Raw genomic sequence first — 72,089 nt, forward strand, 5'->3', positions numbered from 1 at the left:
TTGGGGTTAACTGAGGCTCTCCAGATGCCTGAAATTAGATTCTTTAGTACCATTGTGAGTCCTTTAACCTTTTTTAGCCTTAATTTTCTCATTTGCTTTATACTGTGGTTATGAGTAGTCTACATGAAGCATCTATCATAGTGCCAGGCTCACAGCTGTTTATGAAAATGAGTGAGAGCTTAGCCAAATTGTATTCAGAATGTCTTTTGGATGCCCTGATGGAGTTACCCATGTAGAAGAGAGGTCTGGAGCTTATGAAAAGTTAGGGATTAGAAATAAAGATTTTTTTTAGAATCCATGGCGTGTAGGTGGTATTTGAAAATATGGTTAAGATCTCACAGGAAAATAATTCAGAGAACAGGGAGATGAAATCTACTATACATCCTTGAAGAACACCAAAGCATGTTCATGCAAAGCACTACAGGAGGCACTCCTGTATAGAGTGTGTGGAGGTGAGAAGTGCAGTCACAAAAGGCAAATTGGAATATCCAGAAAAACAGAATGAAAATCATCCATAATTTTATCATCCAGAGATAATCACTTTTAATATTTTGATCTACTTCTCTTTTTTTATGCATATTATTACTTTTTTAAACAAAAATTGAATTATATTCTACTTGCATTTTGTAAAATACAGAACTCTGTGTGAAATTTTCAACATTCACTCAACAGACATTTATTGGGCACTTATGTTCTGTGTGTTGGGCTGAAAGGAAAATGTCTTTGCCCTCTTAGGGTTTACATTCTAGTGCGGAAGGAAGACAATAAGTAAACAAATAAAATAGATACGAGAGTCCAAAGGATAAGTGCTATTGAATAAAATAAAGCAGAAAACAGGGATGAAAAAGGTGCTTGCTCCTTTGTATAGGGTGATCGGAAGAGAAGATAATATTTGAGTCAACTCTTAAAGAAAAATAAACACAAATAGATTAAAATGTGCTATTATTTTTCTGGATTTTGTATTATTGGTGGTATATTTCAGCTTTTTAGCTATTTAACTTGTGATTTCTTTTTTTCCTTCTAAATAAACATTTGCCTTTGTCTCTTAAAAAAAAAAGTGGAATTATCTGGTCTTGAAGACAACAAAAGAGACAGACAAATGAACAGACAATTCTTTAGATCTATTATAGGAGAAAAGACAAAATGTCACAGGAGCCGAGCAGAGAGGAGGAATATCTCATTTAGGGCAATCTGGGAAAGTAGATTAGATTAAATCTAAATCAAGCCTTGATTAACCACGTAAAACAGGTGAGACGGGATGTGAAAGAGTAAACATGAGCCCAACAGTGTTAGTGTGAGTGTGTGCTGGTGGGAGTGTGTTGAGGTAAGTGGGAGAGATAACATCTAAGAGCTCCAGCATATAGATTGTTGAGTAGAGAGGAGGGCACAGCTGGGAGTAGAGAGAGAGGTAAGATAAGGTATTTTCAGAATATTTAGTGCTAATAGTAATTTACAATATTAATAGGGAGGAATCTGAAAGATAAGTAGTGTTCTAGAACCTATTTATGCTAAAAGAACACTGCTGGCCGTCCTAGTGAATATAGTTTTAGATGATGTTTCTTGCTTATAATTATCTCATAAGCCATCTCACATTTTTTTGATTAGAATTCTCTTCCTAACAAGCAAATCTTTCTGTAAGTGGCTTCTCTCTGGCCACAGAGTTTGCTTCATTTTAATACATGGATCAATTTCTTAAATTAGTGCTCATCTTTCATCAAGAGTTTCAACTGCTGCTCAAACCTATATTTCATCAAATCTTTCTCATCTATTGAAATAGATCTTCTATCTAGAGAGATAATGATCTATTAATGGAAAACACATAGGATTCTTGGAATCAATTCTGAGCCCCATCTCAGCTCTAGGACTTACTAGGTGGGTAACTTTGGACTAGCCATTTGAAATTCATGAGCCTCAAAGTCCTTGTGTGTAAAACAGGGATAAGATCAATCTCAATTTCACAGATCTGTAGGTGGTCTAAAAAAGATGGTGAATGTGAAAAATGTTTTGTGAATTGTGAAATATCACATATAGCACCTTTGATTTTTTAACCTCATCTCTCACTAGAGCTTGAAAAAAGAATTTACAATCCATTTGTGTTGATCTCTTTGTTACATACATTCTTTTGAGCTTTACTCATTTATAATTTTTGTAAGACTAAATTATGAGACCTTCTAGTCCAGATCATGGCATCTCATAGTAACACTGTGTCCATAACCTTCCTGTTTTCAAAGATACCAGGAATAAATTCTACTACTTCCATTTTAGGATAGGATTCTCTTCCTTATTTATGGAAAGTTTCCATGGTTAATCCATCTGTTACAATTAGAGTGAAATAGAAATAGAGACTGCCCATTTATTATAGCAGTATAAGGTCTCTACTATAGATTGTAAAGACATATAATAATTTAAGATTGTTTTCCCTATCATTCCTCATAGATGAGATGCATAACCAAAAGAATTCCTTTTCTAAAACCATCTTCATTACAATGACAATAATTATTCATTGCCTAGAAAGCAGTGTATTTTTGTGTTGTACATACACGATCACATTTTGATCCCCAGAACAACTTTATATGTTGGCTATTATTATATCGACACAGCAGATGAGGCACTTAAGGCTCAGAGACAGTAAATGATTTCCTCAAAACCACACAGCAGACAGGTGGCCGAGTAGGATTTGAGTATGACTTTGCCTGACTGCAAGACCAGATTGACAAACAAAGATTAGCAGTGCAGATAATAATATTTGAAAAATTACATACACAAAGTTGTATAGATGCAAGCACAGAAGCATTGAAGTAACAGCTGGGTCAAAATTCAGTCTTTATCATGGACTGACAAGTAGTTTAAACTTAAGCACATTTATTTAACCTCGCTAAGCCTACTCTCCTCATCTGTAAAATGAAATTAATGTCTGCTAACTTGTAGGTCCTTTCTTGTCTGAAAATTCTATATTTCTCTGTTTCCTTGGGCTGTGTTGCATTTTTTTTTTTTTTTTTTTTTTTTTTGCGGTACGCAGACCTCTCACTGCTGTGGCCTCTCCCGTTGCGGAGCGCAGGCTCAGCGGCCATGGCTCACGCGCCCAGCCGCTCCGCGGCATGCGGGATCCTCCCAGACCGGGGCACGAACCCGTGTCCCCTGCATCGGCAGGCGGGCTCTCAACCACTGCGCCACCAGGGAAGCCCCTGTGTTGCATTTTTAATGCCAGAAAACATCAACAGCAGCACCCCCCAGCTATTAGATAGTCGAATCTCATTGTTAGCTTTCATTTTCGAGAGTAAATAATGCACGAAACAGAAAATTTCTGGTACAATAAAGAGCAGGCTTGCCATTTTTTAAGGTGTGTCACAGTCCTTGAAACTTACTGTAGAATCATATAATATTATGTCTGGAGGGGGCCTTAAAATTAAACAGAAATACTAGTTTGAGTAATACTACCTACTATAACAAATAAATCCCCAAATTTCAGCATCTTAACAAAATTGAACTTTCCCTTTCAAATTATAGTCCAATACCACTATTTTGGTTTGAGGACAACTTTTCTCCCCATGCTGCTTCATGGATCCAGGTTCCTTCCATTTTAAAACCCCCTGGGGGCCAAGTCATTTTCAGTATGTTGCTTGTGGAAGGAGAGATGGGAGCAGAGAATCTACTTTCATGTCTTAAAAGCAATACTCAGATAGTACCAATAGCTTCCCCATACATTTCATAGGCTGAAACTCTGACGTGGCTGTTTCACTGAAAAAGAGGAGAACGTTGAGGAAAGCACTGATCTTGGTAAACAGTAAGCCGCCTTGGTTCCCAAGCAGTCTCTGACCAGCCTGTGATGCACCCTTCTTCCTACCCAGAGACACATTCACTGTGAGTTACAGCATCCTCAGCTCAGAGTCTATGATCCCCAGATCCAGTGACCTCTCCATCAAGTACAGAGGTGGCCCCTCATGATCTGGTGATCTATGAGCTAAGAAGAGCAGGCAACTGCCCTCCAAACATTCAATACACCAGAGTAGCAGATCCAGTATAACCTCAGTAAAACTGTCACTGTGTCCAAGCTCATACTGCTCACTGCATGACAGGCCAATAAATCAAGAGGTGACTAGTTGGGGCAAAGAATAGCAACTTTATGCAGAAAGCCAGCAGACCGAAAAGACGGTGGACTAGTGTCCCAAAGAACCATCTGCCTGAGTTAGAAGTCAGGCTTCTTTTATACTAAAAGGGGAAGGGAAGGGGCCGGTAGAAACTTTCTGGTGCCAGAATCCTTTGTTCTTGCAGCTGTCCAGTAGGTCTGGTCACAGTGTTCTTGTAAGCCTCCAACAAGACAAATGTTATTCTATGTTTTGTAACTTTTTAATCTCTATATGAATGGAAAAGATTTGTACCTCTGAAGGTCAGAGCTTGAGAATGGACTATCATGTATATTTCAGACTATAGGCAACATTCTTTTCCAAAGGTGCAGAGCCAGCATGACTAAGCACAGGCAACAGAGCAGAAAGCTTAGAGTTAAAGGAATAGGTTCAAAATGGAGTCAGGTGTGTTCTCCTCCGTTACAAAACTCCCATTTATAAAGGGAAGAGCAGGAAACCAGGAGGCACTCAGTGGCCTACGGTCACAATGGAATCCTGCTGGGCAGGTGACGATGTCTTGCTCTGCCACAGGATGTTCTTGGGGACAAGACCTTGGAGAGGCTACCTGGGAGGATTTCCCTTTTCTGTTGTTCTCCATGACCCTGGCTCTGGCTTGTGGGAAGTGGTTCATTGTCCATTATCCTCCATGATCACGAATGTGTTGGAGGCTAAAGAGCTTCTGCAGTATACTTTCTGCTTTTGCAAATTTGGGAACCCAAAAGTTGTTTTATAATCACAGGGATTTGGGGTCTTGTTTTTAACATCCAGAATATTTGTTTCTTTGGCAATACAATTTTCTTTAAAAGTTCCTGTTACAGATTGGGGAATATAGTCAATAACTATGTAATATCTTTGTATGGTGACATATCATACCTCGATTTATCATAGTGATCATTTTGAAATGTGTAGAAATATGGAATCACTACATTGTAGGTCTATTATATTGCAAAAACAAACAAACCAACTCACAGAAAAAGAGATCAGATTTGTGGTTACCAGAGGCAGCCAGTGGAGGGAGGGGAATTGGATGAAAGTAGTCAAAAGGAACAAACTTTCAGTTATAAGATAAATAAGCACTAGGTATGTAATGTACAACATGATAAATATAATTAACATTTTATTATTTTTTTTTGGCTGCGTTGGGTCTTCGTTGCTGCGCGCAGGCTTTCTTTAGTTGCGTCAAGCAGGGGCTAGTCTTTGTTGCAGTGCGTGGGCTTCTCTGGTTGTAGAGCACGGGCTCTAGGCACGCAGGTTTCAGTAGTTGTGGCTCGCAGGCTCTAGAGCACAGGCTCCATAGTTGTGGCGCACGGGTTTAGTTGCTGTGCGGCATGTGGGATCTTCCCGGACCAGGACTCAAACCCATGTCCCCTGCATTGGCAGATGGATTCTTAACCACTGCACCACCACTGTTGTATGTTATATAGGAAAGTTATTAAGAGAATAAATTCTAAGAGTTCTCATCAAAGGGAAAATTTTTTTCTTTTTTCTAAAATTTTGTATCTATGTGAGATGATGGATATTCACTAAACTTACTGTGATCATCATTTCATAAGTCATAAGTAACTAAGTCAAATCATCATTCTGTATACCTTAGTATACAGTGCTCTATGTCAATTATGTCTCAATAAAACTGGAAGGAAAAAAAGGTTCCAGTTACTGATTGAATTATGTCACCCCAAATTTATATGTTGAAGTTCTAGCCACCAGTACCACAGAATGTGACATTATTGGAGACAGGATCTTTGTAAGTTAACTTAAGGTCATTAGGGTGGACCTTAATCCAGTATGGCTGGTGTCCTTATAACAAGGGGAAATTGGAGACAGACTTGTATATAGGAGAATGCCATGTGAAGATGAAGAAGCCCATCCACAGGCCAAAAGCCAGGGCCTGGAGCAGATCTTTCCTCACAGCCCTCAAAAGGAACCAACCCTGCCAATACCCTTGTTTTGGACCTCTAGCTTCCAGAATTGTGAGACAATACATTTCTGTTATTTAAGCATCCCAATTTGTAGCCCTTTGTTATGGCAGCCCTAGCAAACTAATACACTTCCTTTAAAAGTTTCTGATCTGTTTTCTACCAATCAGTTCCATGTATAAGACTTCATTTTTTCCCAGACATGATAATACAGTTTGCCGTATTTCTTTGTTTCCTAATACCCATTCTTACATCTCTCAACTTCATATTTTATACCATGGAATCATCTGAAACAATAAGCCTGAGTAGAAAAGCTTTATTAACCCTTAGTCTGATCTTTATCACAGGGCTGAGTTCCTTGTGCTTATCTGGGTAAACTTAATGGTCCATTTTTTTGGTTGCTAGCCTTTCCTAGAATTATCTCTTACCATTTGGGGTCCAGATGCCATTCTCTTTTCAACTGTTGTTTTCCATTCCTCTGTCGATGGACACTTAGGTTGCTTCCACATCTTGGCTATGCTGCTATGAACATTGGGGTGCATGTATTTTTGAAATAATCTTTTTGTTTTCTTCAGTTATATAGTAAGCAATGGAATTTCTGGGTCATATGGTAGTTCTATTTTTAGTTTTTGGAGAAACCTCCGTACTGTTTTCTACAGAATGCCATCTATTTTAGGTATCTACTAAAGCAGCATTTTTTTTCCTGTAGAAATTTTTATGTTAGTCATGGTAGTAGTAGCAGCTGGGACAAATTAACCTCCAAAGTTCAGTGGTATAACCCAACAGAAGTTGGTTTCTTTCTCACATAAAGAGTGAGTACAAGTGTTCCTGGTATGTAAAATTTTTGTCTTTGTTCTTGTTCTTTTTTCACATGGCGACTCAGAGATCTAGGCTCCTTTCATTCGAAGGCTTCACTAATCCCTGAGACCTCATTGCCCCCAGCCCCAGCTTGCAAAAGGAAGAACATGGAGCATGTTAAAAAGCCTTAACCCAAATGGCACGTCACTTCTGCTCCCATTGCATTGTCTGAAAGTCAACCAAATGGGATTCCTAAATGTAAGAGAAGCCTGGAAGTTTAGTCTACCTGTGAGCCCTGGAATAAGAGGATGCACAGATTTTGGTGAGCAGGTGTAGTCCTTGCCCTTAGAGGTGTTATGCCTATATTATAGATGATAAAATGGAGGCTCAGAAAGATATTGTAATTTGTCCCAGATCATGTGGCTTACAAATTATAGAACTGAGACTTGAATCCAGGTACATCTGACTCCTAAAAGACAAAAAAGAGGAGGCTAGTAGAATGGTTAATATTCTGGAAACTATCTTGCATTTGCCAGATTTAGCCAATAAAAATACAAAGGAATTAAATTTGCATTTTATTTAAACAGCAAAAATATTTTAGCATAAATATGTAATATTTTACCTACAAATCCTGCACAAAAGGAATGTTGTAAGAATTACAAACTGTAAAGAATTACAAAGAAGACGTTGAGATGAATATGCAAAATGTTTCAAAATATTTTAGGTAATAACCCAAGAAAATATAATGCTTGAAAATTATAAGAACTCCGTCTTTGACTCAATTCAAGAAGGAATTGCCAGTGAATTAAGGCTGCTCTTCAGCTGAGCTCCTTGTCACTGAAAAGTGTGGGATGAATTGTCTCTGAGGAACTGTCTGAAGACTATCAAGATCTTCTTTTGTTTCTGGAAAATGTTTGGATGTAATAACCTCATATGTAAGATGATATTCTGAAAAATTGCTATGGATATTGGGTGCGGCATGGGTGAGGTGTAAATAGACGACTATTCTAAAATACACTAACATTATAAATAAGTCATGTGTATTATTGAGAATAAAGATTAAATGTTTACATTCTCTAAAACATGAGTTTGATTGTGAAATAACTGAGCAGACTTAATGGGTGTTTTTGCCTATAGCCTGTCCCTAAACTATCTCTTAGCACTTCTGATCCAGATGCCATTAGCTTTTCCAACTCCTGCCTATACTATGTAATTCTCAGAACAATCTGTCAGGTACTATTTGCCACATGTTATAGATTAGAAAAATGAGGTTCAGAGATGTTCCAAGGACACATTTCTCATCAGATAGGAACCTTGTAAGGCCTTAAATTGAAGTTTCTTGAGCCCTAATCTCCCATCTCTCCATTAAGATAATTAAATGTCTATCCTACCCTCCTGCCTGCCCTTTTCCGTACTGCACCAACCCTAGACACACATAAACAAAAGTAGTAACTGGATAGTACAACGATTTGTGAACAAGGTCATTAGATAAAGAAGAAGATGGTCCTAAACACCAGCTGCAGAAGAACTGGATGCAGGGTAGGTGTGCAGCAAACTTTGCAAGAGGACCAAACCTCACTCTTCCTTTGAAGGATACCCGAAATAAGACTCATTTAAATGTGATAATCATTTGTGAGTGAAAGAAGTTTGGTAAGAATTTTGTTTTTGTTCTTTTGTTTTTGTTTTTTGGATACAAGGGAGTTAGAATGGCAAGTAATATACTGTCAAATCCCCAGCAGATGCAGTCTTTGGCAGTGGCGTAAAATAGGCCATCTTTCCATTAGAGCTGATTAAGCAAGGATTCCCAGTCATCAAAAAGTATTCCATTACGCTCTAAAGTTCTCTAATAATTTACTCAGTATGCTTTTCAATACTTGGAAAATCCACATGAGTTTTCCATTTGAGCACCACTAGGATGACTCATCCTTTTATTTTAGCAACGGTTCAGAAACAAATGGAGAGAAGGTGTATGTCAAGGGGATAGGAGAGGTGGGAGCGTGGAAAGGACCAGAGAAAGTGCCAGAGTCATCTTTTGTTGCTGAAGAATGAAACGTGTGATCAGAAAACCTAAATGTTAATCTTGGAAAAAGAGGAAGCTGCACTGTTGGTTTGAAAGAGGTCTATTAATAGAAAAGTTGTTTCAACAAAGTTTGAGTGAGCTTCATCAGTCTAATCGGAAGATTTCAGTTAAGAGGTTACAGAACCTGGACTCCTTAATTATTCTTAAGAAAAATTATTAACAAAAACTACAATGCTCACCTCTACCTACTTCACCTGTTCAGATCTACATTGCTTTATCAAATGAGTGCATGCTCATTTATTTTTGACAGATGGAGAATTGTTATTTTAGAAACATTTTAAGAAGTCCGTCGCACTTCTTAGGCATGACCAGATAACCTATCTCTCATTGGGAATGTTGCTTAAAATAAATACCACTCTTAACCCTTAGCACCTATTATATTTTAAATTTTGTCTCCTATTTTTGATTATTTACTCATGTGTGGGCTGGATATCTACCTTATCAAAATTAAAGTACATGACTCTGAATTATTCCCAATGCCTCCCACATATTATCAGCAGGTAGCTAAATTTGTGTGTTAAATGAAAGAATTCTGGGCAAAAGTAGGAAATAATTATCTAGCTATCTAGGAAACTGTGGCCACTTGGATTAATTCTTTTGCCAAGCACTCAGACAAGAATGCTCTTTAATGGTTTCAATTGTTAGCAACCTGCTTTTGCATTAGTAGAGTAGCCCTTTTGAAATGTTCCAAAGCACTTTGCAGTCTTTTTTGGAGACTTTAAAAATAACATATTTTGGAATCAGGTGGACATGAGTTCAAATCCCAGCTTGACCTCCAACGACTAGATGGTTTTGAGAAACCTGATCCCTTTCTTCCTGTGTTACAACTCTTGATGAGTGAATGCTGTTGTGAAGAGTAGTTCAGCATTTGCAAAGAACCCAGCAAAGTGTTTAACATGTAAGAAACTCTTGGTAAATGTTTGTGACAAAAATTTTATATGATACTTCAGAGTTTATACAGCTATTCATGCATTATTTCTCCTACTCAACACTGGTTTGCATAGCCATTGGAGTATTATCAAGGCAGTTAGCATCAGAAAACTACAGTTAATAGATCAGAATGAAATAATAAAGATAAAAGAAATCAAAAAATAACTTAAATAGTCAAATACTAATACAAGCTTTTTATTTTTGGCGTTATGTCACAAGCACAAAAAAAAAGATTCACTGTAAAAAAAAAAAACCTCTCAATTCAAATACTAAGAGTAAAGCATAAAAGTTTTAAAGCATCTTTTTAGTATAGTTTGTGAAAAAAAGAAGAAAAATTACAAAAGGCCAAAATTAAAAGAGAGATAGAAGTTAGAGTGTTAAGTTTTTTGCTGAATTCAAGGCTACTGAAGTAGCATCTGCTGACCTAATTAAACTAGACACAGGAGATGCAACAACTCCAAGGGAAATTCATTGGATTGCTAAGATGGGGAACATGAGCTGAGACCTGCTATCACAAGTCAGTATTCTTGTACTTGACAGAAATGATGAACTTGATAATATCCACCCAGAGGTAAAGACAGGCAATGAGGGACTTTTCTATCTTTGTTGTATTAAAAAAAGATAAAGTCTCTTCTAAGAATTCATAAACATAGAAAATGGTATGGTGTGTGGAGGAGGGATAGTGACCAGAGGTGAAATATTTTAAAGTCTATTGGGGAGGGTAGCAGAGGGAGTGCTTAACTATATATTTTGTAAGATAAGTATTACAATATACACATTACTACTTTAATATAACCACTGGAATATAAACAGTGGTTATAACTTCAAAACTAGTAGAGAAGTTAAAAGAGAATCTTTAAAAATTCTTCATTAAGAAAAAAATCATAAAAGGAGCAGAAAAAATAGAAAATAAAATATAAGATAGCAGATATAAATTCAATTATGTAAGTAATCACAAGATATAAATTAACTGAATTTGCACTTGCAGAACAGAGGTTGCAAAACTAGATGGTTAAAAAATATCAAGTCAGATGGTATCAAATAATTGATATGATGGTAATAAAAACTTCAGTGCCGTGTGGAAAATGAAATAAAAGACATCTCTCAGAAAATAAAACAGAAAGATAAAGATCAAGAAAATAATAGAGGTTGAATGAGACAATTAGAGGATCAGTTTAGAAAATCAAACATCCAAATTCAAGAAATCCACACAGAGAATAAAGAAAACAGAGGAGATGAAAATGTTAAAGTATGGTCTCTAACTGCAACATCATTAAGTTACAAATCAATACTGAAAAGGTATCTAAAACTTCCCAAATATTCAGAAATAAAACTTCAGCATAATCCATAGCTCAAAGAAGAAATCACAAGTAAAATTTTAAAATAATTTAAACTGAATGATGAAAATACAACATACCAAAAACTGTGGGATGCTGTTAAAATGGTGCCTAAAGGGAAATGTGCAGTATTATATGCTTGTATCAGGAAAGAAGTAACAAGTTAATGAAGTTTCCACACCCCCCCAAAAAAAAGAAAAAAAAGGAGAAAATTAAGTCCAAAGAAAACAGAAGAATGTAAAAAAAATAAATTCAAGAGCAGAAATAAATGAAATAGAAAACATCACTGGAGAAAATCAATGTAACAAAGCCAATTGTCTGAAGAAACCAATAAAGTTGATGCAGTGCTTGTCGGCCGGTGAGACAAAACAGAGAAAACCCACGTTACCAATAACAAGAATGAGAAAGGGCACAGCGTAGGCTCTGATCTGAGATAGCAAATAGATCAATGGAACAGAATAAGAAGCTCAGAAGAACACCCACATATGTAATGGATGTTTCATATACAACAGAATTGGAGTAGAAAATCAGTGAGAAAAAGTTGAAATTGTCCCTTGATGATATTGCGACAATGGAATAGACAGGGTGAGACTACTACCCACATGCCCTCAGGCATAACCTTACGGTACAAGCACTCTGCCCCCCAACCGCCTAAGGACTTTTTCAAGCAGTGGAAGCTTACTTTACCCTTGCCAGTGGAAATCCAGAGAAGAGCAGAAATAATACTCCCTCAACTAGTTACTAATATGAGTTGGTATATAATTGTTCCAGTTCCCTCACCACTCAAGTGAATAAGTGGATACATCTGAGATTCCATGTCTACACTCACTCCCACAGTTCCCCAGTAGGATAAATCTCTGATTTCTCACAATGGGATCTATTTTGATCACATATTTGTTACCGGCTGCCTTGCCCTCCTGGTTTCTTCCCGAATTCCACTCCAGATTTATTTCTTAAATAAGCTACTTGTTCTTCAATCATTTTCTTACAGTCTTTGGAGTGGGCAACCAAGATTGTTACTAACTAAAGAAGGGATGAAAGAAAAGAAAAATGAAAGGAAAGAAGGAAGGAAAGAAGAAGGCAGAGAAAGGCAGAATAATTTTTTTTAAAACAAACTATCTTCTAGCTACAAGAGACAACTTTAGATTTATAGACAGAAACAGTTTGAAATTAAAAGGATAAAAAAAGGTAACCAAACAGTAACTAAAATATAGGTGAATAGCTATACTTTCATTATCAAAAATAGACTTTAACTTAAAATTGTTACTAGAGATAAAGAAGGATATTTTATAATAAAAGGATCAATCCATCAGGAAGCCATAACAATTATATATGCACCTAACGACAGAACCTCTAAACACATGACACAAAAGGGGTAGAATTGAAGGGAGAAATACACAAGTCAACAAGTCAACAAAAATACTTGGAGATTTCAATACCACCACACTTTCAATAATTGATAGAAAAACTAGGCTGAAGATCAACAAGGAAATAGAAGACCTGAACAGCATCGTAAACCAAGCACACCCAAAAGACATCTATAGAACTGTCTACCCAATAACAGCATAATACACATTCTTCTCACGTAAAGGTGAAATATTTCTTGTGATAGACCATATATTAGGCCACAAAACCTTTCTCAGTAAATTCAAAAGGATTGAAATCATACAAATTATGTTCTCTGACCACAATGGAATGAAACTAGAAATCAATAACAGAAGGAAATCTGGGAATTTCACAAATATGTGAAAATGAATAACACACTTCTAAATAACCAATGGATCAAGGAAGAAATCGCAAGGGAAATTAGAAAATACTTTGAGATGAACAAAAAACAAAACACAACACACCGAGATTTACACAGAGAAAATAGTGTTTAGAGGGAAATTTAGTTATAATGCATTATAGTTATAAATGCTATGTTTGGCCATGATATACAGTAAGGGAGCTGTTAAACTCTGCTGGTGAAAGTACAAATTAAGGAGAAAACTGCAATAACTAATGCATTTGAAAATCTGCTATCTTAAGATCCAGCACTCCCCTTCCAGGCACGTATTACACATATGCACAAAAATATTGTACATCACTGTTCAGATCAGCACTGATTTTAATAGCAAAAAGTTAGAAATTACTTATATTGCATCCAAAGACAAACAGTTAAATAAACTGAAGAATTTTTATTAAATGGGATACTATCAAGTAGTGAAAGGAAAAGAACAAAAGCTAATATTATCTACATTTATCTATGTAAATATCCATATATATATCACAAAAAAATATGTATACAGTAGTCCCCCCTCATCCACAGTTTTGTTTTCTACAGTTTCAGGTACCCATGGTCAACCATGGTCTGAAAATATTAAATGGAAAATTCCAGAAATAAAAAATTCATAAATTTAAAATTGTGTGCCATTCTGAGTAACGTGATGAAATCTTACGCCATCCAACTCCCTCTTGCCCAGGATGTTAATCATCGCTTTATTCAGCATGTCCATGCTGTATACGCCATTCACCCATTAGTATGGGAAAAGCATAGTGTATTTAGGGTTTGGTACTATCCCTGGTTTCAGGAATCCACTGGGGAAATGTATTCCTCACGAATAGGGAGGACTACTGTCTATCCATACATATATTTCACAAAGAAAATATTGAACATTAAAAAGTCAAGTTGCAAAAAATACATTAGTATGACATAATTCATATAAAATTTTTAAATGTGCAAAATAATACCACATTGTTTTAGAGATACATATACATATTTGTAAAAGTTAATGGAAATTCTTGTGAATATAAACAATCCATGTTAGTGATTGCATTTGGTGTGAGATTGGGAGAGAAGGGAATGTCACAAAGGCAGGACTCACAGAGGACATCAGTTAAACTATCCCATAAGCTGGTACATGAGCACATTCCTTATGTATTTTTATATAACAGAAATAATTAATCTTTTTAACTTTTAATTAAAAATATAAATGCTTTAATACTTGAACTAAGCAGGGCTTTCCTGCAAATGAGTCACTCAGAATTGCAGATAATTATATTTCGAGCCGGGAGAAATTTGGGAATTTTCTAATTTTCTAATAAATTAGAAAATTTTCTAATAAATAAATTTCTAATAAATAAATAATTTAATAAATTTAATAAATTTAAATTTAATTTAATAAATTTAATTAATAAATTTAATAAAATCTAATAAATAAATAATTTTCTAATAAAACATGGAGGAAGGGGAAGGAATGTGGAGAAGGAATTCCAGGGTCACCGTCTAACTAGGGAACAGAGGAGGAAAGGTAGATTTAGGGAGAAAGTGATGAGTTCAGATCAACCTGTATTAAACTAGCGGAGTCTGTGGAACCTCCTAATGGGCTTTTAGAAATGGTGGTGTGGTCTAGAGCTAAGAAACTGGAAATGTTTATTTGGATGTCACCCATGCAAATATGGTAGTTTCAGCCCTGGGCATAGATGGATTTCTTTAAGAAGGAAACATCTATGGGGGGAAATACTATGGTCTGGAAAGTCACTTGCCAAGAGAATAAAGATTTTCAAGGAGAGGATCGCCAGCTTTACCAAATGCTATTGAAAGATCACATAAGAAGAGTATTGAAATTGTCTATTAGATTTAGCAACATGAGTATGTCCGATTCTTTCAGTATATAAAGCCACAAGAACCCTAGGTTAGCTTCGTTATGACTTAATTGCTAGAATAAAGGAAAATAAGGAGCTATGTTAGAAATAGTCACCTGAAAAAAAAAAAAGAAAGAAATAGTCACCTGAACAATGAAATGGTCACCCCAAAACCAAGAGGCCTTATAGAGGAGGCTTTACTCAGAAAATGAATTGACTCAAGAGACCACTTTCTCTCTGGTCCCACGTGTAGTCCTTCAAGAGGATATATGGTTGATGTGGGGTGGTTTGCAGTATCCAATGTGGATGGATGGTTAATGGTAGTCAGTGCCACACCATTTTTGAGGATTTGACCACCTCATGCTCATACTGGTAGCTTCTCACTAACTTCTAGGCCAGTTAGCCAAGGTCAGGAAAACAGGATGGGTATCATAAGCTGCATAAATGTCTGCAGTAAAGTATTTCTTGGATCACCAAAATCTGCAAGAGTCTCTCACAAGAGCCTTTACTCTTTCGTCTACCTTCCATTCTTGCCACTCAACCCCTTTGGGAGTAGCAGTACTTAAAACATTTTTCCTAAATATACTTCTTTTAAGTGTTTTCCTTTAATCATCCATGTATAGAGAAATGCTAATTTTACAGTGTAATTTGGGCTGAGTTGCACCTACTTTAAAATATGAAATGATTTGTATCTATTTTAAAACATGAAGTGAACTTTATTTTCTTAAAACTTTCTGAGCACGAGAGCAATATTAATTTTACTTTTTTAGTTTGTAATCTTGAACCACAGGTGAAGAGTTTTGAATTAATTTCTGTAATTGCCTGAAATTAATGAAGAAAAATAATGGAGACACTCTAAAATTTGACTTGGAAATTACTTTGGTTTAGGAAAGCAAATCTGTGCACTATCACTTTTGAAAATGAATAGAAAGTGTTTTAAAACCTATTCAAAACAATAATTATTGTCTATTGCACTTGAAACAATTAATTAACTTGTTTTCCTGTTTGGCCATACTGAGTGAGAACCATTGCTATTCAATTTATTTTAATATAATTTAAATATCTTGGTTAACTTTTTATTGATTAAGGTATTTCTTTCATTTTTTTTCTGATTCTGTAGTTGTTTAGTCATATGGAGGAATTATAAGATGCTTTTGAGCTCTTTTGTTATTTCCTTGCAATCAAGTCTCTGGTGTTTATTGTATTGCACATGTGTGCATAGAAAACCATGGTGGTTTTCTTTTTCAGATTTCCTGTTGAAAATCATCTTTTTGTCTTCAAACAGATCACAGATCCACATTGTTAAGCATAAATGGAACATTATAGATCTAGTCTAAATGTGAGCTGAGACCAGAGAATGCAGTCACTATAATAATCATATGATGTTTGCAGAGGTAGTTCTTCCCCATTCTAGATATTTCCTTCCACATGGAGAGAGTTTATTACCTTATCACTCCTGATCTCTCTCCATTCTCCCACTTAACTCTGCCCAGGAGAAGGTAGTGAGATATCAGACTGAGGTGCCTGAAAAATGAAACAAAATATTCATATCCTTTCCTTTCCTCTTTCTCTTGGGAACAAGAAGATCCAGAGATGCAAATGTATCTTTGTTGCTAGAATCCAGCTCGAGACACACTCACTGTTTTTCTTGCTGCCTGTTCTAAAGGAAGATGAGTCTCACTAATTTTGGCATTAAAATCAGGAAGCATGCTTTCCATCCCAGTGATAATGGTGGTAATTTGGTCTCCACCTGACAATTCTTTGTCTTATTTGTCGTTTGATTTAGAACTAAAGTGGGGAAAGAGGAGTGTTTTTATCGGGCCATTCAAAGACACCAACAATAACAATGATATTTATTAAGAATTTCTGCATGCCAGAAACCTTTTTAAAGTTTTTGTATATTTCATGTAATCTCCATCACAGCTCAAATAAAAAAAAAAAACAGCCTTTGGATTTGATAAATAGGTCATGGACTAGCAAGGTCTATTTGCAGAGGGTTGAAGAGTGAAGGACAGGAAGCTGTTAATTTACATCACTCAGGTCATTAAATCTTTGCATATGAGATGTGACTTCCAGTCTTTCATTATTCTGTTTTCCCTTTTCTGGAGTTTCTTCAATTTGTGAATAACCATGTCATCCTCCAACATTTAGACTGGGCAGATGATACCATATGTGGTATGTCCACCAGAGAATGGAAAAGACTGTAACTTACCTTATTCTGAACTTTCTGAACTGCCACTGAAGCCACCTAAGCCACTTAAGTTTGTCCTAAAGTTTTGTGGACATCTCATTATATATATATCTCATATATTATATCACCTCATTATATATATTATATATACATATATCACATGAGCAATAGCAGCTAAACAGAATGATATTATATATAATATCATGTAATATATATATATTACATGATATAATATATCATGTAATGCTCATGTGATGTATATATATGTGTTAGATAATATATATAAATCACATGAGCATTACATGCTTATTTTATTAAGCAATCAAGCAACAGAATGCAAAAATATACAAAGTTAAGAATCAACTTCCCATTCACTTTAATTTCACGCTTCCGTTTAGCTGCTATTAAACTCCCAAACTGGGGTTACTAGGGAAAAGTGTTTTTGAATTTTTACTTTTACTAGATAGTTCTAGATTAATTTTAGAGGCGGTATAGCAATTCACACCCTCACCAGCCCAAGGGTGTCCAGGCCTTTACATCCTTTTTATATTTTTGTCAGTTTGAGAATTGAATATCATATTGTTTCTTTAATTTGTGTTTATTTGACTACTAGAGAGTATGAATATCATATTATATGTTTATTGGCCATTTTATTTTCTCTTCTATAAATTATTAGTTTAAATAGTTTGCCCAAATTTCTATTTGTTTGTCTCTTTTATGAGCTTGTAGAAGTTCTGCATGTATTAAAATATTTTTCTATCATCTGTGTTGCAAATATTTCCCTATCTCTCCTCTTTTGACTTTTTTACAATTTGTCATAAAATTCTTACAAATTTTTATTTCTTTTTAAAATTGGTTGAAGTTTGTTTCAGCAGAGTCCACAAAAGCATTAAGCATGAAGTCAAGGAAAGTACACGCTTCAGGTACGTGCAGACGTGGGGCATACAGAACCCTGGCTCTGCCATTGTTCAACTGCACATGCCATTGAACTCTGACTGATATGGTAGAAATTAGGATAGAATTGCTACACTTTAATGGCTTGTTACTACGTTCCAGGCTCTATGCTTTATGTGGATTATCTCACTGAATATTCACACAACCTTAAAAGGCTCCATGAGCCCATTCACAGAGCCCTTGTGAGGATTAAGAGCAGCAAAACTCAAAGTGACTGTCAGGGGGCATCTGCAGGATATTGGGTCTCTGCACATAATTGAACTAAACATTAAACGTTGCAGTGGTACAGACAATAGGGCAGAATGGAATATGTGTTAATTTAGTGCTAGTTTATTAGAACAAAAGTCATAGGAAGTTGGAATCTACCATGGAAATGAGATCTTTACCTAACCCTAGTTAAAACTTGTTAGTTGTAGCTGAAGATAATTTTTTTAATGAAGTTACAGTAAGAAATTCATTATACAGGATACAATCATTCTGGAAAGAAAAGTATTATTTAACACATTCTCCATGTGATATGGCTCCAGATTGTAAAATGACTTTTCTGTATTGAGTTCACTCAAATCCCATCTTGGGTACAATGTGCTTACAGATCTGCTTCTAAAAATATCCCTTTGTATTTTGGAACTTATAGCTAGTCTACTAAGTGGGGGGAAGAAGAGTTGCAAGCTTGTCATTCTCTTATTGCTCCTAGGTGAATTGCTAAAAAGCACATCATTTATTATCTCTATTCTGCCAAATGGAGAACATTTTTCAAAGGCTCAAGGAAATTACTTGAATGTAGGATTGTTCAGGAGCCATACTCAAAGAAACATCCTTTTTCCACATCAGTTAAGAGTGGATGTTCTGTTTCTGAACAGATATTCCTACATTCTTAAAGATTTTATTTTTGCCTGATGATCCTGGATTTAGTGCCAGACTATGGAAAATCCCATTACCATCAAAAGCAGCCATAACACAGCCAACTGGCTTTTTATGAAGCCAAACTCTACTGAGGTTGTGGTGAACTCTCTTTTTTCTTGCAGAATATTCTTTGTGTATTTCAGTAGTCTGAGTAGAAGTACAAATCCAGAGTATGACTTCAAGGTATCACTCAATTAAAAAAAAAAAGTTCTCCCATCTCCCAGATGGCTTTATTTTAGAGAAAGAGTACAACAAATCAAATCCAACACACTTGGACAAGTATGTACCAATTCACGCAGCCAGAGGAGATGTTTGTATTAACTGGCTGTCTTTAATAGACCTATTCTGAGTAGTGAAGTATAGGAAAAGAGTGACTTTTTTTCCGAATCTATAATTGGCAGCATGGAGGAGGCAGCCCTTTGCACCTGGCCCCCAACAAACCAGCCTCATGTGTGTCTCCGTGATTTTGCAGATACTGTTCCCTAGAATTCTCTATCTCTAGCCTCTCTAAAGTCTACTCCCCACCCTCCACCTTCAACACTATATCATATTCAAAGCACAGATTAAGTAGCATTTCATTGGGGAATATTTTTTATTTGGCTGCTCTAAACAGCCTTACTGTATCGCCATGTACTCATATCATTTAGATATACTCCTGTTTTCCCTACACGCACACACACACACACACGCACACACGAGAAATTTTTGCTAAATCTTGAAATGCTTGATTCCTAACTGTTCAGAATATTGTCACTTTAATTGTTACAAAAATTAAACTTTTTTTAAAATGAATTCAACTTGTAAATGTGTACATGTGTAATAACAGTTTGCTTTAGCTACGAAATATATGCCTACTATGAAAACTTACAAATGAAATCTGACTTTAAATTTATAAATGGTACTCAAAACAAGAGATGCTGATTTCAAATATTCTACTTTTTAATCCCAGTTTTGAAGGCAACAACAGGCTTCACATTTTCTAGAAATATTTTTGAAACTCTTGGACCTCTTTGATTTGGGGTCCCTTATATCTTCCTCACAAGTTTCATCTCTTTAAGGGGTATCCATGTCTATTGCTAAAGGGAACCCACTCTTCAAGCCTATGTTTTTAGGATTTCATTTTATGTTAGTTGTCTTTCCTTGCTATAACAAATTAACACATACTAAGAGGCTTAAAATCACACAAATCTATTATCTCCCAGCCCTATAGGTCAGAAGTCCAGGTGGGCTTAGCTGTTGCTCTGTTCCATATTTCACAAGGCTATAATCAAGGTGTCAGATAGCTGGGTGCTTATCTGGAGGCTCTGGGGGAAAATTCACTTGTAGGCTCATTCAAATTGTTAGCGGAATTCAATTCCTGTGGTTGTAGGACTGAGGTGCACACTTCCTACTGGCTGTCAGCTAGGAGTCTCTCTCAGCTCCTTTGTCAATTTCCTTTTTCTTTGCAAAGTAACATATTCCCAATTCCAGGGATTAGCACATGGGCATCTTTGGAGAGTCATTCTGCCTACCACACACAATATTCACAACATGAACCCTTTATCATGTCGTTGAAAAAGCTTCCAGCTGATGTGTCCCTCTGCAAAATAGCCATGACAGGCTGGCTTTGCTGGTACTGGTGGTTTACAACCATACATTTTGCTTGCACTTTGGAACATAAGCAAGGGGAAAGGGTGCTTCTGTTTGAGGAAAGCATGGGGAAAAAAAATCTACCTTCCATTTTTATTTGAAAGGAAACTGGGGTTTCAATAAATATTTGTGAGTTATTGCCCTACTGCCAATCACATCTTAATTTGGGATGGCAAATACTCTTAGCCTGGTGCCTGGATTTATTTTTAGCAGTTGGTATTAATCCCTGTTTCTCAAAAAAAGATACCCTTATTGTTCTGGATCATTGGAATCTAATGGAAGAGGAATGAAGTTCACCAATTGCTGATACAAATAAGTGCACAAATAATTTTTTTAACCAAGGGATTTCACTTAGACATTTACTGAGCAACCATCCTGTTGTAGGCAATGACCTTGGCACAGGGTTCAAGGATGTATAATCTTGTGTGGAAGCTACATGTCTATATTCCTCATGTTTTAAAAGTAAAATATTTTGACCCTCTGGAGTTTTAATTATTGTCAATGGTTGGGCACAGGAAAGCATGAACATCTTCAGTGTTTGCAGTACTGTAGTGTGAGTAGTAAAATCTTTCCATTATACAATCAGGAAGCCAAGGCTCCAGGTAACTTACCTCTGGTCATCTAGCCTGGAATTTAATTGTCAGTATCACTGATTCCAAAAGCAATGCTCCTTTTACTAAATCGTATTTAAAAATAGAGACTGGCTCATTTTGAAGGCATGATAAAATGTTAGGGAGATCTTTTGGACTATAATCCTGGGCATGTTTATTTCTAAGCCTTGGAAGAAGTCAGGAGCAATGAGAGTGGAAAGACACGGTCGATCCTCCACCTACATTTCTCTGGTTCTTTAAAAATTAGGCTTTTTCAAACTAAATGCCAGCATGTAGCTTATTGTCCATTTTTCCTGCTTTGTCTATGTTTTTTTGCTCCTTAGAACTGAAATAGTGTGGAAAGATGCCTGCTGTGTTCTAGTCTAAAGCAGAAAAACACAGCTGTTTTTCAGCTTGCATATGTACATATAATATTTAATTTTGTGGTCTTGATAAGTAGCATCTATTTGTTTTTAAACAAGTCCAAGTTCAGCAGTGCTTACCTGACGTGTATGATGTTGTATGATGTTGAACTGAGTTATTAAGTTCGTCTATATGAGAATAAATTTGCTTTTGTCTTTGCCTTGGTCTCTTATACTGCCTGCCCAGCCTTTAGCATATAGTCATTAGTCCTTATCTAAAGGAGGCAAAATGTATCTGAAGACCACACAGAACAAGGACCCTTCCCCATGCTTTTCTCCTCTTCCTGCCCTGGAAAACTAATGGACCACAACACCTGCTGATCCGGCCTCAGCATGGTCTTCTGGCTTCTTCCACACCCACTTCTGGAATCCAGATGTCAGTGGGGCTTGAATCTGGAGTTACGAAAAACCTGAGGCAGAGTTTCCCAGCTGATGTCTAGTCTGCATATTAGACAATGTTCTCCCCAAGCCCCCATCCCCGGCACCTGCTTCGACATCTCCTTCCCACCCTAGAAACATTCGCTCTACTTTGCCTCTCACACCAAAGCCAAGTTCCTCAGTTTGGTATTCCAGGCTAAGTTCCCTGAATCCTCCACTTTTTCCCACTTTCCCTGATCTCAACTGATAGCCAGAAACCCCTAGAAACAAACAAACTTGACCTTGAACAAATACTAACACTGCCAAGCTCAATTCCTTATCCTATAAAGTGAAGAGACGAAATACGGTGATCTGACATTCTTGGCGAATCATTGTGATCCCTGTTAGGTTAGTTCCACAGCTGAGCTGAGCTAAATGTAGGTCCAACTGATAAATTAAAGGCACACTTCACAAAATAAAGCTATATTTTGCAATATAAGTAATTTATTTACTATATTTAGCAATGTAAGGTATATTAAAATATAGGTTCAATAAAATATAAGTACCGTTGATCACCAACGGTAAATCTGAAAAGATTACTTTGGAGGTTTTTACCATCTTTTTTGAAAATGGAAAATTTTAAATACATACACAAGTAGAGAGAATAGTGTGGTAAACTCCATGTGTCTGTCACCTAGTTTCCACAATTATCAGCCCATGGCCAATCTTATTTCATCTAACTCCACCACTCGCATTCTTCTTTGATTATTCGAAAGCAAATCCCAAGCATAATGTCCTGTCACTATATAAAATTCAATATATAAATATATATCTGAGATAAAGTTTTTCAGAAACATAAGCAAAATACTATCCTCATACTTAAAACATAATTTCTTAATGTTATTAATTACCCAGTCTTGCCCAACCATCCTCTTGGGGTATTTTTAATGACTCATTGAGTGGAAATCTGCTTTCCAATAATACACAAGCCCCACTGAACCTTGCTCTACACCACACCAGAAAACTCAGTCAATTCATCGACTTATAAGCAAATGACCCAGACTTACAGAAAAAGCAGTATGGGTCCAGGGTTAACCCATTAAAGGGTGTCGATGGTTGTGTTTTTGGTTTTGGTGGGGTTCTGGGGGGTGGGAGAGGGGGGAGATTTGGTTTGTTGCTTCCTTTTTAAGAAACAAAATAGTATCAGAAATTATAGAGTCAAGACCAATAAAAACAAATGATCTAAATTGGAAGGAGATCATTTCATGCTAAAATTCTGTGCTTTTAATAGGTATTGGGTTCGTAGAGAAAAGAAGCCAGTCCAAATTAGGGAAAAGAATGGATTAAAGAATGCTTTATAAAATGAGGTTGCAAATTGGCTCTCCCAAGGGCTGAATCAAGCCTATAGAAGTGTTTTATTTGACTCAATAATTCATATAAAAATACTTATTATTGTTCGCTGTGCCAGCTGCAGTCCTTAGCGCTAGAGATACAGCGGTGAAGACAGTCAACACAGCGTGTCTGTCCTCATGGAGCTCACATTCTTGCCTATAATTTGAGTGCATGAGGTGAGCCATGTACCTCTTAGGGATTTTCTCTTATGCTTTCTCTCTTTTTCTAAATTGATTAAGAAGGATTTTAGGGAAGGCATGCCCTCCTCGACTGGGTCACAGGCCACACACTCTCTTCTTGTTTTTGACCCAGGCCACCAGCATATCAGATTCATGGATATATGAATTTTTTAAGCATTTGACTTTGTGACACCCTGTTCTACAGCAAAGCTCTTTTGCCTTCAAATAGGTTTAATTAATACTGCTATTCATTAGTGGTCCTTTATCATTTTGGTGAAGAACTTTTCCATCCAACATGTAACGACTGAGCCTCTAATCTGTGCAGAGCTCTGGGCCAGAAGCCAGAAATACAGACAGCAGTAAGTCCTGGCCAGCGATGTCCTGGAGCTCCAGGTCTAGTGGGGAAGACAACCCACAAACCTCATCCTGCTGTCATCTGACAACTGCTGAATAGCCATGCAGAGTGATGGGGTAGGTAGGGAGTCCGTTCTTTCTGGCACAGGGAGGGAAGGAAAAAGAAACTTAGAAAAACTTCACTCATCTTCCAGGGCAACAGAAGAGGTAGATATTAAATGTACTGGTATCACATTTATAGATATCTTATTAATAATTTAAAAGTTTGCTTCAGAAAGGGCTACCTGTCCATAAACATGTTTCCTTACCTACATCATTCTTCTATTTTTCCATAAACTTCTGCAAATGTAATTTCTAGGTCTACTTTAATTCAGATAATCACAAATTATAAATGAACGGGACCTACATTTAATGTATATTTTTCTTCAGGCTGTTAATGCTCACTCCTATCAAGTGATTAGTTCTTCAGAAGGATGAGAACCATCACAAATACTGTAGGAACATTTGTATGGTCATAATTTTAATTAGAGGCAAAGATACAATTTCTCCTCCTGAAGATGAAATGCCTGCTTTGGCTTTACCCTTCAGCAAACATAAAAGGAGCCTCACAGTGGAACGAATATAAAATTTCAGAGCTGAATGGATACCTGAAGTCATAAGTTCCCATCTCCAGCTTCCAGATGAGAAAGTTCTTAAAGCATCCAGGAGAGCCGGAGGTATCTGAGGAGATTCCAGAGCTCCAGCCTCAACGCCATCCTTTGCTGGCAGTGTTCAACCAAGCCTGAAGGCATCCTTCCTCCTGCTCACTGATCAAACATGCTAGCTAGGAAGTAAGACCATTCATTTCTCCTCCACCCTTCCTGGAGAAAAAATATCAGACAGTATCCTCCCCCAGGAACAACTTACGTATTGGAAGTCAGTTGTTTTGGTTAGCTCCATGATAACAAACATCTGAATGTAAATGATTGTGCTTGAGTCTTAAATATTCCATTTAAATATGCCACTTATTCCATTTAAATATTCTACTTTTTGCCTTCATATGACCCCAACTCCCTAGAGCTTACTGGAAAGTCTCCATCTACTGTAGCTCTCATGTTGCTCGTCTACAGACCTGCTGCAATTCCTAAGCATTCTGTTTTGAAACAGGAAATGACATTTGTCTCTTTATTCTAATAATGGCTTGATGAGTATTTGACCCATCCAGGTATAAACTCATACTAATCAGGAAATGAGACAGTTTGACCAAGACAATTATTTGTTCATCCCTTTTAAATAGATGATGCTAGTTATTTGAAATACCTGCAGACAAGTACATAAACTGGGAATCTCACCTCTCCATCCACCAACACTCAATCAATCCCCAGTTTCTATGATTCCACTTCCTACCATATCAGATGTCTCCTTCTCTCTAGCCTGATCATCACTGACTTAAGATATACTTTTCTTGCCTTTCACCTGGAGAGCTGGCACCAAACGTACCTCCTTTGCTTCATTCCTTCCACTGAAACTAGAGGAACCTTTCTCAAATCCAAATCTGAATATGCCATTCCCCTGTGTAAAGACAACAATTTTCCATATCCAAACTTCTTGGCATGACATATGAGATTCCTCACGGAATCCTGTTTATTTAGATTTCATCCTCGTCTCCCAACACCCCACTGTGATTTAAGCCCCAGCAGCACCAACCTACATATGTGCTCCAAACCCACGCTGGGGTTCTACGCATCCATTCCTTTCAAAGTCCTCTCCAGACCTCCAGCCACGTTCTCGTCTCTCCATCCTTCTACTGGTTTGGCCAGACTTCTCCAACCTGGGACAATGTATAAGGTCACATTCCCATTAAATTCTCACACCACAAAGTAAGAGCTCCTTCTTCAGACTCCAACCTACCTCTGGGCTCCCAGTTCCTTTCCTATTTCAGGTGTGCTCTGGAATAAGTATCTCATGTTTTCCCACTTGACTGCATTTCCAGACCCCATGCTTTCCCCTAACCACAGCAATACCCTGAGGATAACAGAACAACACAGAGAGTAAGTTGCAACCATTCAAAGATCTGACAACTTTCAATGTCTACAGACTCAAATCCACCATCTGTCTGTTCGTATAGGGCTCCCTCTGTGATGCTGGCCAGTCTGCAAGCTGCTCTGCCCACCATAAAAGTTCCTAGGGCCTGACCCTCATTATGGTCTCAGAGAGAAAAGAGGGTCACCTTTCTCTGGTCTGAAGCCAGCCTCCCCACCCTACTTTCTTATTCCCAAATTTGTCTCATCCTAGGACGAATGATAGTGGGAATATCACTTCCCCCGTTGGGGAATCCTATTCTCGTCCACAGGGGTGTGGTTCTAAATTGCAGCCCTAAAAGGAGAACAAAATTCCATCAGCACATAATGGCTGAAGTCCAGTACATGTTGGGTTATTCAGTCTTAAATTCTGTGCGTAGGATGTTAAGAGTGGGACTGTGAGTCTCCTGTTTCACGGTCTCCAGCTAGAGGTAAACAGAGAGCAAACGTGCATGCAGTTCCCTGTGCCCTGGGGGGCTCGCCAACAATGAACCTCAACTGACCTGAATTCCAATGAATACATGGAAGAGGTAGGCTGCCAGTTTGCAAATTCTTCCTGTTTTTAGGAAGAACCATATCTCTGCAAACTTTGTTGCAACTTCAGGAGTAATACTTTCTTTTCATGTGTTCTGGGGGTCATTGTGACACTCCTTCACTTGCAGAAGAGACAGATTCATGGTGCTCAGAATAAAATCCCCTTCCCCCAGAAGGCTGTGAGCACCCGGACTTTGACTATTCTCCAGTACCCCCTTTTGCTGCTCTCTGCTTTGCCGTCTGAACTTCAGCTTCACGGGTCCCCCTTCAGTCCTTGAAAAAGGTAAGCAGCTAAATGATTCCTTACACTAGGGCCTTTGCACATGCTGTTCCCACTGCCTGGGACACCATTCCTCCCCACCCTGCTACTCATCCCTGAATCTTGCAAATTCCAGATGACCTTCTGAGACCTCTCCTCCAGCATCCTCAGACAAAGTCAGGACTGTCTCTCCCGTAAGTCTGTGCTTATCCTTCATGACGCACATAATGCTTGTCTTTCCAAACAGGCTCCTGAGCCCCAGCAGGGGAGGAACCACATCGTTTCTGTTTGCCTCTCCCCTGCGCCTGGCCATAACAAGTGTACATAATTAGTAATTCTGAATAAAATGATTTTCACCAAACAATGGATTATCCTGGTCCAAAGGTAAATTCTGTTTTCCTTGGTGGATAACAAGTATTAGTTTGAAGCTTTGAAATGTCAGGTTTTCTTTTCCTCTAACTGTACCTATTTGACATACATTTGGGGCTTCTTTTCAGCCACGGAACATTCCGTTACACTTAATTCAGAGATTTATTCTCCCACAAAATCTCCAGCTAGACGTGACACAGATCTTCAGTAAGCTTTTCTGTCATTTAGGCGGCCTCTTCCTTGCCTGCAGTACTCCTTCTGCTCCACTGCCAAATCTTACCTGCATTTCAAATCCATCTTCAGTGTCACCTCCTCCATAAAGTACCCCTGGTTCTATTCAACCACAAGTTCCCCGCCCCTGCTTTGGACTGGAATCCCATGGCATTTTCTCTAAGGATGCCATCACACTCTACCACATGTAATCATCAGCTGGGGAATGGTTTGACTTTTTTTTCCTCACTCCATTAGCTTGTAAAGTTGCACTGTGACACTTGAGACGGAAGGCACTGGAGAGCTTGAAAGAGATATGATGTTTTCTATGAGTTCAATTATGTTTGTTATATTTATTTATTTGTTTTATTTTTTAGATTCTACATATAAATGAGAACATACATTATTTGTCTTTCCTTTTCTGACTTATTTCACTAAGCATAATACCCTCCAGATCTGTTCATGTTTTTGCAAAGGGGGAAGGGCAAAATAGGTGAAGGGGATTATGAGGTACAAACTGCTTGGTATAAAATAAAGAAGTTACAAGGATGTAATGTACAGCACAGGGAATATAGTCAATATTTATGATAACTGTGTATGGAGTATGATCTCTAAAAATATCAAATTTCTATGTTGTACAAATGAAACTAATACAATATTGTAAGTCAACTATACTTCAATAATAAAAAGAAAAAAAAAGAGGCATGATGTAATGAAAAAGACAACAGCTCTGCAGTAAGAGTAACTTAACTGTGTCTGAAACCAACTCGCCTTATGACCTTAAAAACGTTATGAGCCTGCACAGAGCTAGACTTCCTTAACCATAAATTCTGACTATTATTACCTACCTCATGGAGCTGTAAATGTTAAGTGCAACCATGGTTGTAACATGCCAGGGGCCCCTGGGCACAGGCTTGTTTCCCTTCCTACTCTTGTTGGCATTGGTAGGCATAAAGAGCTCAGGAGAGGGCTTCCCTGGTGGCGCAGTGGTTAAGAATCCACCTGCCAGTGCAGGGGACATGGGCTCGAGCCCTGGTACAGGAAGATCCCACATGCCGCGGAGCAACTAAGCCCGTGTGCCACAACTACTGAGCCTGTGATCTAGAGCCCACGAGCCACAACTACTGAAGGCTGCGTGCCTAGAGCCCGTGCTCCACAACAAAAGAAGCCACTGCAATGAGAAGCCCACGTACCGCAAGGAAGAGTAGCCCCCGCTCTCAGCGACTAGAGAAAGCCCACGCACGGCAACGAAGACTCAACGCAGCCAAAAATAAATAAATTAAATAAATTTATTTTTTTAAAAAAAGAGCTCAGGAGAATCACTTCCACTTTCCTGTTACTGGATGATAATTATATGACTTGACTTTCGCTGAGGCTTTCTCTAGTTGGAAGATAAAGACATTCTGGCCCCATATTGCAATTTCTATTTCCAAAAACTGAAATTCTTGCTCACTTAAAAGGTTTTCATCAGTACCTGTAGTTAAAAGCATGTCACTTCTACTAGTATAAAATAGTAACTCCTTGAATTGAACACCCAGGCCATATGAGAACACTGTTTCGTTGAAACAGGCTCCGTGGGATAGGGCTTCCTTTGATTTCTCTGGGGACGTTCTTGCCATAATTTGACAGATAGATCTAGTCTATTGGAAAAGCTACTAGTTTTTGTTGGGCAGGTGACAAATGATTAAGTAACCATTTGTGATTATGACATATATTCTGATCTCAGAAACTGCCTATAGTCTTTTTTTTTCCTTCTGATATTTTTTGCTAATCCAAATATGCAGAAACAGTGACTTTTTATTTATTTCCTGGCTACAGGTAATATATAATTCCTTATGCCTCTTTGTGCAGTCTCCAGACCCTTCTTGTCTAATCCATCACACACAAAAAAGCCATTTCTGGGACTCTTTACCTGGCCTTTTCTGTTCTCTCTACCTGGAATTCCATTCCAGAATCAACACAAATTCATCTTTGCCATGAAGAAATACCTGACTTTTGCCCTGGCCTTTTAAAATTACTTTTGAATCAATATAATTATAAATAAATGAGTAAAATAAACTATTACATAGTCCAAGCTTGTACCACTCACCACATGACAGGCCAATAAATCGAGAGAAGATTTGTTGGGGAAATGAATAGCGATTTCATTCAGGAAGCCAGCAGGTGGAGAAGATGGTGGATTAGTGTCCCAAAGAACCACCTTCCCTGAGTTAGAATTCAGGTTTCTTTTATACTAAAAGGGGAAGGGGATGTGGCTGGTTGTTGCACACTTCTTGGTGGCGGAATCCTTTGCTCTTGCAGCTCTCCACTTAGCTCAGGTCATGATGTTCCTGTAAACCTCCAACAAGACAAATGCTATTCTCTGTTCTGCAACTTTTTATCTCTATATGAATAGAAAAGTGTTATACCCTTAACAATGGGCTCTCCTGTATATTTCAGGCTATAGGCAATGTTCTTAACTTGTAGCAAAAGCAATAGAATACAAAGGTTAAAGTAAAAGAAATAGATCTAATGTGGAGTCAGATTTGGTCTTCCTTATTATAAAACTATTCCATCATCAGGTACATGTATATCTATTCTCGTTAAATTGTATGTGTGTATTACTAAATTTAATTCTCATTTTATTCTGAATACTTGTGAACCCAGCTCAGCTACTATGAGGTAGTAGGTGAGCACATTTTTTTATCATTTTTAAAAAAACTATATAGTATCTGCTATCCTCCAAAGAAACAGATCAAGCAACTTCTAAGACCCTTAATAGATATTCAGGAAATATTTTTAATTGGATGAATGCATAGCTGAGCTACCTGATAGGGTAGTCACTAGCCACATGTGGTTTAAATTTAAATTAATTTAAATTAGATAAAATTAAAAATTCAGCTCCTAGCCACACTAGCCTTATTTCAAGTGCTCACTAGTGTCTAGTGATGGCAGTATCAGTAAGTGTATTTCTGGGATACATCCATCATAACAGAAAGTTCTCTTGGACAGTCCTGGATTCAATGAATGAATGAATGAATGAATGAACAATCCACCATGAGGCTTTCAATGAAGCCCCTCTCCACCACTCTGCCTGATTTCTCACATGGAACATTTTGCCCACTTTGGAGATGAGCTTCCCAGGGCAAGCTTCACAGCTTGGATTATTTAAAAAGAGCTCAGGAAAGCAGTGAACACATCCTGCAGGTGTGGTTACTTCCTTTCCACAGACCCATCAACCACATTATGACAGGAGTGCTTTCCAGCTCCAATTTGTCTAATTCTCAGCTGTTCTGTTAACAAAGAATGCCTGGCCAGAACATGTCAGTCATCTCCACAAAGAGTTATTTCCGTCTTCTCTCTTTTTCCAAAACTGCAAAGATTGATTTTCGGCAGATAATCTTTTTTGTGTATTCCTGCACACAGACTGCAGCTGTTCTCAAATGCAACATCAATACATGTTTTATGAGTCACTTTTTTTTGTAATGTCTGAAGCTAATCATTTTTATTATGACACAAAAAGTATTTGCCTTGAAATCTCGAGTGCCGTGTTCCTCGTTCGGTCTTGCCGTGAGCGTGGCACTCCTTGGAATGTCTATTGTGTTGAATCTCAATTTCATAATGCAATGATGCAGCAAGGTATAAACATAATAAGCACCTTTCTTTTAAAAAAGAATGAAATTTTGCCATTTGCAGCAACATGGATGGACTTGCAGGGCATTATGCTAAGAGAAATGAGTCAGAGGAAGACAAATACTGTATGATATCACTTATATGTGGAATCTAAAATACACAACAAACTGGTGAATATAATAATAAAAAAGAAGCAGACTCACAAATATAGAGAACAAATTAGTGGTTACCAGTGGGGAGAGTCATGACAGGAGGGGCACCATAGGAGCAAGAGAGTAGGAGGTACAACCTCTTGGGTATAAGATAGGCTATAGGTATGTATTATACAGCACGGGGAAATATAGCCAATATTTTGTAATGACTGTAAATGAAAAGTAACCTTTAAAAATTGTATAAAAACAAAATATAATAATAATAAGTCCCTTTCATATTGGGCTTCTGTCTTAGCCTGAGTCATCTAGAAAACAAACCTAAGACTTTATTTGGGAGGTGCAAACCCAGAGAATGAAGGAAAGGCAGGGTAAAGAAACATGGGAAGCCAGGTTGAAGTTACCATGATTCTGCTTCACCATGAACCCTGAAGATACAGCAGGCAGCTCCAAACTTGTGTTCCCCAGGCACACAGGACTTGTCAGGAAGACTGCAACACAAATCTGCATTTTGGAGTAGAACGGGGGGAAAGGAAAGAAGGGGATGTATCAACCTAGGACCTTCCCATCTCCTCTTTCCGCTGCTCTGTCCATGCCATGAAGAGTTAACACCTCCAAGATTCCAGGTTGCATTGGGCCCTTCAGCAGCAACTCAGATATCAGATCTCAGCCCTGTGTGGGGTACTTCGTCCATGTCTGGAAGTAGACAGGCATCTCACTGCAAATGGGCTAAGTGTGTGGCCATATGGACCAGGCAGGCTCAGGGGTTCCACTGCCTAGGGCTGTGCCCATAAGTGAAGTCTGGGAGGTGGGTGGTGCTTTAGAAAGAAGGACAGTCGAGGGAACCCAAAGGGGCACATGATTTCTTGGTCCAGTACAGCTTCTCTCATATGCTTACAGGATTCACCTTCAGTTGTAGGAAGTATTACTTTTTAAAGGAAAATATATTCTTCTCCAGACTCTTCAAAGGGATGCCATTTTGAGTGGAAAAGCCTCAGAGGTGATCAAATCCTTCTCTTCATATGTCACATATACAGAAATTGTTGTTGAATAATTTGGTGTTTGACAGACTTAAGTCCCCGTAACCTGGAAAAGTGAGTTAAATGCTTCTGTCTCGTCTCTGAACAACAGGAAAATAATATCTACACATTGATTGGTGAAGAAAATCAACCTAAACCTGGAAGGCTTCACTGGATTTGATCCTAATGAGTCTGAGAGCCTCCTGGGCAGCTGGGGCCATTAAAACCTGAAAGCATGAAGAGCAGAGTCTAGAAGGGTCTAGATGACCTTCAGGTAGGTGAGTCCTGGGGCTGCAGGGAGATGAAACATGAGGAATGGCACTTCCTAGAAACTAAGGTCTGTGCTTCAGATAACTCTGAGTGTGAGGAAAAGGAATTTCAGTGACAGGAAAGAAGGCCTGAGTTCACAGAGGGGAGGTAAGAGCATTGTGCATGGTGAGGAAGGTCCTAGGGGTCCCCAAAGACTGTGGGATTCAGCACTCAGGGGACAACTGAAGGAGGGGCCAAAAGTGCCCCCAGCTTGGAGCAGTGAGAGGAGCACTGAAGCTGTTTACACAGAAAAGTGATGTGATCACTTTTGTCCTTTAAGTCAGGGATCCCCATCCCCCAGGCCATGGACTGGTACCAGCCTGCAGCCAGTTAGGAAACTGGCCGCACAGCAAGAGGTGAGTGGCAGGCGAGTGAGCAAAGCTTCATCTGCTGCTCCCCATCACCCCCCATCACTCGCATTGCTGCCTGAACCATCTTCCCTGCCCTCCCCCACCCTGCCTTCCATGGAAAAATTGTCTTCCATGAAATGGGTCCCTTGTGCCAAAAAGGTTGGGGACTGCTGGTTTAAGTCACTCTGGCTGCTGCGTAGAGAATGGAGTTGGAGTGAATTTTCTGGGCAGAAAGACCAGTGTGGAGACAGTTGTCCCAGATCCAGTGAGAGGTGATGAGGGTCTGAGAATGGCCCAGGTATGGTACACTGGCCTCACAAGGGAATGACTTTATTTTCAGATATGTGACTTTATTTTCAGATATGTGATTTTATTTCAGATATGTGACCTTATTTCAGATATGTGACCTCACCTGAGGTCACCAAAGGCCCCTAAAATAGTGAATGGAAGATGCTGTGTCATCTTAGAGCAGTAGGACCAAGAAATCTCAATTTAAACCCTTAACTTTATAGGTGGGAAACCTGGGGCCTGGAGAGGAAGAATAGCAGGAAAACTGGAAACCAACAGTCGAGTCTCCCCATTTTTATCTCCATGCTCTCTTCACTGTCTCCTGCCCTCAGTTGTGATCACTATGGCTACAGTTAAGTCAAATTAACCATTCCCCATCTCTTCTCTCAGAATCCCAGATTGTGCCATGGAAATAACCTAAAAGAAGCATCATTGTCCAGGCAAGTGGACATAAGAAGGCTTATGAGATCATCAACAATTAGAATATTTCACTAGGGTTTGTTTGGAGATGTGGTCCATGGACTCATTTGAGATACACCTTTTTGACCTCAGCAGTGTATATGTTACCCTCTAAGAATGATGTCAAGAGACTGACACACAGACTCAATGACAGAATCTCCCAATTTTTAGGCTACCATAAGTAAGAGTTTTCTAAGACATCACAGACAAAATAAATAAACTTTCTTCAAAAGCAGGCACATGGAGGAGACCTTCAAGACGGCAGAGGAGTAAGACGTGGAGATCACCTTCCTCCCCACAGGTACATCAGAAATACATCTACATGTACAACAACTCCTACAGAACCCCTACTGAATTCTGACAGAAGACCTCAGACTTCCTAAAAGATATATATATATTTTTTTCCTTTTTCTCTTTTTGTGAGTGTGTATGTGTATGCTTCTCTGTGTGATTTTGTCTGTATAGCTTTGCTTTTACCATTTGTCCTAGGGTTCCGTCTGTCCGTGTTTTTTCTTGTTTGTTTGCTTTTTAAGTACAGTTTTTAGCGCTTGTTATCATTGGTGAATTTGTTTCTTGCTTTGGTTGCTCTTTCTTTTTTTTCCTTTTTTTAAAATTACTTTTTAAATAATTTTTTTTTTTTTTTTTGCGGTACACGGGCCTCTCACTGTTGTGGCCTCTCCCGTTGCGGAGCACAGGCTCCAGACGCGCAGGCTCAGCAGCCATGGCTCATGGGCCCAGCCGCTCCGTGGCATGTGGGATCTTCCCAGACCGGGGCACGAACTCGCGTCCCCTGCATCGGCAGGCAAACTCTCAACCGCTGCGCCACCAAGGAAGCCCCTAAATAATTTTTTAATTTTAATTATTTTATTTTTTTCTTCCTTTCTTTTTTTTTCTCCCCTTTTCTTCTGAGCTGTGTGGCTGACAGGGTCTTGGTGCTCTGGCCGGGTGTCAGGCTTGTGCCCCTGAGGTGGGAAAGCTGAGTTCAGGACATTGGTTCACCAGAGACCTCCCTGCTCCACATAATATCAAATGGCAAAAGCTCTCCCAGAGATCTCCATCTCAACGCTAAGACACAGCTCCACTCAATGACCAGCAAGCTACAGTGCTGGACACCTTATGCCAAACAACTAGCAAGACAGGAACACAACCCCACCCATTAGCAGAGAGGCTGCCTAAAATCATAATAAGGTCACAGACTCCCCAAAACACACCACCGGACGCAGTCCTGCCCACCAGAAAGACAAGATCCAGCCTCATCCACCAGAACACAGGCACTAGTCCCTTCCATCAGGAAGCCTACACAAACCACTGAATCAACCTTAGCCACCAGAGTCAGACACCAAAAACAACAGGAACTACAAAACTGCAGGCTGCAAAAAGGAGACCCCAAACACAGTAAGATAAGCAAAATGAGAAGACAGAGAAACACACAGCAGAAGAAGGAGCAAGGTGAAAACCCACCAGACCAAACAAATGAAGAGGAAATAGGCAGTCTACCTGAAAAATAATTCAGAGTAATGGTAGTAAAGATGATCCAAAATCTTGGAAATGGAATGGAGAAAATACAAGAAATATTTAACAAGGACTCAGAAGAACTAAACAGCAAACAATGATGAACAACATAATAAATGAAATTAAAAATTCTCTAGAAGGAATCAATAGCAGAATAACTGAGGCAGAAGAACGGATAAGTGACCTGGAAGATAAAATAGTGGAAAAAACTACTGCAGAGCAGAATAAAGAAAAGAATTGAGGACAGTCTCAGAGACCACTGGGACAACATTAAACACACCAACATTCGAATTAGAGGGGTCCCAGAAGAAGAAGAGAAAAAGAAAGGGATTGAGAAAATATTTGAAGAGATTATAGTCGAAAACTTCCCTAATACGGGAACAGAAATAGTCAAGTCCAGGAAGCACAGAGAGTCCCATACAGGATAAATCCAAGGAGAAACATGCCAAGACACATATTAATCAAACTATCAAAAATTAAATACAAAGAAAAAATATTAAAAGTAACAAGGGAAAAACAACAAATAACATACAAGGGAATCCCCATAAGGTTAACAGCTACTCTTTCAGCAGGAACTGTGCAAGCCAGAAGGGAGTGGCAGGATATATTTAAAGTGATGAAAGGGAAAAACCTACAACAAAGATTATTCTACCCAGCAAGGATCTTATTCAGATTTGATGGAGAAATTAAAACCTTTATAGTCAACCAAAAGCGAAGAGAATTCAGCACCACCAAACCAGCTTTACAACAAATGCTAAAGGAACTTCTCTAGGCAGGAAACACAAGAGAAGGAAAAGACAATGACAAACCCCAAACAATTAAGGAAATGGTAATAGGAACATACATATCAATTATTACCTTAGATGTAAATGGATTAAATGCTATAAGCAAAAGACATAGAGTGGCTAAATGAATAAAAAAACAAGACCTGTATATATGCTGTCTACAAGAGACCCACTTCAGACCTAGGGACACATACAGATTGAAAGTGAGGGGATGCAAAAACATATTCCATGCAAATCGAAATCGAAAGAAAGCTGGAGTAGCAATTCTCATATCATACAAAATAGACTTTAAAATAAAGACTATTACAAGAAACAAAGAAGGACACTACATAATGATCAAGTGATCAATCCAAGAAGAAGATATAACAATTATAAATATTTATTCACCCAACATTGGAGCACCTCAGTACATAAGGCAAATGCTAACAGCCATAAAAAGGGAAATCAACAGTAACACAATCATAGTAGGGGACTTTAACATCCCACTTTCACCAATGGAAAGATCATCCAAAATGAAAATACATAAGGAAACACAAGCATTAAATGTTACATTAAACAAGATGGACTTAATCGATATTTATAGGACATTCCATCCAAAAGCAATAGAATACACTTTCTTCTCAAGTGCTCATGGAACATTCTCCAGGGTAGATCATATCTTGGGTCACAAATCAAGCCTTGGTAAACTCAGGAAAATTAAAATCATATCAAGTATCTTTTCCAATCACAAAAATATGAGACTAGATATCGATTACAGGAAAAAATCTGTAAAAAATACAAACACATGGAGGCTAAATAATACACTGCTTAATAACCAAGAGATCACTGAAGAAATAAAAAAATACCTAGAAACAAATGACAATGAAAACACGACGACCCAAAACCAGTGGGATGCAGCAAAAGCAGTTCTAAGAGGGAAGTTTATAGCAATACAATCCTACCTCAAGAAACAAGAAACATCCCAAATAAACAACCTAACCTTTCACATAAAGCAATTAGAGAAAGAAGAACAAAAAACGCCCAAAGTTAGGAGAAGGAAAGAAATCATAAAGATCAGATCAGAAATAAATGAAAAAGAAATGAAGGAAACAATAGCAAAAATCAATAAAGCTAAAAGCTGGTTTTTTGAGAAGAAAAACTAAATTGATAGACCATTAGCCAGACTCATCAAGAAAAAAAGGGAGAAGACTCAAATCAATAGAATTAGAAATGAAAAAGAAGTAACAACTGACACTGCAGAAATACAAAGGATCATGAGAGATTACTACAAACAATTATATGCAATAAAATGGACAACCCAGAAGAAATGGACAAATTCTTAGAAAAGCACAACCTTCTGAGACTGAACCACAAAGAAATAGAAAATATAAACAGACCAAACACAAGCACTGAAACTGAGACTGTGATTAAAAATCTTCCAACAAGCAAAAGCCCAGGACCAGATGGCTTCACAGGCAAATTCTATCAAACATTTAGAGAAGAGCTAACACCTATCCTTCTCAAACTCTACCAAAATATAGCAGATGGAGAAACACTCTCAAACTCATCCTATGAGGCCACCTTCACCCTGATACCAAAACCAGACAAAGATGTCACAAAGAAAGAAAACTACAGGCCAATATTACTGATGAACATAGATGCAAAAATCCTCAACAAAATACAAGCAAACAGACACCAACAGCACATTAAAAGGATCATACAACATGATCAAGTGGGGTTTATCCCAGGAATGCAAGGATTCTTCAGTATACACAAATCTATCAATGTGATAAACCATATTAACAAATTGAAGGAGACAAACCATATGATCATCTCAATAGATGCAGACAAAGCTTTTGACAAAATTCAACACCCATTTATGATAAAAACCCGCCAGAACATAGGCATAGAGGGAACGTACCTCAACATAATAAAGGTCACATATGACAAACACACAGCCAAGATCATTCTCAATGGTGAAAAACAGAAACCATTTCCACTAAGATCAGGAACAAGACAAGGTTGTCCACTCTCACCACTATTATTCAACATAGTTTTGGAAGTTTTAGCCACAGCAATCAGAGAAGAAAAAGAAAGAAAAGGATTCCAAATCAGAAAAGAAAAAGTAAAGCTGTCACTCTTTGCAGATGACATACTATACATAGAGAATCCTAAAGATGCTAACAGAAAACACTAGAGCTAATCAATGAATTTGGTATAGTAGCAGGATACAAAATTAATGCACAGAAATCTCTTGCATTCCTATACACTAATGATGAAAAATCTGAAAGGGAAATTAAGGTAACACTCCCATTTACCACTGCAACAAAAAGAATAAAATACCTAGGAATAAATCTACCTTAGGAGACAAAAGACCTGTATGCAGAAAACTATAAGACACTGATGAAAGAAATTAAAGATGATACAAACAGATGGGGAGATATACCATATTCTTGGATTGGAAGAATCAACATTGTGAAAATGACTATACTACCCAAAGCAATCTACAGATTCAATGCAATCCCTATCAAACTACCAACGGCAATTTTCACAGAACTAGAACAAAAAATTTCACAATTTGTATGGAAACACAAAAGACCCCAAATGGCCAAAGCAATCTTGAGAAAGAAAAATGGAGCTGGAAGAATCAGGCTCCTGTGCTTCAGACTATACTACAAAGCTACAGTTATCAAGACGGTATGGTACTGGCACAAAAAGAGAAATATAGATCAATGGAACAGGATAGAAAGCCCAGAGGTAAACCCACGCACATATGGTCACCTTATTTTTGATAAAGGAGGCAAGAATATACAATGGAGAAAAGACAGCCTCTTTAATAAGTGGTGCTGGGAAAACTGGACAGCTACATGTAAAAGAATGAAATTAGAACACTACCTAACACCATACACAAAAATAAACTCAAAATGGATTAAAGACCTAAATGTAAGCCAGACACTATCAAACTCTTAGAGGAAAACATAGGCAGAACACTCTATGACATAAATCACAGCAAGATCCTTTTTGACCCACCTCCTAGAGAAATGGAAATTAAAACAAAAACAAAAAAATGGGACCTAATGAAACTTCAAAGTTTTTGCACAGCAAGGGAAACCATAAACAAGATGAAAAGACAACCCTCAGAATGGGAGAAAATATTCGTAATGAAGCAACTGACAAAGGATTAATCTCCAAAATTTACAAGCAGCTCGTTCAGCTCAATATCAAAAAAACAAACAACCCAATACAAAAACGGGCAGAAGACCTAAATAAACATTTCTCCAAAGAAGATATACATATTGCCAACAAACACATGAAAGGATGCTCAACATCACTAATCATTAGAGAAATGCAAATCAAAACTACAATGAGGTATCACCTCACACCAGTCAGAATGGTCACCATCAAGAAATCTACAAACAATAAATGCTGGAGAGGGTGTGGAGAAAAGGGAACCCTCTTGCACTGTTGGTGGGAATGTAAATTGATACAGCCACTATGGAGAACAGTACGGATGTTCCTTAAAAAACTACAAATAGAACTACCATATGACCCAACAATCTCACTCCTTGGAATACACCCTGAGAAAACCATAATTCAAAACGAGTCATGTATCACAATGTTCATTGCAGCTCCATTTACAATGGCCAGGACATGGAAGCAACCTAAATGTCCATCGACAGATGAATGGATAAAGAAGATGTGGCACACATATACACAATGGAATATTACTCAGCCATAAAAAGAAATGGAATTGAGTTATATGTAGTGAGGTGGATGGACCTAGAGTCTGTCATACAGAGTGAATGAAGCAAGTCAGGAAGAGAAAAACAAACACCGTTTGCTAACACATATATATAGAATCTAAAAAAAAAAATGGTTCTGAAGAACCTAGGGGCAGGACAGGAATAAGACACAGACGTACAGAATTGACTTGAGGACACGGGGAGGAGGAAGGGTAAGCTGGGACAGAGTGAGAGAGTGGCATGAATATATGTAGACTACCAAATGTAAAATAGATAGCTAGTGGGAAGCAGCCGCATAGCACAGGGAGATCAGCTCGGTGCTTTGTAACCGCCTGGAGGGGTGGGATAGCGAGGGTGGGAGGGAGACAGAGGGAGGGGATATGGGGATGTATGTATATGTATAGCTGATTCACTTTGTTATAAAGCAGAAACTAACACACCATTGTAAAGCAATTACACTCCAATAAAGATGTTAAAAAAAAAAAGATTCCACATATAAGGAAAAAAAAGCAGGCACACGGGATGGGAACTGTATGAACAATATGGAATTATTAACGCTACAGACATCTAAGGCTGCAGAAGGTATTTTGGAAAATGGGGACAGTAATCCCAACAAAACAGGAACTGCCTTCAAGGAACGTAATACCAACTTGTGGAGACAAAATATGCATGCAGAGTAGCCAGAATGCAAAAGAGAAAAGGACTCTTATGCCCTAAGAAATGTAGTTACCTATAAAGTACCTTAAGACAAGAATGTTTCCACTGGAAGTTTGAGACAGCATCTCTGGAGGATGCTGTTCCTGAAGCAACTATGGACCAATGGTTCAGATTCTGACAAGTGAAGGTGAAGAAAGAAGACACTACAGGAAAAGCTGGAGCAAAGGTCTTGAACTGGGGAATGAGGAGGCCACTGAAGAAAGAGGAGCATGCAGTATGGTCTTTGCTTCAAGGACTCTGCCATCTTATTTAGGATAAGTCTTAAAAAGATATTAATCTCTGAGGGGCAGAAGAGTAAATTAAGGGAGGATGCAGGCTCTACAGGCAGACTGTCTGGTCGTGTAGGCTCACAATGTTCATTTCTTAGATACATGTCTTTAAACAAGGGACTTTGTCTATCTGTACCTCATCTATGGAATGGGGATGATGAAATTACACCAGAGGGGTACAAAGTGCTTAGTAGAGATCTGGGCACAGAATTAGCATTGAATAAAATGTCATTATCATTATCATCATCATCATTTCATCTGGGATCAAATCAAAATGTAGGCTTAAATACTCGTTGCCTAGTCTTTCCTCTAACTTGTTGCTGATAACATTAATCTTCCCAATTCAACAATGTTCAGAAAGAGTTTACTGAGCTTCTAGATCTTCACTCCCCAGTGGAAATCTCTTCTGTGACGAACTTGCTCTAGACCTATGCTGTCCAGTATGGTAGCTGCTAACCACGTGTGGATACTGAGTGCTTGAAATATGGCTCGTGTAACTGAGGAACTTGATTTTTAATTTTACTTAATTTTAATTAATTTAAATTCAAAAGCATACTTATTTGGTTATTTGAAAACTTTTATTTATTTATTTTTTGCTTGGTGGTTTCCTCTTTATTAAAGTGCCTCCTACCTTCCTCCCACAATTTCAGTCCCTTCCATCTACCCCCAAAAGAGAAGGGAGTGAAAAGAAGGGATTGTTGGGGTTCTGAGCCCCTTGGGCAGTTAGAAAGGGAAGAGAAACCAAAACAATCACTGGATGTGAAAGAGATTGACAATCAAGTCTAAAGCAGAATGGGAAAGGTGGTAAAGAAAGGGGAAGAATGGAGAAAGGAGAGGTACTAGAGGCCATCTCCCCCATTAACCCTTGTGTTACGAGGAGCTGGAGGAGAGTCTCAAACATTAGGAAGTGCAGGTCCTGAAGACGGGAGGTGGTGTATGACCCTCAAGGAGGAGTAGGTCAAGGAAAGAGGGCCCCCTCTCTCTTTGTAGAATGGGACCCCCCACACACCTTAGGGACAGCAACTGCACAGACCGTAGACACTTTCATCACTGGAGGCAACATATAGAAAGAAGTCTTCTTCATGGTGTTCCTGGTATAGCTGACCCATCCCGGCACTCGTGGGTGGAATGACATTGTTGACAAAGAAAAACAAGGCATCCTCAGCTTGGAGATGAATTCACTTCTGGATCAAGAAGTAGAACTGACCAACTGTAAGATCAGAAGGCAGCAGGCATTTCCTTTTGTCCAGGTCTCCTATCCGAGATCTGGGAGCCTTTTCAACGATCACCGGGAACCGGTCCGGGTATTTCTTTCGGATCTTCTCGGCCTCAGAGCGCCGCTTCTCGAAAGGATGCTCCTCTTTATACACGAACTTCATCCTCCGGGGAACCGGGCTGAGGGAACCCCGAGATGAAGGCTGTGACGTTTTTGGGGGGGGGCGGGGCGGGGCGGGGCGGCAACGCGCGGGCCGAAAACTTTTATATTTAGAACAATTTGGGTATGTGAATCTACACTTATCGTTGCATAGTTTACGAAAACTAAGTATAGATAAAATATTTACAACGAAAATGTAGCTTCCAAATTGAGATATTCTGTAAATAAAGTACACACTGGATTTTGAAGACTTAGTAGGATAAAAAGAATGCAAAGTAGCTTATTGACAATTTTTATTTTGATGGTATATTAAAATAAGATTTGGGCTATATAGAGTTTAGAAAAATTATCATTAAAATTAACATCATCTATTTCTTTTTTATATATATATATATATATATATATATTTTTTTTTTTTTTTGCGGTACGCAAGCCTCTCACTGTTGCGGCCTCTCCCGTTGTGGAGCACAGGCTCTGGACGCGCAGGCTCAGAGGCCATGGCTCACGGGCCCAGCCGCTCCGCGGCATGTGGGATCTTCCCGGACCGGGGCACGAGCCCGTGTCCCCTGCATCGGCAGGCGGACTCTCAACCACTGCGCCACCAGGGAAGCCCCTCTTTTATATTTTTAATGTGGCTACTAGAAGAAAATTTTAATTACATTACAGTATACTGCTATTGAATAGAACTAAACTAAATCAATAAATTTAATCAATGCATTACAAAATAAAGTTCAAAATTATTTTTGTGTTTAAATAAAATTTTAAGTGAATGAAAAATAACAGTAATGCTCCAGGCATAGCAAATAGTTTAATATGGAGTTATTTTACAAGTCTCAAGTATACCAATGTCTTTATATGCACACATTTGAAAATCAAAAGTATTCTCAAAACTACATCTTTAAACATAAAGATTTGGTGAAATGACTAGAATTTTCAAGTGCATTTTTCTATGGTATCTATAAACCAGCTATCACCTGACCTTGTTCACCCAAAAATGTGGGAAAATGTCTCCTCACTCCAAATCAAAGTATTCCCATACTTAGATTAGAAAGAACATGATAATCACAGGGACCCTCGTAAACTGAATTCTAAAGATTGTTTTTTGTGAGAGTAAGAAAGAATAAGCCTCACTGAGATGATTTGAGCGGCCTGGTCCTTGAGGCCAGTGAGCCTAAAATAGCTCTGTTAAGAGATGACTGTGATGGCATTGGGGAAGAAGAGGTGTCACTCAACTGTCAGAGGCCAAGATGGAAGTAATTTCAACTGCTCACTCCTGTTGCATTCTTGGAGGTCATTCCATGGTCTTCCCAGGAAAGAAGGATAAATAACACTTGCCTTAAAAGGGCGAATAAAGAAGGGTAGGAAAAATAACCCTTGTTTTGATCTGTATTAGAATTCCAGATGCATTTCTACTAGCTTGTGATCTTTGGGCAAATTACTTCACCTCTGGGAGGCTCAATTTCCTCATCTGTAAAGTAATAATAATATGCATCTCAGAGTGAAGCTGAAAAGATCAAGTATTCAATATGTTAAAGTTCCTGACACATAGTAGCTTTGGTGGAAAGACTCTATGTTGGCCCCCATGACTTATTCCTCCTATTCTTGCCCTTGTATAACTCACTCTTTGTGACTGTAGGTGAGACCTGTGACTTGCTTCTAACCAATAGAATACAACAAAGGTGACAGGATTTCACTTCCTTGATAATGTTACATAAAATTGTAAGGACTCTCGATGAAAGACTCTCTTCTCTCTTGGCTTTGAAGCAACAAGCTGTCATGTTGGGAGCTGCCCTAAAGAACAAGGCACATGACAAGGAACTGAGGGAAAACTCTGGCAGCCAGCCAGCAAGAAACTAAGCCCCTCGGTCCAGCAGCTCGCAAGGATTTTAAAGATGACAACAACCATATGAACATGGAAGTCAATCCTTCTCCAATCGACCCTCGGATAAGAACTCATCCCTGGCTGACACTTAGTTAGCAGCTTAATAGAGAGCCCACCGAACCCATGCTCAGACTCCTGACCCACAGAAGCTGTGAGATAATAAATGTGTGTGGTTTTAAGCTTCTGTGTTTGTGGTAATATTATTCTGCAGAGTAAACCATAATACAGTGGTCTCTCCGCAATCTTTAGCTCCCACACCATGGGACTATCCTATCCCTGCACTGGCATGGTGAGTGCGAAAAATGTTATTGATATCATTTATTCATTATCCTTCCCTTTCAATATATCCATAAAAGATCTTTAAGTTTTAGAAGAATTTTAAAAGTGTGTGTCTGGGTGCGTGTGCGTGCATGCATGTATTTAGGGAAGGGATACAGACATACTCAACATTACTTACATGATGAATTGTGCACTGTAGCCACTGGTCTTCCCCTGAATTAGAACTAGTGACAAGTGCCAGCATCTCCTCCCCAGACTATGAATATAGCTGTTAAGGTATATGTACTCTCTGCACCTGTGTCAGCTCGCCTGCATTTTAGCTTTGGCAAGTTCTTAGCCTCTCTGATTGCCCAGTTCCTGTCTCAGGACTTATACACAAACTGCTTCAGTGCCTTTAGCTGCTCAGTTTTCATTTTACAATAATTGCCCAAGGGACCTGGGCTTCCTTGTCCATTCTCTTCCAAATGCCCTCTACTTGACTACCGTGGTGGGAGGGACAATCCCATCCTCCTTGTACGCTCGGTGGGAAGAAGGTCAGAGTTCTGTCTGAATGATTTCCCCCTACTTCTTACGTGCCCTTTTTCCTGTGGCTATTTTCAGTGCCTCACTTTTTTTTTTCCTCTTCTATCTCACTTCCAAATATCCCTCGAGCTATAGGAGCTGGAGACAAATGTTCTCTTTTTCTGGTAACATTCTCCTTGGGGTGAGAAACCATTTCACGCTCACTAGACAAAGTTTATGCCTATGCTTTGGATATTCAAGATGGGGTGAGATTTTCCAGACTGTTGCTTTTTTCATTTTACTCAACACAACAATTTTATTAGTTATATTTATTATGTCTACTTGGGAACAGAATAAGAATCAAAATTTCACCACTATACTTCCCAGACTGAGAGTGATAAAGTTCGCCATAGTTGCTGATAGTCAAGGGCCTCAGAAAGTGCCATGCATGTGCTGTGTGTTTAGCATGCCATACTGCAGTTGGTTCTTCTTGACTCCTACAGGACGAGTTCTGTAAGAATCCCATTTTACAGATGAGGAAGCTATTTGGATGTTTGTGAACTTCGGCTGGTCAATGGTAGAGCTCCTTCAAGTTGGCTTTGAACTTTCAGCTTTTGCTCTGCTGGAAGAGGTGATTTGGACCCTGAAAAGAGGCACTGAATCCTGAACAACTCCATCATCAGTAAATCCCAGAATTGTTTCCATTACTCTTTCTTGTGATACCAGTGTCCTATTTTTCATTATGCACAAAGTTTCAAAACTGAAGTCTGTTTTTACTTCAGGATGTTTCAGAATCATGGTGAAAATTGTTTTGGGTAATTCTTTCTAGATTTATACGCAGGACCACACAGGTGAAGGTGATAACCATCTCCAAAATTATGATGAAGACCTCCTCTTATAACACACAAAGTGACTAAGGTCATATCTTGGCAATGCTATCGTGACAGCACCTCCTCCCCTTTTCTTATTCTTTGCCCTTCTTTAAGAAATGTAGAGCAATTTGAACTTCTGAAAGCTAAAAGTCAGTAATAAATATGTTCAATATCTATAAACATCTGTATTAAATAGTTCTCTTAATTTTAATAAACTGTACAACATCTGGTTCCATAGAACACTTCAAAATTGCCCTCAAGTTCTTGTCTGACAAAATCCCTCCTGCCACTTTCAATTTGTATTAAAAAACCAAAAAAAGCACGTACATCCCCAACTCACTGAGTCATTTGATAAAAGCAACAGGGTGCAGTTTGTAAGCAGATGGAGAATTCAGTGAATGGGCTGGCCGAGGTCACAAGATCTCATGACCCCTACAATTTCTGTCCCGTGGCTGCCAGGAGTAACACACACTACTGAGGGGCAGATCAATCGAAGTCGCTGAGACAGAGAGCAACACAGATTTTCAGTACTTTCGAGGGCAAAAGCACAGTGATGCCTTCTTATTTTATCGTGAAGGAGGTCATAAGGGTGAGTGTGTGCCATGACATGGAAACTGTGTGGCCACCAAATGATTCGCTCCAGCTCCGTATGGGAAGGTCCTTTTATTAAAGCCAACAGAACCAGAAAAGGTTCTGAATAAGAGTTGCTCTGATCTTACACAGGGAGAGTGTGAGGCAGTGAGTGACCATGAAAGCAGATCTATTGCTGCAGAAAAGGTCACACAAATCCACCAAGTTAGTGACACAGTTGTCAGCTGCTGGCGATGCTTCCAGCCTGACTTCGCATCTTGTGGGGTAAGATGAGGTTGAGGTTGAAGAGGAAATTTTTATGGGAAGAGATGATAAGGATCATCTAGCCACCATCTAGCCATCTGCTCTACCTTTTCCTCAGTAAAGGAACTGCAGCTCAGAGAGGACAGTGTCCAAGGTGGTGTAGCCAAAGTTACATTCAGATACAGGACAGTAGGTCCCTGCCTTTGAGATTTGAACTGCGATGTCCCAGATCTGGGAGGAGAGATTAAAGCGAGGGTTTAGCGTTAGTTAAAAGACTGTGGCCGTCAAGATAATAATCTGTTTGTGCTAAAACCTCACAATCCCTCTGCTGGCTGAAAAAGAAAAAATTTTAAGTATATTCATGATTTATTGGGGAGGAGGGCAGGTGTCAGTTAGATACCATAAAAGTGATTACTATCCCACTGGCAGTGTCAGGAACCCTGCACAGCCCAAAGGGCTCAGTTGCAGCTGCAGCAGGCTGCTCTCTGCATTCTTGCTGACAAGGCTGTAAGTGAGCTCGGAGAGGCCTGTGGGTTGAGTGGAGGTGACTTGTGAATGCAGAAACCTGCTCTAAGGAAACGCAGTAACATTCCCATCACATTTTTAGCTTCAAGGATAATAACCATGAACTGCACAGCCAGTTCTCCTTACAGGGGGCTGATGAGTGCTTGCAGGGCCTCCAAGCAACCATTCCTGAGCTCCAAGTGGAGCTAAGCAAGGAAGGAGAGGAAATGGAACTTTCCTGAGGTTTTCCAGTCACTCAGTTATATATAATCCTTTATGGGAAATGCTTCTAAACATGGAAAGTATGCCAAGGTTTTATGCCTGACATCGTTTCCTGTTTTCTACTAGTTTTTGTTTTGCGTTGCTTTAAATCAATCTGGATTTTGTTTTTCAGTGTGCTTTGTCTTTCTTGCCCAACCAGGCAAGCTTTGTAATTAAATGACAGTAACAACTTGCAGATTTTAAAGCGTTTTCACAGACCGTATTTTGTGTGGTCCTTATAACAACCGCGTGAAGTATGTATTTTCTCCATCTTCAGATGAGGATGTTATTCAGAAAGTTTCAACAACTGGCTCAAGGGCACTTGTTTATTTGACAACACATTATGCTCAAGCCCAGGCCTCTGACGCCAAATCCAGACGCTTGGCTCTGTACGGTGATGCTGCTCATTAGGGGAGCTGCCCCCGCCGCATCCCCTCCTATTGACCCAATGCTTCTTTAAAGATGTGAGTTAGTTTGCTTCTATCCCCTGTTCTTTGTTTCCGATTCTTCCATCATTTTGCATTCAGTCTGTTTCTGGTTTTCTCCCTTAGACGGTTGCGCCATGTGTGAGACTTAATTAATTGACCATATGCTCTTTGCCAAAGTGCCACATCCATCAGTCAGTGAAGAGGTGCTGTGGGCACACTGGATGCAAGGCCCAGAGCAGGCAGAGAGAAGACTGAACTCAAAACAATTGTGTTGCATTCACGGGGAAACACTCCTGACTTACAGACAGAATAAACAACATTGCCTCTGCTCCTGTTAAAGGGATTATGAGTTGCTGGAGGAACAAGGGAAATGGGAACAAATGCAGCATTAATGAGGAAATCAGTTCAGGACTCTGGGTGATAGCCAGGCCCAAGGAAGGGGAACCTCCATGGAATGGGCCTGGTCTAGCTGCCATGATAATCTCCCTACTTCTGTCATAGCCAAATACCAACAGTGACTCAAGCTTGCCACGCACTCTCAACACACAGTGTTTTTCTCCTCCCTTGGCCCAGAATGCTCTTATACTTTATCTTCCAGAATAACCCTTTTGCCTCAGTCTTCCCGTCTGGACAACTGTTCTTCCATATCACAATAATTCCTGTGCTTATTTCCTCATTATGTGGACTTCTGTCTTTCCCACCATAGAAATAATCACATTTTACTAAGACATGAATATATTAACAAAAATTTAAGATAATAAAACTAATGCTTTTGTATACACTAACAGATTTGCTTTGTTAACATATAACTGAAGATTTTTAATCTCTATGTGATAAAAATTTTCTTGTTTGGGTGCTGAAATCATATTGGCTGATAAAATAAGTTAGATAACTGTTTTCATACCTTCTGCATCATTTTGTTTAAATCACTGTTCTCTAAAGTTTAGTAAAAGTCACCTGAAAACCATGTGAGCCTGCATCTTTTGGTAAGGAAATCTTTGATTACCTATTTAACTTAGTAATAGTTATAAGCTTACTCAGATGTTTTCTCTTTTTTTCAATGTATATATGATTTCTTTCTAGAAGAATATCAGCTCTATCTAAATTTTTGAAATTTATGGGCATAAAGTTGTTCAGAATATATTCTTATGCATTTAAAATCTTTACTATTTTTACGCCCTCTGTTTTGTTTTTAACATTGTTCATCAATGACATTTCTCATTGCTTTTTTAATAACATTATGCACATTGTATTAGCTAAAGTTATGCTCTTTTTATTAGCTAGTACAAAGAACAACACTCTAGGTGTGTTGATAAACTATACTTTCCCTATTTTTAAAGGAAAGGCAAGGAAAGACAAGCACATCATACTTTATTAAAAAGCATTTACTAAGGGAAACTCATGGAAACAGGAGCAGGGGCAGGTGTTTGGGTGCTGTATTAGTCAAGGTTCTCCAAAGAAATAGAACCAATAGTATGTGTATATATAGAGAGAGATTTATTTTAAGGAATTGGCTCATGTGACTAAGGAGGTTTTCAAGTCTAAAATTTGCAGGACAGGCCAGCAGGGAAGAGTCAGTGTCGCAGTACAAGCCCAAAGGCAACCTGCTGGCAGAACTTTCTCTTGTTCAGGGGAAGTCAGTTTTGTTCTGTCCGGACCATCCACTGATTGGATGATGTCTATCCACATTATGGAGGGAAATCTGCTTTACTGAAAGTCCACCAATTTAAATGTTAATCTCATCCAAAACATGCTCACAGAAACAACCAGAATAGTGTCTGACCATATGTTTGGACACTGTGGTCCAGTCACATTGACACATAAAATTAAACATCACAAGTGCCCAGTTCCAACTGCACTCTGGAGAGCACACAGAGATCCATTATGACTCTACGTCAGTCTGAAAAGAGAGGCCCTCCACCTCCTGAACTGTAGGGCCCGTAAGCTGCATTATTGGGGAAGCACAGCCCCTTCCCTGGCATTATCAGGGGCTGGCGCCCAACGGCAATATGATGTGGCAGAACTTTGGCCCCTACCGCTGCTTTGCTGTCTCATTCAGCAGTTAGAAAATCTCTGGCCTTTACCCTGGCATCTTTAGAGACCTGGTGTCCAAGCTTTCCACTGTCTTCTACCACTATGTTTTCAGTGAATCAGCATTTATTTATTTTCCTCTTTTCAAACATATTTTGCATTGATAATAATTTCTATATTCCCTAATTTATTTTGGGTCTTAAAATGTTTCTTCTCATCTAGTGTTTGGGAATCTATAATCATAATTCTAGTTTCACACTTACTGTTCTTAATTTTTAAATGTACACTCATGATATATAGAGAGATAGATAGATAGATAGATAGATAGATATAGACTTTATATATGTATAAAGTCTAAAGTATGTGAGGGTTTTTTGTCTTTTTCCAGAACACATATAAATTATCATGTTTCAATGGCCACTGATCACCACTAACCTATCATTGTTATCTAGAGGCTTAATTTTGCACTTTTTAATATAAAACAGTTACTTTTATAACCAATAGTTTCTGACATATTTTATTAATTTATATATCCCCTCATTATTATTACTTTTACCCCTGCCTTTGTTTAAGTGTCATCCTCCTGCAGTAGATCCTTTATAAATATGTTTAATGAAAATTAACAGTAATAAAATTCTCTGGTCCTCTTACACATGAAAATATAATTGTTTTGTTCTCAATACTGAGTGATACTTTTGCAGGGTGTAAAATTCTCAAAGCTTATGTCGATCACTATCCTTCAGTCCCAAAGTTGGTAAAATATGAATCCAGTTGTTTTCATCATTCAGGCATTGTTTTGTTCTATAAATTTAGCTCAAGTCAACAGTAAATTTCTATGTGGTTCTAGGCACTTTCCTAATGTGTTATCAGTAGTAAGATTACAATATTGCTTGGCATTGATGCTCCTTTACAATTAAAGGTTAATATTTCCAGTTGGACAAATCCAAGTATAACATAAATAACAATATTTATTTATAAATAAATAGCTACATAAATTTCTATATTAAATGATACACAGAGATTTAATATAGAAATGATCAAGGTTGGAGGGCTGAGATGGCAGAAGGGCCCTTGTAAAACCCAAAAGTTATAGGAAATAACCCTGGGTAAGTTATTAAGAATATTTATTCTGTTTGTCTTACACTATGCACTGTTCTGTGAATTATGGAACCTACTGTAAATAAGACAAATAGAATTACTGCTTCCCAGGAACTAACATTCTAGCAAAATAGGCCATGACAGAACATATTAGAAAATAGTCAATGTGGTCACCACCTATAAATAGTAGTAAGTTTCCTTGCTTCATGGGAATAATGGAAGAATATAGTTGTGCCCCAGATGTAGAAGGGCAATGTATTGTGCAGACGATAACTACTGCATGTCCTGTGGTTCATGATAAGGCAAGAAGTGCAAAAATTCTATCTAAATAAATAGGAGGGGGTCTTGTACCTAAGACAGCAAGAGCTGACAGTCGGGGACTCCCTAAGTCCAAACAATTATCAGCATTCACCCTGGAACCTAGGAAATCTGTACACCTAGGAAATATGTGAAGGTCCCACATACATTTTGTCATCCATTTTTAATTACTGTGTGTAGTCTACCCACTTAGCATGGCTTAGAGTGCTCTTTCTATTATTTAAAAACCTTCATATGCCTCGATGATAATAAAGACTGGATTTTATGTATGGTATTTCTAGAACTAAAATAAAGAAGAATTTGTATCTCAGAACAAACATATTTCATGAAATAAACTATCTGGGCAATTCATTAAATATCACTTGGATTGAGTTGCTACTCATATATAATATCAAGACTTTATTCTATAACTACCAGATAAAAACTTTACAAAATATATATCAACAACTAGAAAGGCGTAGGAAAAAATGTTATCATCATCATCTTCACAGTGATGATCATTTGACAGCATTGCTTTTAATAATCTAGAAATGTATGGTTCTTTATGGTGATTTTAACCTCTTTTTCATTCATATTCTTTTTTTTTTTTTTTTTTGCAGTACGCGGGCCTCTCACTGCTGTGGCCTCTCCCGTTGCGGAGCACAGGCTCCGGATGCGCAGGCTCAGCGGCCATGGCTCACGGGCCCAGCCGCTCCGCGGCATGTGGGATCTTCCCGGACCGGGGCACGAGCCCGTGTCCCCTGCATCGGCAGGCGGACTCTCAACCACTGCACCACCAGGGAAGCCCCATATTCTTAACTGGTACAGAAACTTGCTCTTGGGAAAATCATGAAATTATTCATACATTTTTTATTTCTCGAATTCTAATATACATGATGGCAACTTTCTGTAGATTAAATACAAGTATGAGATAAAATGAATGTGAAGAAATGGATTCTGAGATAGACAATTTTTCATTAATATTTAATTGGTTTCAAATTTTGCTATCTCAAAAAGTTTCTGCTCTCTGCCTCAGTAAGTAAGTTCTGTCATTATTCAGTGTAATGATAGCTTTGGGGGAATTTTCCCAATAAAAGCTGAGGAGGGAAAAAAAGGAAGCATAACAATTAGTGATAAAAGCTTAGTTAATAGTTCTGTTTCCAGACCTTCTCAGACTTCTGATCATGTAAGTTTCTATGACCTATAAGGGTAGGTTAGATGAATGTTCATAATTGATTTAGACAAGAGAGAGGGTGTCAGGAAAGCAAACAGATTTTTCTCCACTTAACAATTTCCCTCTCTGTCTGAGCATTTCCTGAATTCTCTGTTTCACTCGTCTGTTTAATATATACTGTGTATATGGAAAACATCTGCGGATTCTCTGCTCTTGCCAGTTTCCCAAATGTTTGCTCAAACTCAATACGAGACATTCTAGAGCCATGTTTAGAAGCATTTCCCATAAATGAAAGACTCATTTTTGACCCATTTAGATCCAATTTTGTTGAAGCATTTGAATTCCTGACATGATTGCTTTCTATCTGTATGGTTCCCAAATGTGAATCAATGCTTTGAATTCTATTATGCATAAGGCATGATGTATTTTCAAAGGGCAAGTTGCCCTCTCCACCTTTTATAATGTGTCTTTCTTCTGTGTTTTCTTATATATTGACTGCAGGGCAATCGGATACGACCTAAGATGTACCAGCTCATGCAAACATTTTCCTACAGCTCATACCATCAGCCCCATGAGACGCTACCAATCTACTTTGAAGTAAATAGCCCTGTGACCATTTTAAAGATGAGAAACTTAAGACTTAGAAGATTAATGGGTTTCCCCAAACACTTGGTTCCAGCAAAGTAAAAAACGAAGAGAACTTCTGTCTCCTACTTCAGAGTACTTTTCATCATGACAGATACCCCCTAAATGTTGTAACTCCCTCCTTTTTGATGGAGTAATTGTTCTGTTTGAGAAGAGGGAGACGGCTGTCAAATCAGATTCAGTTCCATTACTAGAAAAAAAGGGAAAAGGCTCAGCTACCAAATGATGAAAAATTCTCCCCTTTTATAGACTGTCAAGCTTCTAAAAATATTTCGCCACTAGCCTCTTCTTTCAGTGAAGACACTGAAAGCTCCTAGTAGAGGTCAAAAATGGCATCTGTGGGTAGGAGTAAGTTAGATGATGATCCTCTTGGCACCCAGAGTAGATCTAAGTAAGCACAGTTGGAGGACTGAGTTTGACCATTCACCTGATCATTGCGTAGCTGTCAGTTAAACCTGTTCTCCACTCCTGACACTATAATTCATACATGGATATATAACTGAAAACAAAACCAAAAAAAAAATAGTGAGATCATTATAAATAAATGATAATGATAAAGCAATGCAGTGTGATTATTCTCTAAGATGATCAAATTTCGCTCCTTACCACCTGTTTTTAGAAGTAAAAGTTTATTGGAACACAGCTATTCCTGTTCCTTTACACCATTTTCCATGGCTGCCTTCACAGAACAATGTCAGAGTTGAGAAATCACAACAGAAATCATATGACCCGCCAAGCCTAATATATTTACCATCTGGGCCTTTCTGGAAAACATTTGCTTATCCCTGCCCTAGGCCATGAGCCTTATACTACAGCAACATCAGACTCTCAACTTTTTCAGAATCCTCATGTAGTTCCAAATCTTTTTACAGGTGTTTCCCTCTGCTTACATATCATTTATGATAAGGTTCAGTTGTAATTAACAAATCCTACAGTAACGTAAGCTGTGAAAAGATCGAAGTTTATTTCTTCCTCACATAAAAGCTGAGGTAAGTAGCCCAGGTCATTCACTCCGTCTTTCAGGGCATCAGGCATTTGTGAACTGTCCTTGCTGCCATCTGTAGGTATGGTCCTCAACCTCAGGATCCAAAATGGTGGTGGGGACTCCAGCTGTCACTTCTAACAGAGTAGAGGAATGGATAAAGAAGATAATGGGGGGCTTCCCTGGTGGCGCAGTGGTTGAGAGTCCGCCTGCCGATGCAGGGGACACGGGTTCGTGCCCCGGTGAGGGAAGATCCCACATGCCGCAGAGTGGCTGGGCCCGTGAGCCATGGCCGCTGAGCCTGCACGTCCGGAGCCTGCGCGTCCGGAGCCTGTGCTCCGCAACGGGAGAGGCCACAACAGTGAGAGGCCCGCGTACCACAAAAAAGGAAAAAAAAAAAAAAAGAAAATAGAAAAAGAGCACACAGCTGATCTGAAGGAGTTTCTTGGAAGTGATCACATAACATACATATGTATCTCATTGGCTGGGACTTAGTCACATGACTCCACCCAGCCGCATGAGAAGCTGGGAACTGCAACCTCGACCCAAATCAAACTCAGAGATTCTAGGACCGTAGCATGGATGATTTTTTAGCTGTCCACCAAAGATTCCTATTGCCTTTTCATAGTGTCAAGTTGTTGCTGGAAAGTGGCTGTCCAGCCAAGGACTTGATTTCTCAGCTTCTCTTGTACGTAGAAGCACTCAGTGGACAGAGATGAGGTGGCTACTTCCACACCAAGGCAACTCAGAGGCAGATGCCTCCTCTCCTCACTTGGAGCCACAAGATGGAAAGAACCTAGATCTCCAATTTACTGCTTAGAGGAGAGTTTACCCCTTACTGATTAGAAAGGCACATTTTAGACTTTATGTGTGCAAGAAATGAACTTCTGTTGTGTTTAGTCACTTAGATTTTAGGGTTTATAGTATTTCCCACAGTGCATTATAATATTACAATACTGTGTTCAATATTAATGAGAATACCACGTTAAATTCTCATCGATTTTCTATACTCTCAATCTCTGTTGCATTGCCTGGTACCATAGGATAGGCTGAATACACGCTGGGTGCTTTATCACTGAGTAATAGACCCATGCACAAATACTGTGGGGACACAGAGGAAATAGTATTTAATTCAACCTAGGAACATTATTTTTCAATTCAGGGCCATATGTGTAATAATACTCTATGAAGCATGAATATTCCATTGGATACATTTTCCAGTTAATCTCACATGGGCCTTTTTGTTCTGTCCCACGTTGCACATTCAAATACTGTTGTCTGTGCTGCCTCGATAGACACCTCGTATATTTTAAAGAAGAGACCCTAGACTCTGGGAGGATTTATGAAGAGTGACTTCAAGGAGAAAGATCAACTTACAGGCAATAGGGGTTCTCGTTCAAACCCCGAAGCGGTGACTGCGTGGAGAACAGCAGGGCTTTCTTCATGCCTTCATTTTAAAATACCCACACTCGATCCCTGTGACAGCCAGACACTTTCCCACCAACATGGAAACCCAAAGTGTTGATAATTCTTAATGGCAAGGTGAGTTTCCAAACAGAGCTTTTCCTTCATAAGTGGAACCAGTAGATGAAAACTTGGCTTGCCCACCTCACTTTCTCTACCCCTTCTCTTTTAGCAAAACTTTCTCATCCTTGCTCTTAGCAACCTAAGCAGTGCCTCGTATTCTTGTTAGAACACTGCATTACGTTTACGTGTATTCGTAATGATTGTCTCTCCTCCTAGAATTTGTCTTGAAGATTGAAACTTCTTTCTTTTTTTATTGATTGATTGATTGGTTGATTGATTTTTGCCTGTGTTGGATCTTCGTTGCTGTGTGCGGCTTTCCCTAGTTGTGGCGAGTGGGGTCTACTCTTCGTTGCATTGCGGTAGCTTCTCTTGTTGTGGAGCACGGGCTCTAGGCGTGTGGGCTTCAGTAGTTGTGGCACGTGGGCCTCAGTAGTTGTGGCTCACCAGCTCTAGAGTTGTGGCTCACCAGCTCTAGAGTGCAGACTCAGTAGTTGTGGTGCATGGGCTTAGTTGTTCCACAGCCTGTGGGATCTTCCCGGACCAGGGCTTGAACCCGTGTCCCCTGCATTGGCAGGTGGATTCTTAACCACTGCACCACCAGAGAAGCCCTGAAACTTCTTTCTTATTCGCCCTTAATTTTCATTTGCACAGTGCCTCCTATGTAGTTGCAAATACGAGACTTATTTTGAACTAGTTGTCCCTAAGTTAACTGGAACACTGGAGGAGAAAAACTACGTCTGGTAATGGGACGGGAAGAAAAACAAAAAGCATAAAATCACTGAGAAAATGAGTGAGTCCCAGAGTCTCAATATGGTGAAACAAGTTCTGGGCTAAAGGCAGGAGGCTTGGATGCTGGTCCCAGCTTGGCCACCAACTGAGTGACCTTGGACAGGCCAGATGACCTCTCTGTCTCAAGATCATGATCCTCAATATGCTGGTGTTAGAGGAAATGACCTCTACAGGCCTCTCGTGCTCTACAGCTTCCTTCGAGAGAGAAAAAGGCCACAATTTAAAATAAGACAGGGCCATGCATGTGAGCCCCCCCCCAAAATAAGGGAAACCATCAATGAGGTATGAAAGGCAGCCCATCTTGCCCTCCCAGGGGAAAGTGAGCAGCCTCTTGTAATTCTAAACTTGAACATCTCTGTGGCCATGAAGATATGTAAAGGTGGAGCCCAGTGAGATCTGCCACGAGGGGAAGAGTGCTCACCTGCCGAAGCACAATCAAATCCTTTTCTTCTCCCTGTAACCTTCTGTCTGACAATCAACACATCTTGGTAGGCAGCATTGGCCATAGCTTTGCAACTAGGGAAAGCTGGCCAACCCTGGAGTCGCTCCCCCAAGACTGGAAAGGGCAACGTGACTGTCAGTTCCACAGGGGCCAGCGTTCCGCATCCTCTCCAGCCAGGCCTTGCGAGGCTACGAAAGGCCGGGCTTGGTCCAGAGACACAGGGATTGTTTGGCTTAAACAGGAAGCTGGGTGAGAGAAACACTGCTGCAGAGTGGACCAGCAACCCCACCTGCACTGCTCTGGATGGCGTCCTCCCATGGCAGAGGGCTGGAAGGGCCATGGTGAAGGCAAGGCTCTGCCCATGGGGGAAATCTTTTCTGGATTCCGTGAGCCCCAGAGTTTATGTAAAAGCCAGGCAAAGAAGAGAGCCAGAGAGCTTGGTATCGGGTTTGAGATGACTCCCCTCCGTCTCCCCACTGCAGTCACTTGAGTCTGTCTGCTGTCCTCAGATGAAACAGACATGGTCCTGCCTCAGGACCTTTGCCCTGCTGTTTCTTCTGTTGGGAACGCTTTCCCCCAGATTCCACTTGCTAATTCCTTCACCTCCTTCAAGACTTCATTTAGATGGCACGGCCCGTACAAGGTGTACCCCCAAGCACACTGTCAGATACCACGCCTGCCCTGCCCCCCGCACCCCCTGCCCCCCCCCCGCATCCTCCCTGCCCACCCTGCACCCTGACCCCTGTTCCTCCTTACCCAGGTCTACTTCTCCTTTTGGATTCAGAACTTAACCACTTTCTCACATGCCATAGAAGTTGGTTTAGTATTTCTGGTCTGGCCAGCCCCCTGCCCCAAAATGCATGCTCTTCATAATCACAGGTGTCTAGGAATCCTTGTTTTGCTCACCTGCTCTAGGGCCATACCGTTGATGAGCAAATAATTAATAATTATGATGTAATGAGTTCGATACTCTTCTTTGATAGGCCAGTTCCCTGAGTTTTTCCCCGAGATAAATATGCAGTTGCAGGACTTTCTTCGATAAGTAGAAAAATAGCCCCACCTTGGGAAAAAACTGTTGAGGCAACAGACTAGTAGAACAAGCGTGGGCACATCTCTGTCCTTGGCATCCACCGAGGAGCTGCGAACCATTGCCTTCCTCTCCCTCCTCCTTTGCCTTGCCTCAGAGGATGCTTCCCAACAGCACGATCTTGGCAAAAGATCACAATTCTGAGAACTCTTTAGAGTGGCATGTGGTCTTTTCCTCCTCCAATCATCTAGCCCAGGGCTCTTCACACTTTAATGAGCACAAGAAGCACCTGGTGGGGCTGGTCCTTGATAAAATGCAGATTCTGACTCAGTAGGTCATGGGTGTGCCCATTCATCATTTTTAAGAAGCCCTCAGACGATGCCAATACTGCTGGTCGAAGGACCATACTTTGAGTGGCCAGTTTCTAGAGCACCGCCCATGTTTCTGCTCATGGTCCTGTTTCCACCTTGCCTACATCATTGTTTTTAATTGAATTATAGTTCATTTACAATGTTGTGTTAGTTTCAAGTGTACAGTGAAGTGATTCAGTTATACATACATATATTCGTTTGCAGATTCTTTTCCATTATAGGTTATTACAAGATATTGAGTATATGTCCCTGTACTATACAAGTAGGTCTCTGTTGTTTACCTATTTTATGTATAGTAGTGTGTATATGTTAATCCCAAACTCCTAATGCCTACATCATTTAGAAACACAGCTTACCGCCCTAAGGAAGCTGGAAGACCATGTAAAGTAGTTGGAAAGGTATGTATTTTGGAAGCTGAAAAGCATATATTTCATCCTGGACCTTCCTCTTAATGGTTTTGTGACCCTGGACAAATTAACCAATCTTTCTGTTAGTTTTCTCCTCTTAATATGGACATAATCATTATTGCACAAGATGATTGGCAAGGATTAAATGAGATCACAGGTTTTTGATCCCTTATCCAAAATACGTGCGGCCAGATGTATTACAAAATCCAGAATACTTTTAGATTTAAAAAAAGTAATATGGCGCATATGCAATATATTATGTGACAGCCCCCAAGGGGTCTGGGGCAACAATGCTTAATCAAATGTGTTCATATTTATGCAGTAAAATATGTGAAAACTACACCAAACAGGACGACTAAGCATTATAAGCAGCTAAATTTCTCTACTCAATATTCTGTAATAAGCTATATGGGAAGTGAAGCTGAAAAAGAATGGCTATACAGACATGTACGACTGGATCAATTTGTTGTACACCGGAAACTAACACAACATTGTAAATCAACTATACTCCAATATAAAATAAAAATTAAACTAAAAAACTAAGTAGCTAAAGTTCACATCAGGTTTTGCTGCCAGATATGTTCAGGCCAGGTAAGAGATACCAAAAAGCTTTCAGTTTTCAGAGCTTGCATGATTTCGTTAGTATGGATAAAGGGACTGCACCTGTGCTCCACCTGTGAGTGCATCATCTTTTTCGTTGAAAGAACAGGACACACTTATTTCTTCGTATGTATCATAGGCCAAGAAGGCAATGCCTCAGAGACTGGGACCAGACGTGGAGCAGTAGCAACCTGGGGCACGAGGTAACCAAATCAAGGTAGAAGCACATAAACCAGGACCAGGTAGGGTTCAAGGTCAAAGCCACACCAGCACCTAGAATACCTCCATATTGAATCCTGTCAGCACTCTTTTAACCACATGTGTGTGCGTGCACGCACACACACACACGCACACACACACACACGCTCCCATTCACACACCTAAAACCTTCAGGACCTGGGTCTAGATTCAGAAGTTGGGGTCTGGCAGAAACTGGAGGCAAGAAGCCAGATAATTTCTGAGAAAAACACACCCCAAGTCCCCCTTTAGCTCATAAAATTAGATGAGAATCTCTCCGTGGAGGGCTTTCAACCACCTTTCTTAAATATCTACTTAGGAAAATGAGCTAGACAGAAGAACAGTCATTTCATACCTCCTAGTTTACGTGGCGATAAAGTGTTTGCAGGTGCAGCTCATTTATTTTTTCCTGATGCTCTTAAAATGACAGCTCTTTGTGAAGTTGAACACTTTACATGGCACTAAAAACAAAGAAAAAGTAGTTACTTGTCAAGTGGTTACTTGTCAAACCCAGGCTCTGCCATTCTCTCATTTTTTAGGACACAGGCTCCATAACCATAGCTCATGGCCAAATCTAAGTGCAGACAAGCTATGGGGCCACCCGTGTCCTGTGGCTTCAGTGACACGGTGTGCAGACACTGGACACGTGCTGCAAAGAGAGATAAAGACACATCCTGAGAGTCTGGCTGAGGGGTCGAGATCTGATATGAGTCACAGGTTCTCACCCTGAAATGTACTATATTCTGCAACAAAAATTGGACTCTGAGGTTGTTTCGGAGACTAGTTTGGAGCCTATATTAGGAGAGGTAGTTTGTGTGCTGGTTGTGAGCTTGGTTTCTGTAGCCAACCTACCTGGATTCGATGCTCCACTCCGCTGCTTGTGAATTCTGGGACCTCTATCTAGTCGTTTCAGCTCTAAGATTCAGTTGCCTCCCATGTAAAAGAAGGATAATGTGGTTAAACAGCAAGGTCCTATTGTATAGCCCAGGAAACTATATTCAATATCCTGTGGTAAACCATACTGGAAAAGAATATAAAAAAGAATATAGGGGCTTCCCTGGTGGCGCAGTGGTTGAGAGTCCGCCTGCCGATGCAGGGGACGCGGGTTCGTGCCCCGGTCCGGGAAGATCCCACATGTCGCGGAGCGGCTGGGCCGGTGAGCCTGCGCGTCCGGAGCTTGTGCTCCGCGGTGGGAGAGGCCACAGCAGTGAGAGGCCCCGCGTACAGCAAAAAAAAAAAAAAAAAAAAAGAATATATGTATAACTGAATCACTTTGCTGTATCACAGAAATTAACACAACATTGTAAATTAACTACACTTCAATAAAAAAAATTTTAGAAAAGAATGTATCCTAAGGAAATAAAGGAATTAAGCACAGAAAAAAAATAAAAGAAGGATAATAATAGGACCTATTTCATAAGACTGGTGTGACTGTTAAAGGATTTGATATACATGAGGTCTGAGAAGAGCCCATTGTAGGTACCCCTGCATTTGTTGCTTCTCTTGTATTAATCCAGCTCCTGTGTCTAGACTGAATTGGATGGAAAGCCAGTCCCTGCTGACTGACCTTCTCTGGAGGATGGCGGTTCTTCCCGACATGGAGGGAGATCTTCTGGGTGTGGATGGGGGCATCCTCACTCTGCTCTAGAGCTCTGAGTGGGTCCTCACTCACAGGATAGAATTATCTACCAAGCCCCATGCACTGTATCTCACTAGGTAGATATTCGTGATCCCCATTTCATGGATGAGGAGACAGATGCTCCACGGATTTAAGAGACTTGCCTAAATCCACACAACTAGTAAGTGGCCAGGTCACATCTGGAAACTATGTCTAGACATAGTCTCAAATACCAGATCCTCTCCGTCAATTTCAGCCTCCAGAATTGTACACAACTTGTGGAATCTTTATCTGGAAAGTTTAAGGACACACATAGGATCACTACCTTTTTCAGGAGAAGGGGACAGGGCAAGGGAGGAGGTCGATCGTGAACCGAACAACCGTAACACAGAAATAATGACCAAAAAACACATGAGGTATTATCACCATCGTGTCCTTACATCCAAGGCATGTCACATCCAAGGCATGTCCACAAAAAATGTGGATCCAACAGAATAGCAAAATACAGGACAGAGCTTTGAACCAGATCAGTCCAGCTGTCCAGATAACTCATAACTCCAGCCTCATTTTCTTCATTTACAGTCCAGTCTGCAGACCACGTCTGGGACCCCTCTGAGCTGACTCAGAGTGGAAGCTACTGACCAGCAGACAGCGGTCCAGTGTAGACTCCCCACACACATAGCTCTGGACCCCATGGAGCCAAGAAAAGGAAAACACTCTTCCTTTCAACAGCTAAATAATTCTGCTTGGAGCCCCAGGAGAGGTGCGGCTGGGGCCTGTGTGGTCTATCAGAGGGTCTCCTTGGCTGCCTGAGGAAAGAGAGATGCTCACCTACCCCTCATCTATGCGATGGGGAGAAGCATGCAATTGCTCCCATGTGTCCATGGCCATGGGTCCTGCCAGCCGGGCCATGACTCAGAAGCAGCACCGCTCAGCACAAACACTTCCAAACAAGTAACCTGTAAGCCTGCATTGGAGCCCCAGCCCAGAAACCAAAAATCTGGCTAAGAATGCATGGGATACCTCTCAGCAGAGTTCCAAGTTGGAAAGGATCATGACAGATGTGGCCATAATGTCTCTGCAGAAAAAAAAAGAGACACTCAGGGTCATTCTCAAACAGTCTTGGCAGGTTGCAGCTCTGCTAAGCCAATGCAGTACATGGTGCTTCAGGTCTCTTGGCAAGCTGATGGAAGGGTGTTTGCATGGAGAATAATACATTTTAGTAACAAATGCCCGGCATGTCTGCAAATATTAAATTAGAGGCAGCACAGGTGGGGGCAGGCTGGCGAGGGAGGGCGCATGGCTGAGCTAATGGCCTTTCTCTGGCTGCTGTAGGCACTGGAGAATGTGACTGCAGGGACCTAATGAATCTGATAGCAACTCTGAGTCCAGGCTGGGAGATGACTCATCAGCCAGAGACTCATTAGCTCAGGGTCAACCAGGGACGAGGAGGTTCCTTTCAAAAAGAGAGGCACAGACGTCCAGGACCCTCCTTGAATTTCAATAACTCCTTTAAACAACTAGAAACTGCCTCTGCAAGACTGTGGATTTACATTCTCAGAAGAAGAGCTTTATTGCAGCTCATTAGGAGCGGTCTTCTTGATTTCCAATAAGATTTTGGGAATTTTAAAACTCTGGGTGTTAAGTGGAGTCAGCGTTCTTTTGTTTCATTCATTGTTTTTGTCCTGAAATGCTGGCTGCTGCATCCCATGTTCCCACAACTCTGGCCACAGATGCTCCTGTGGGACCTGAATGTGCAGCGTCCCCGTCAACACTGGTAACATCAAATGCCCTATTTGCATTTGTAAAAAAAAATGTCATAGTAGGATTAGAAACATCAGTCAGAGAATCATGTTAATAGTAAAAGACAAAACTCTCCTTCTGAGGATGAAAAGGGCACATGCAGCTCATCTTCTCCAAGGAACCACTGCTCCGGTCCAGCTCCGGTCCACTGGAGGGGACCTCTTTGCAGAAGTTGACATTAGAGTCCTCCTTCCTTAAAACTCATTCTCTCTTGGTTCTGGTGACACCATTCATGTCTTGTTTTCCTCCTGCATCTCAGACCATTCTTTCCAGACTTTTCTTTCAGGCTCCTCTTCTCTGCATCCCTTATAAGCTGGTGATCATCCAGTTTCTTCCCCAACTCTGCTGTACTTCTCTGCATTCACCCTCAAGGTTTCGATTTCCATTTCTGCACTGATGACCTTCATATCTACTCTCTAGACCCATCCTTCTCCCAAACTCAAGTCCCAGGGAGCCAACAGCCAGTGTATAAGTCTCTCAGGGTATCTATCCCACAATACATCCTTTCCCTTTGCCCCTAATCCTGCTGCCATCTTGCATTTCCATCATCTGCTAAGTCAGGTAATCCACAGACCTGAGAATGGTTCTAGACCATGCTCTTTTCTCCATCTGCCTCAAATATTGTGACCCTGACAAGTGGTATCCCTGCCTCTAGCCTCATTCCTTTCCATACTTCCTTTTACACTTTTATAAAATGAAACTCTGGTCATATGAGGTCATATGTAACCCTCCTTTAGGTCTTCCGGGTGCCTGGGGAACCATTTCCAAACAGAGAAGTCCATCATATGAGGCCCTAGTAATCTAGTCCCTGTGTTATTTATCACAGCAAGTTGCCTTTAATGTTAATTCTGACCTCCAGTCAAGCATAACCACTTATAAGTCTCCCAAATTGCCTTGTTGCGTCATAGCTCTTCTTTCCTTGAAGCTGAAATACCACCACCACCCCTTCACCCTTTCTCTCTTGTAGTCCCACCTTCCATCACAGATTCTATCATGCTGCATTGCACATGTTTGCATGTCTTTGGTTCTGCTACCTCCCAGCTGTGTGACCTCGGCTAATTACTTCACTCTTCTCATCCATCAGATGGGTATAGCAATACCTACCTCAAAGGCCTGCGCTCAGGATTAAGTGAGTCGATATGTTTAAAGCCCTTAGGATAGCATCTGCCAGAGTGACTGGCACAGGGTAGGTTCTTAGTAAATGTAGGATCAAAGAGATGGAATAAACGAACGGATACTAGTACTTTGGGCGGTCTATGTATGAGTTTGCCAGTGCTGCCATAGCAAAGTACCACAGACTGGGTGGCTTGAACAGCAGAAAGATATTTTTCTCACAGTTCTGGAGGTCAAGTTCTAAGGTCAAGGTGTCAGTGCGGTTGGCTCCTTCTGAAACCTCTCTCTTTGGCTTGTGGATAGCCATCTTCTCCATGTGTATTCACGTGGTTTTCCCTCCTTGTCTGTCTGTGTCCTAATCTCCTCTTATTATCATTATTATTAGGACACCAGTCAGATTGGATTAGGGCCCATACTAATGACATCACTTAACCTTAATTACTTCTCTGAAGACTCCATTTCCAAATACAGTCACATCCTGAGGTCCCGGAGGTGAGGATTTCAACATGTATATTCTGGGGGGACACAATTCAGCTCATAACAGCCCATGATTCTCAATTTCTGCAGATGTTTTGCTTTAATCCCTTGAGAAGTAAACAGAGAGACCTGAAATGCCCAGTGGTTGATAGCATGACAATGTGATAGCCCAGTGCTGCCATGAATATGCTCTGAGGCCTTGGGTGAATCTCACTGCCCCTGTAGGCTTTGGCTTCCCACCCTACAAAGAGAGGAGATGGACCCTAATTGATGAGTTATGTCTCTTCCAGCTCTGATTCTCTGTGATTATATGTATAACAAATGCACATCCCAAAAGTAATTCAGAACATTTCCTCCCTTGCACGTTGGTACCAAGGATCTCCCACTCCTACGTCTGGGTCACTGACTCATGAGTTCCTGGTGGGCGTGGCTCATCTGTTTGGAGATGACTTACTTCTTTTCACCTCACCAAACACTAAATCTGAAACATTTGTATATATTTTTTTAAATTCCATCTTTTTATTTGTTACTGTGTGCTCATTTTGCTATAAAGTTTCAATGTTAATTTAAATCTAATATAAAATCTTGTCCAAATATAGAAATCAAGATAGTACTAACCTTGAGGGGGTGAATATTGACTAGGAAAGAGCATGAAGGAACATCCAGGGTAATGGAAATGCTTGAAATCTTCTCCACTGGGTGCTGGTCACACAGGTATATACGTAAAACTTCCACCCAGCTCTCTACCAGAGAGATTTGGGTACTTCACTATATGCCAAGGTGTTCCCCAAACAAAAAGAAAACAATAAATACCATCAGAATATACTGCATTTGGTGACAGTCACTGTGAAAATGCTGACTTACCAGATTTTCTCTGAGAAGCTGATACTGTCTTATTTGAAATCTGAATCTTAAATCCTGTGATCCAGGGAGGGAGGGAGGGAGGGAGCGAGACGGGAGTGTGAAGTCTTTTCCAGGATTCTTTCTACATATCCCTTGTCTCTAAAAAGTGAGAGGAAAGAAGAATGTCTCAATGAACTGAGAAAGGGCCAGTTCTGTGGGGTCTGACCTACACCAATATCCAGAAATGCTGGAGAGATTAGGTCTCCAAGAAAGGAGAGAGAATGTAGGTCATCAGAGTAGGTTATTAGGAACATGTAAAGAGTCCCAGCTCCCTTGTGGAAGGAGTTTCTATGGAGATGAAACGCCATGGAAATTTGGGTCTGTCTTCTTGCTCAGCGCATTCCTCACCCCAGCAACTGCTACACACTCAGAGGAGACTCAGACTCCCTCTGTTCCTTCAGTCCCTTGAACTGGGAAAAAAAAAAATATATATATATATCTATATACACACACACACACACACATACATACATGTACTCACTGTTGATAAGATCTCTAAAGGGGGAAAATCTCCAAGTTCCTTTGGCTCCTCTCTCTCCCTGAAAACTTGGTGTGATGGTGCCAATCTGCACACATCAGTGAGAACCTCCAACATCCTGTGAAAAATAACTTTCTTACTTACCAACCTTGCTCCCTCCTGGGGCCTTGGACCCACTGCTGCCTCCACGTGCTTGGAAAGTAGCACTGAAGACAAAATTATTTTTCTAGAGTTAGAGTTATGCATACAAAGTATTCGTTATTGTATCAAGGACCACCTCTTACGGTTTGCCGTCAGGTGAAGGAACTACAATATTGCCTAAGAGAGCAAAGTCATAAGGCATGTTTTCCAACAAGGCAGCTAAATGTGTGTTGTCTTTAGCTTCCTATATATGTGTGACAGGGCACTAGTCTGAATTATTCATACATAACCTGTTGTCTTTCTGAGTACTGAACCTCAGCCATGGTTGCTCAGGATGCCCTCCTTCCAGAGGGGAGGTTAGAACTTCTTACAGATGAGATGCCTGTTTGCCCCACAGTAATAAAGAGTTAGGTTCATGCTAAAACCTGGGCAGAAATGTTTATAGTAGCTTTCTTAATAGAAATGGAGAACAGATTCGTGGTTGCTAGAGATGAAGGAAGGAATAGGAGTAGAAGGGAATTGGGTGTGGCTATAAAAGTGTAACAGGAGGGGTCCTTGTGGTGTTGGAAGTGCTCTGTATTTTGGACATTTCTTTTTCAACGTCCAGATCCTGGTTGTAATATTATACTAGAGTTTTCTAAAATGTTACCATGGAGGGAAAATGGATACAGGATCAACCACGGGATCTCTCCGTATGATGGCTTTCAATTGCATGTGAATCTACAGTTATTTCAAATAAAAAAATTAATTTAAAAACTGAAGAAAAGAAAGAAGGGATGTCTCTGACAGGCAAGACAGTATCCTAGGACATCTGGCTTGGTGAGCGTGGACAGGTACACCCATCTCCAACCACCCCTTAGGGTTTGCTGCAGAGTAAAGGGATTGTGATGCTACCTGAGACACCAAAGGCATAAGGCTTCTTTGTTCCTTGACAGAAGGAGGATCTGACCCAGGGAAAGTCAAGCTCACCCTTCTCAACCCCAGGGCATGGGGGGAAGAGACAGGGAGAGAGAAGAAGGAGAGCACGTTGTGTTGCCATGGTCTGTACTTTCCCCTCCCCGTTCTTTTTATTAGAGCACAAGGGCTCCCTGGCCCTCATTCTCCTCTGAGAGCTCTGAAAGCCTTCAGCAACATGAGCAGAGCAGTGTCAGCCTTGGGGCTCGGGGTCCTGGGGAGACGAGGGTCCTGAGCCTTGCCCTTCTGAGCCACCTCATTGAATTAAATCAACGGCAGATCTGAGAATGCCAGCATGGCCAGCAGCCACCAGGAGGGCAGAGGATGGGACCAGAGCCCCAGCTCGAGAAGCCCAGCTCTTCTCTTCCGCCAAACACACTGACCTGCCTTGGCGAGGAGCTGGGAGGGGAAGAGGAGCTTCCTGGGTGGTGGGCACATGGATGTGCTGGGAGGTTCTCCATGAAAGGGTGCAGAGACCCCACTCTCCCTCCAAGAGCTTGCCCTGTGTGTATCCCTTATAATAAAACTCTCATCATAAGTATAGCACTTTCCTGAGTTCTGCGAGTTGTAATATCAAACATTAGAGGTTCATGGAAACCCACAAATGTACAGTCATTCCGTCAGAGGCAGGAGGCCTGGGGACCCAGAGCACAGCTGATTTCTGAAGTAGGGCCGACCTGCAGAGGTCTAGGCCTAACACGTGGAGTCTGATGCTGACTGCAGGGCCCGCGTCAGGACTGCATTGCAGTACACCCAGTTGTGGTGAAAACAGAAAAGAACCCCATCCCAAGCTTCAGTTCTATGGACAGGCTTCTCAGCAGGTCAGGAGTTCCCCTCTCTGTGCCCCACCGCACTCTGCAGGGTTTCTACCCTAGTTTCTGGAATGTACTTAGGAATTCATTCGTTTACATGAAGCCTCCTCCCACAAGACTGAGGCTACTCTTGGGGAAGGACTAGAGGCAGATTCAGGTTTCATGCAAACTGAGGCCTTTATCATGTAAAGAGGGGCCCTCTTTACATACAGGTATTGTACAAACACATGTGACCATGTGAACACATTGCGAGGGCCCCTCCCCAAGCCTCATCAGTGAGGGGCCCTGAAGCTTAAGCCGCGTTAACTTCACAGCAAATCCTCTTCTGGCATCTAATTCCTCCCTGGCATCTAGCTCACAGTGGACCTTCAGAACCTGTTTAGTGAATGAATGAAAAATTAAGTTTGCAGCCACAAACACAGACACAAGTAAGAATAAGGCATTTCTTAACCTTACATTTAAAAAATGATTTGACTCCTTCTACGTAGATGACAAGGGCTCTTTTTTCCCTTTGGGGCTGACCTCACTTGCTATTTTTGTCTGAGTCCCCGAAGTGGGATTTGGAGGGATTTATAGGCTGTGATGACCAGGTCTAAACACACGGAAGTGGTGAATTTGGTCATCTGCTCCTTGCAGCCAGATTAGAAAAATCCCCCCAGGAAACTGTGGTTTCATTTCCATGTTAAATCACAAAAGAACTAAAGAAACAGAGCTAAAATGCAAATTTAGGGCACATTTTAAGTATAGAGGGATTTAAGGTCTTGGTCTCAGAGCCAAAGGCTTTTTCTCCGTGGAGAATCCAAGTCATTATGTTGCCCTGGCATTTTCTGGGGTTTCTAATACGATAGTTACAGGCTTCTCCACAATCATCCAGCCTTGAGACATTAGGTAGCACTTTCTGCTTCTCAAGCCACAGTGAATTCTAGAACCTTGAATACCTCCCGCATTCACTCGTTCTTTCCCTTCCTGCTGTCAGCACCCTGGGGAGGCCCCTGAGGCAGGTGGGAAGTGGGTAAGGGGCACTGGATGTGGGATCTCGTGGATCACCATCCTGCTTCCCACCGTCCCTTTCTCAGCAGCTGCATCATCAAAACTTCTCCAAGCCTCCACGTATCCATAAGACCCTGGTACTCAAGAGCTTCCACCATCTTGGCATCTTCCCACACTTCTAGCACCATTTCCAGCTTGCTTTGTATAAAATAGGAGCCCCAGATGTTCATCTCACGTAGGTGACGTGTGACACCTGCAAAGGAATTTGAAATCCCTAGCCGGGCCTCTATCTCTGGCTCTGGGATAAGACCCCACTTCCGAGGGGATAAACCCATCAGGGGCTCCCTATAACCTAGGAAACTGATGGCACTCCTGGGCACCTGAGAACAAGTGGAATGTTCTGTTTGGTACCAAGCTGCAAAAGACCCAGGGAAGGTGGAAAGGTCATCCCAGGAAATGCAATTAGGAGGTGGAGATGTCACAAAGATAAACCTGGAACGGTCAGACGGTAAAATCAAGAGGTCATGCGCAAGATAGGGAAATAATTCTGTGGGGAAGAGGAGGCCCTTTTGGCCTCTGGGGTTCTAGGAGCTCATTACTGAATAATTAAAATGTTGTTGACTCAATCATCAACCCCAGAAGGAAATGAGTTCCTTGGACATCCTTGCCCGTGTTGACCTTTCGTGCCTCTGAATCTCCTCCCCGGGCAGAGCCGATGAAACGGTCATTTGTGCCGGGGTCACTGAGAGTTCAGAGCAGCCTGCAGTTCTCAATTCAGAGCCAGAAGGGCTGGATGTATTTCAATTAGGTTCACAAGACTATGAAGTCATCCTGGATCCCAAACAGTTGATTAAAAATCATCACGTTCCATTTTAAGAGAACTTGAGTGTTTTGAGGGGAGCGAAAATTCTAATGATTTTTATATGATTGTTTCATTCTAACTACTCAGGAGATAGCAAAGGAAACTAATGTTTTTCCAGCTCCTACCACTGACAACTGGGTACTGTGCTCATTGCTTTTCCTGTTACTTCCTGTGATGCTAACATCAAGTCTTGAAGGCAGAATCCTTACCCTCATTTTAGAGATAAGGAGACTGTAGTTCCAAGAGCTTAAGGTGACTTATAAAAACCCATGCAATAGCACAGGGAGACCAGTTTGGTGCTGTGTGACCACCTAGAGGAATGGAATAGGGAGGGTGGGAGGGAGACACGAGACGGAGGGGATATGGGGAGATATATATATATATATGTATAGCTGATTCACTTTGTTATACAGCAGCAAGTAATGCAAAAATGTAAAGCAATTATACTCCAATAAAGATGCTAAAAAAAAAAAACCATGCAAATGGTAAAGACATCATCTAATTCTAATCTTGGGTCTGGTCAACTGCAAATTCCACACTCTTTCCCTTGTGCCCAGGCACCAGTTGGCAAGGGAGCTGAAGCCCAGGCAGAAAACCCACTTCCTTCTCTCTGGGACCGCCCTGTCTTCTTTCTTCTGGGTCTGACTTTCTTTGGGATCCACGCGAAGTGGTCAGGTGGGCAGAGCTTGCAGCAGGACCAGGTCGTGTGTCTCCTGGGTACTGTCCTGGGTGTCGTGATGCTCAGGGTCCGGGCTGATGCTGTGTGACCAACACCAAGGGGGTTTTCAAAGTCAAAAGTGCACTAGGCTACGGGCAAGGCTAGTTTACACCATTCAGTCCCTCGGAAAACTGCTGCACTCTCATATTTCTTAGGGGAATATGCTGTCAGCCATGTGTTGATAGAATGCTGGCTGTATTTTTCCATCTACCTTGCACTTGGGAATATATTCCTCAAAGGAAATAGACAAAAGCTTTCACACATTTTGTATAAAATCTCACCTTGGGGCTCAGGTTTACCACCGCCATGCTTCCCTCCACACTGTTCCGCCTGCCTGGGTACCCGTCTTCTTCCCTCCTCCAAATAAACTCCTTCTCCTGCGTACTCCTTCCTCCGTGAAGTCAGACACGCATCTTCAGCAGGACGTCACCTCTGCTCTCTGACCTTTGACATCAGCTCCTAGCCTGGCACTTACCACATGGCCTTTGTCCTTGGGTGACGGCTGGGGGCCGCCAGCTCCTTCCAGCCCCCGGCTCTCCCCTGTGTCTCTCATAGATCCTGGCAGTTCCCACTTGAGGTAACATACAAAGCAAGCGCTGTGCATCCAGAAAGACCCACCTGCCTCAGTTGCTCCATTTCGTACAAGTCCCTTAGCCTTTCTGGGTCACTCCTTCGGCCTCTGCAGGGGCCTGCCTGACTGGGTGTGGAAGGAGCCATTGTGGCATTTGTGGGTATGAACCTGTGCACAGTGAACTCACTTGCCATCAGTCCTAGAGTCTGGGACACAGGAGGCCACTGAATTATAATCCTCCTGGACCCACAATGAGGCCTTGTTTCCTCAGATGCGGCCCTGTGTGCACCTGGCCAGTTGGTCTCTGCCGCCCCCTGGGCTGCCGGTTGAGGCAGTGACGGGGAGGCATCCAGGAGGCTGGCCCAGGCAGGACCCACCTCTGGCAGTCTCCCCACAACCCCTGGCTTTGGGTATTTGAGAAAGTGACTTTCTCCTGAAATCAAGACATGCTAGAGAATGGGCTACTCAAACTTACAGACAACTGAGACAAAAGAAAAGCAGTGGCTGGTAGGAATTTCTCACTTTCTAGTAAGAAAGGAAATGCTAGAAGTTCCCATGGGATTCTCCATGGGGACTGTGGGCCTGGCCTTTCCCTGTGAGTAAAGCCTCAGTAGGAAATGCATTCAGCACCTGAAGTATTCTGGGGGGACCCAGAGTTGCAGCAGAACTCTCTGTGTTTTCCCACAGGTCAGCATCCTCCAGAGAGAGCACCTCACTAAGAGAGAAAGATGACTTCTTTTGGCTCCATCGCCGGCCTGCCCTGGTGGCCCTCCAGAGCCTTGTGACCAATCTTATTGCTGTTCTAACGTGCCTAACCATTTACCAGCACTGCTGTCCTCCCAGTATCGTTTCTTTCAGATGTATTTTGCTTTTCCAGACAAGAGAGTTCCCTACATCTCATTTTATTTATTTATTTATTTTTACTCTTCTTTCAGCTTTGTTTTTTTTTTCTAAACATCTTTCTTGGAGTATAACTGCTGTACAATGTTGTGTTAGTTTCTGCTGTATAGCAAAGTGAATCAGCTATACCTATGCATATATCCCCATATCCCCTCCCTCTTGCGTCTCCCTCCCACCCTCCCTATCCCATCCCTCTAGGTGGTCACAAAGCACTGAGCTGATCTCCCTGTGCAATGCGGCTGCTTCCCACTAGCTATCTATTTTACATTTGGTAGTGTATATATGTCAATACCACTCTCTCACTTTGTCCCAGCTTACCCTTCCCCCTCCCCGTGTCCTCAAGTCCATTCTCTAAATCTGTGTCTTTATTCCTGTCCTGTCCCTAGGTTCTTCAGAATCAATTTTTTTTTTAGATTCCATATATATGTGTTGTCATACAGTATTTGTTTTTCTCTTTCTGACTTAACTTCACTCTGTGTGACAGACTCTAGGTCCATCCATCTCACTACAAATAACTCAATTTCATTTCTTTTCATGGCTGAGTAATATTCCATTGTATATATGTGCCACATCTTCTTTATCCATTCATCAGTCGATGGACACTTAGGTTGCTTCCACACCCTGGCTATTGTAAACAGAGCTGCAATGAACACTGTGGTACATGACTCTTTTTGAATTATGGCTTTCTCAGGGTATATGCCCAGTAGTGGGATTGCTGGGTCGTATGGTAGTTCTATGTTTAGTTTTTTAAGGAACCTCCATACTGTTCTTACATCTCATTTT

At 40.4% G+C, this 72,089-nt stretch overlaps 1 long non-coding RNA gene and 1 pseudogene across 1 annotated transcript; both read right to left on the reverse strand.

Moving 5' to 3' along the window:
• Positions 1-41,259: 41,259 nt before the first annotated feature.
• LOC132531436 (gamma-aminobutyric acid receptor-associated protein-like) lies at positions 41,260-41,790 on the reverse strand (annotated as a pseudogene).
• A 3,004-nt stretch (positions 41,791-44,794) lies between these two features.
• LOC132531785 (uncharacterized) lies at positions 44,795-59,901 on the reverse strand. The gene is made up of 4 exons (XR_009544220.1): positions 59,819-59,901; positions 59,322-59,427; positions 53,012-53,083; positions 44,795-45,448 (listed from the first exon to the last, which is right to left on the reverse strand). It is a non-coding gene; the product is annotated as an uncharacterized LOC132531785 (long non-coding RNA).
• Positions 59,902-72,089: the final 12,188 nt, after the last annotated feature.

The sequence above is a fragment of the Lagenorhynchus albirostris genome, chromosome 13 (genome assembly GCF_949774975.1).
Source record: "Lagenorhynchus albirostris chromosome 13, mLagAlb1.1, whole genome shotgun sequence".
Taxonomy (NCBI): Eukaryota; Metazoa; Chordata; class Mammalia; order Artiodactyla; family Delphinidae; genus Lagenorhynchus; species Lagenorhynchus albirostris.